The sequence below is a fragment of the Silurus aristotelis genome (assembly GCF_946808225.1).
Source record: "Silurus aristotelis genome assembly, chromosome: 22".
Classification (NCBI taxonomy): domain Eukaryota; kingdom Metazoa; phylum Chordata; class Actinopteri; order Siluriformes; family Siluridae; genus Silurus; species Silurus aristotelis.
Window position 1 is genome coordinate 17,992,409 of NC_139595.1, and position 70,097 is coordinate 18,062,505.

Consider the following 70,097-nt stretch of genomic DNA (forward strand, 5'->3'; position numbering starts at 1 on the left):
AGTGAGGTTAATTGTGAAATTGATTTAGGGCATTTTTGAGGATGAGGATTCAGGTACTTAAGTACTTGTACTTGCCTGTAGAATAACTAGAACTAATGCAAAGCATCAATATTTAAATGAAATTCCTGTTGACATAATTTTTATTCACATGGGAAAGGATATTAATCTCGGCACAAAAATCTACCTTGCAAATCGTACATTTCCTTTTTGTTTCCATAAAACAAAACATTATTAAGTTGGACTGATATTATTAAAGCATCTTACTTATTTTTCCAATAAAGATATTAGTGAAGGTAATAAATAGATTTTTCACCCCTGTGTCTCCAACTGTGCTTCAGGTGCAGGCTGAGATCAAGCGAAAGTGGCGGCGATGGCACATGCAGAGGTTTCTGGGCACCAACCCCAAGTACCACCAGCCTTCTCTGGCCAGCAACGGCAGCACCTCCAACACCCAGATCACCATGCTAACCAAGTGCAGCCCCACCACACAGCGTGTCTCCAGCTACACGGACGACTTCTCCACTATTTGAGATGACAGAATGACCTCACATCCAAAAATCGAGAACTCCCCGTCCCACGCTCCTGGGTCAAACTCAGAGCTGAACTCATTTCCATCTTTGCAATGTTGAGGGGGGTGGGGGCAGTGGAATGCTGGGGAGTTTAGATGCTCGGCGTCAAACAGGCATGTGGTCTAGTGCATCCATTATGTAAATGCTGATGTTCTTAATCATTCTGGTAGCTAGCCCTTGCGAAGGATCGTCGGAGGAAGAGCAGGTTTTCCCACTTTATAATTACGTCATTGTCATGGAACATTTTAAGGTCCAAATATTTTAAAGAATGCGAAGAACGGACAGAAGATGTGCACTCTGTGAAGTTCCAGAGTGAGAATTATGTCTTGTGGAACTCTAAAATGCACACACCCCGCACACACCTACCAGGATGGGATCTGTGATATGAGTGGTGACATTTTTGTTAATCCAGGCATTATCAACCTATTTCAGCTAAATTCATTTGTCAGTTTTCAAACACTTCATTACCTGTAAGGCGACCTCAGAGGTGTGCAATAGGCCCTTTTTATTTAATATTTTTTGCTCTCATTATTAAGAGAACAAAATAAACAATCTACCGTCTTTTTTTTTGCATTTTCTATTTGTTCCTTGTGCTACCCTTCCTTAATTTCATTTTAATTGCCAACCTCTTATTTGTTCCACTGACAGTCATGAAGAATGTTTAATTTTTAATCACAGTGTATTTATCCTGTATGTATGTGTGTGTGTGTGTGTGTGTGTGTGTGTGTGTGTGTGTGTGTGTGTGTGTGTGTGTGTGTGTGTACTCTGGGTGTTTTGTGCCTGTAATGTTATTTTATAGATTTTTCTGTAAATGTTGGCATAGTAAGATTTTGTAAGATTTGGATTCTATAGGAATATATTACTGTGCTATATTAGTCCAGACAGTTCAAAATACTCATTTTTTTTTTTTTTTTTTATATACTTGTAAATGTCATTTATAATTTTGGGACCAGAATGTGTGTGTGTGTGTGTGTGTGTGTGTGAGACCAATATTTTCTTTGAACTGGTACAATTCTCATGAATGTTTACATGCATGCTCGTTATACATGTGTGGAAATAAAACTTTTTATGTACATAAAATAAATCCAATATTGGAGATTGGTAATTGAAATAGTTTTGAAATAAAAATCAAATAGCATATCATGTCTCGCTGTGTTAAAATGCCAATCTGTTCTTCTAGACATGAAGACCGCGCAGAAGAGTGAAACAAAACGCCTGTTGTGAGTGTATGAGTGAGAGATAGCATCTTTTGTTTACTCGTCTTCTAAAATACAGTCCATCTGCTATTTATTCAAGAAATCCCTTGTTAGGTTTTTCTAGTTCAGGTCCGTCACTTTCCTTCTTGCAGCACGTTACCACACCAGAGGCAGGGGCCAGACCGAGCACTCAGACTTGATTTTTAATTTGATAAGGAATACTAAACATCCCGTTGTTGATATTAAACTGGTTCTAGGCCAGCTGAACTAAACATCATAGTGAGTGCATGGTCTTGAAGACATTGCTGTGGTGGAAAATGTACAATGACAAAGCAATGACTGAAGATTCCTTCCAAAAACAATGACTTTTTATTTTTTCTATTATGCTTGAAGCATCAACTGTACAAGTCCTTAAATGTGAATAAATTGTATCTATAGAAACAATTAAATTGATTATCGTTTCAGCTGGAAATATATATACTGTATACAATACTGTATACAGTATACACTGATGATCTCTTCGTCATGGCACCTGTTAGTGGGCGGATTTATTTATTAGGCAACAAGTGAACATTTTGTCCTCAAAGTTGATGTTAGAAGCAGGAAAAATGGAGGAAATGAAGCAGGAAAAAAGGAGAGAGAGAGAAGTAGGAAACATCTCACAAAAACTATTTACATTTTGTTGTCTAATGAATGTATCGAGACTGAAAATCCACCATATAGAACACAAGCAGAAAAAAGATGATGATGATCAGGAACGTCTCTGTTCTCAGTCATGTTTACATCACTGACTCCCTCTGTCTCATCCACGTTAACCCCAAACTTCTACCTCCTCATTGTGAGCTTCTTAAACTAGTCTGTGGTGTGTGAGAGCCAGGAAATGATACACCAGTGGATTGAAAAAAGCCGTATAATGACAAGAAACTGGTTGATGCGCTGAAAATGAGAAGAACAAAATATTAAATATGTCACGAAGTCGAAAGTACAGATATTTGTGTAATAAATTATTAATTAATTAGTGAAAGTAAAGGAATGATACCAGAAAAATCAACATAAATACAGTGAAAAAAAACGTATTTGTACAGATACTTCATGACTGTTGTACAGATTCTTTAATTTCTATTAATGATTTGTAAAGATCATTGACTGGAACTGATTTTCTGTCCTGCATGTGAATTTTCCCAATTTCAGCTCCAGAAAATAACCAACCCACTGAAGCTGCCCGAATGAGGGAAGGCACCGCTGGGATTCGAACCCAGGATCTCCTGTTTACTAGACAGGCGCTTTAACCAACTAAGCCACGGCGCCACACAGTAAACCCGCTGAGTTTAACAACCACCTTAACCGGGTTAATTAATAACTCTCTCTCTCTCTCTCTCTCTCTCTCTCTCTCTCTCTCTCTCTCTCTCACACACACACACACACACACACACACACACACACACACACACACACACACACACACACACATATATATATATATATATATATATATATATATATATATATATATATATATATATATATATATATATATATATATTCAGGTTGCATATGAATAAATTAAACAGATAAATAATCAAAAGGTCATGATTATGAGCAGGTAAAGATTTGTTGTTATATCGTTATAATAAAAAAATATTTTATATGGTCTAAATATATAAGGGCTAAGTGCTTTATATATATATATACACACACACAGCAGTTAAGAGATTATTCATAAGTAATATACAACATTATATACAGTTTTATATACAGAGTTTTACAGGGTCAAGTTTATCGAGAAGTTGATTCTGAGTTTTCTGCTTTGTGAAATGTTAGCGCCCCTGTGTGGCCAGTGCTGTGTATGACGTGCAGTGTAAGTGTGTGCGTGTGCGTGTGTGTGTGCGTGTGCGTGTGCGTGTGTGTGTGCACTGACCGCACTCGGTTCACTCGGTTGTGTTGAACTCGTTCAACTCTGCCACGAACTCGCTGAACCCGGCAGTGGCGCGCGCGCGGACGCGTGGGCGCGCCTGCGTGAACGGGGACAGGGAGCACGGGGATGCGCATGCGGCACTCCACACGTGGGGGTGGGAGAAATAGAGAGAAAAAGAAAAAAAAGAGAGATGGAGATGTGCCTGTTTTCTGGTGGTTGACACACTCTTTTTGGACCTACCACTTTATTATAAATGCGCGTCAGTCCAGATTTTTTGACGTGAAGCCTAAATTATAGGGTGGGAATAAAACACGGGACACCTTTCAGAGGACTAAAAATGCAGGCGCGCGCGGAGGGAAATCGCACCTCTGTCGCTTTAACTGCACCGGACCGGAGCGGCCCATATGATTTCCGAGCTCCAATCACCAGTTTCCCTTCACTCCACACGCGAACATGGCGAAGAAAAAGGGCAGGAGCGTGAACGGAAAGGACGCCGCGCCGAAGAAGTGAAGTCTGAACTCGGTTCTTTCATGGAGAGAGACAGCGCGCGCCCCGGGGAGGAGACTCGGAGCTGGATTGCACCAAAGCGCGCAGGATTAACATGGTCTGATCTCCTGTTCCGAATCGCTCTCACATCTTAGGCCTTTGCAACCTTCACTGATATGTTTGTGTCTCCAGGCCTTGACCAGTCTCCTCGTCAATCATTTACAAGTTTTTTTTGTTTTTTTTTTGCATGAGTTCCTAATGTCCTTACTTTTCTTCTCACATTCTTCTCACACTTTGCGTCTGTGCAACATTGTCTCAACATTCTTTTTCTTCTGTCCTGCACAGTTTTGTTTCTGCACATAAAAAAAAACCTGATGCAGGTTGATTGAGTATAAAGTGGAGATCAGGTGTGCAGGACAGAGGGTTGCAACACTACTATTTCTCTTTAGGTGCTTTAGAAAATCTTGACATGTTTCTAGAAAGCATGATTTTTAAAAGTTATTTCAGGATTCATCAAATTGTGCATTGATTCTGCATCGTTTCTTTGAAACAGGTGACTGATCAGAACACATTTTTGTGAATTTTTTTTATAGAAAAAAAGGAAACTAAAAAGTAAAAGTTCAGACAGCAAAATAATGTTTCAACCAAATTAGTCAGCATTTGTAATACATTAGTTTTTTTTATATATAAAAACCAAGGAATTTTATTAAATAAACAAAAAAAAACCCCTTGTCAAATTATTCCCCATAACTGTAGAGACCAGCGACCTCTAAAATCTCTGCTGTTTTTTATAATGTTTCAGTGTTTTGCAAGAATGAAAGAGAAAGTTTATAGGACTGTGGTGAGACCTGAGATGTTGTCTGGATTAGAGACAGTGGCATTGAGTAAAAGACAGGAGATGAAGCTGGAGGTAGCAGAGCTGAAGATGTTGAGATGTTCGCTGGGAGTGATGACGATGGACAGGATTAGAAATGAGTTTATTAGAGGGACAGCGCATGTTGGAGGTTTTGGTGACAAGGTGAGGGACGCGAGATTGAGATGGTTTGGACATGTGCAGAGGAGGGACATGGGGTATATCAGTAGAAGAATGCTGAGGATGGAGCCACCAGGAAGGGGGAAACGTGAGGCCAAGGAGGAGGTTCATGGATGTGGTGAGAGAAGACATGCAGGTAGTTGGTGTGAAAGAGGCAGATGTAGAGGACAGGGGGGTATGGAGATGGACCTCTAATGGGAGAAGCTGAAAGAAGAAGTAGTGTTGGTTAAAATGCCATAAGCTCACACTCCGCTCTTATTATAGGTAATAGGCGATGGCACTAATGGATCAGAACCAGGTTTCCTGGTTGCACTTGATTTATTGTGTAGTTTCGCTCAGCAGTTTTTAAATCGGAAAAAAGAAATCGTGGTTCCATTTAGAGTCATGTTTCAGGAGGCCTTCTCATTTTAATGATTCTCCTGGACACTTATTCAATAGTGCATTACCAGAACTAAATTAAATGGCTCCAGATGCAGAAGGAGATTTAGATTTGTGAATAAAAGGCTGTTTGTTGAGTTCGGGGATTTCTGAAAGGTGTTATCCGATCAGCGATGGCGTGCGAAGTCACATGTGAATTTTTATATATCTGCTTCAAGAAGCATTAGGATGTCGTTTAAATATAGAATTATATCAGACACAAAACTTTCAGCTTCAGGAACCTGGTTATGGAACAGAAAATAATGATTGTTATATCAAATAATTGTTGCATGTAAAATTAGTTGCAATATTTTTCCTCTTATTTGAATTCGGCCCTGTCTCCATTGTAGCTGATATTGGAGAAGACCGCTGAGCACCCGTCAGGGGAGTACTCCGTGGTGGAGGATATGGCCCTGCACTGCACTTTCCTGATGGAGCGTCTGAACGAGCAGCGCTTGCTTCAGCCAGACCTGTGCGACGTGGACATTGTGCTTCAGCGCCACAAGGCCACATTCCAGGCACACAAGGGTGTGTTGGCGGCCTACAGCCCGTTTTTCCACTCGCTCTTCGCCTCTAGCAAAGAGCTGCAGCGTGTGGAGCTGTCTCTGGAGGCACTTCGACCACAGGGATTCGTGCAGATTCTTGACTTCATCTACACCTCTAGGCTGCTTGTGAACAATGGAAATGTGCGCGATGTGCTACGCGCCGCCACCGTGCTCCAGATGGCTAACGTTGCGTCGTCATGCCGCGAGCTGCTGTCACGTGGCGAGCTGCGAGACGAGCAGCCCGAGCCGGATATCCAGACCTGGAGCAACAGCAATGGAAACAGAGCAGGCGGTGACTCGAATTTATCAGTGGAGATCAAACAGGAACAGGATGTGACCAGCGCCAAGATCTTTGGCACAAAGAGCGAAAGAAGCCCATGTGTTGCACACATTGGAGAACGACAGCACTTCGGGGCAGGCAAGGAGGAATGTAATATGGAGGTATTGGAAGATTCCTTCAACAGGAAGCAGATCATTGTCGAGCTTAATCTCAACAACCAGACCCTAAATCTATCCAAAGGACTGGAAGGAAGCTGCTCCTCTAAGGCACCCTTTGGCTTCGAGGCCGAGAAGGACACCGGCGACTCGGAGGAGGACCGAGAACAAAGCGAGGATGAGGTACCTGGAGGGACGAGCGAGGACGAGGCAGGAGACGCGGCACGTCTGGATTTCAGCGCTCCCAAATTCCTGCCTCGAATATCTCGCAGGCAAACCGGATCCTCAGTAGATGCCATGGCCACGGTTACTATGAGGACAAGTATGCGTGTAAGGCATGGAGGACGTGGGGGTGTGCGGCGTGAGGAGGAGGAGGAGGAAGAGGAAGTGCTTGAACAGAGACTGGAGGAGAGGCGGAGCTTCCCGTGCGTGAGGTGCCCACAGGTCTTTACCAACAGCTGGGACATGGAGATGCACACCAACGTCGAACACAACTACATGCAGGGATGTGACAAGTGTGGCACTCGCTTTCTTCTGGATAGTGAGCTGCTCCTGCATCAGCAGACAGACTGTGAGAAAAATTTACAGGTACACACACACACACACACACACACACACACACACACACACACACACAACAAGAACACAAGTACCTCCTGAGGTGGTAATGAAGCATCATACCGCCGTAAGCTGAGATTTGGATGAGAAATCGTTCTCAAATTCCACCTCGTTTTCTGCCATTTATTTCTGCCGCTTATTTTTTGTCTGTCATTTTTATCTTCACAGTGTCCTACCTGTGGCAAAGACTTCAAGAAGCTTTGGTCACTGCACGAGCACAATAAAATTGTCCACGGTTACGCCGAGAAAAAGTTCACTTGTGAGATATGCGGGAAGAAATTCTTTACAATGGCTCACGTTCGCAAGCACATGGTTGGTGAGTTAGCGGCTCCTTTTTGCCACTTGTTATGGACTCCGGCCAAAGCCAGCGTGTTTTTTAAAAGCTTCCTGAACAGTCTCTTGCGTTTTCAGCTCACACGAAGGAAATGCCGTTCACCTGCGAGACGTGTGGCAAGTCTTTTAAACGCAGCATGTCTCTCAAAGTCCACTTCCTTCAGCATTCAGGAGAGAAACCCTTCACGTGTGAGGTAAATGGTTAGTATGAGCTGATTATATGACGAGATGATTGGGTTTGGACTCTGGTTTGACCTGAGCTCATTTTTTGCAGAATTGCAACGAACGATTTCAGTACAAGTATCAACTCCGGTCGCATATGAGCATCCACATCGGCCACAAGCAGTTCATGTGTCAGTGGTGCGGCAAAGACTTCAACATGAAGCAGTACTTCGACGAACACATGAAAACTCACACAGGTAACATTATGCAATCCTGACCTGACCTCCCAGAACCACACCCCGAGGTGGACCTGCAAATCGGAGTAGTCAGATGACCTCCTGGAGGCTGAAGTGAGCAGATCCTAAATCCCTGCATCCCTTCTTTTTATATTCTAGCTTCAATTTCTATAGAAAATATTTAAAGGCTAGGGGGCTTCTTCTGAAGGAGCCGTCACCAAACGACATGTTCTTGCTCATTTAAGCAAAATGACATCACTTCCAGGTGCTGCTTCACTTTCAAGGTTGCTGGTTTCTTAGGTTATAGGGTTCTCCGTGTCGAAGTAGGATTACTCTGGGTTTAATTGTTTTTTTTCCCAACCTCTTAAAATGTTTCCTGTTGGAAAATTTGATGAATTACCTGTAGTTGTGAAGGAGTGTTTATACAATGTCCTTCAATGAACCATTGTCCCCCAAGTGTCCCATTCAGTGTGTATTCCTGCCCCAATCTAGCATTCCTGGGATCTAGCATTCCTGGGATCGATTCTGTATCTGACAGTAGAGGTCAACCGATTTGATACTGATAGCTAGGTATGATCGTACTTGCAGATAACCGATTAATCAACTAACAACACTCTATGTAAAATAACTTTATTACAAAAATAAAAAAAGTGGTGAATCATGAAAATGTGTTGAGGAAATAAATAATTATTAATACATATTATTATATAATTAGTAAATTATAAATATAATATAGCCCTCTCCATGCAGCGCACAGTCTTGCATGTACAAACAAACAGCACGTAGTGTCAGTGATTCACCTCTAGAGGCCGCTCTCGTAATGACAAAGCTGGAAAAACAAAAAAAATTATTTTTGCCTTTATCTTTATTATTAAATGCAAATATGATACGAGTAAAACATAAAATTGTAATTACATTTTTTTGTTTTAGAGTGCTGTTCCAACTGTGAGGGTGGGCCGTATTCGGACCACGGGCCATAGTTTGGGGACCTAGTGACAAACAATATTTTCACCATTCCCAAACTCTTTGCAGATGTTTACTTAGATGTTTATGTCCTAGGTGAGAAGCCGTACATATGCGAGATCTGCGGGAAGAGCTTCACCAGTCGTCCCAACATGAAGCGACATCGGCGCACACACACCGGCGAGAAGCCATACCCGTGCGAGACGTGCGGCCAGCGATTCCGCTTCTCCAACATGCTGAAAGCTCATCGTGAAAAGTGCTTTCAGACCAGAAACCCTCCCACAGAAGCTGCATCCACAGAGCTTGAACCCGTCTCCAACAACCCATCATATGTGACTGATCAAAGTTCCTCGAACCCAAAGGACTTTGGACCATGTTCTGCATTCCTGATCGCACAGACCCACGCGTAACTACTGAACTCTTTCCTTACCGAGCTAGAGGTACTTCGCTTCGGTGTACAAACCAAGTATCTAACGCTCCTCAGAATAAAAAAAATTTGCCTTGAGAGAGGTAAAAAACATAGTGTGCCATATTTGGTATTACAGTATACAGCCTTCAAATGTAGCTGCCATTAAATATATTAAAATCTATGTATGTATATGTAAGTATAGTTATATTTGCAATATCTATTAAATATACTCAAGAATTATAGCTACGGTTACAGTCATTACTCCTCATATGATAGCATTATCCATGTCTTAGCATTCTATGGGAATTCAGGAGGACTGAAATGCAGTACTTGTCCTATATGCGGTCGATAAAGCAATCGTTTAACCATAGCTAAAAATACGACCCGCAGTGTTATGACGTCAGAGACACTTAAAAAGGTAGACGACTATGTGGAGTTTTGTGTTTTGACAACTTTCAGTCCATCTACATGTGAGCTGGAATTGTGCCAGATTTAAGACTTTCCAAAATAAATGCTAAACAGTGTTAAAAGGATGAAAGCATGTGAAGATTTGGACCTGAAGTTAATAGATAAATTGATTTTTGAGGCAAATTTCCTTCTTTTTTTATTGTTTATGCATCAATGAGGTCAGAATATTGCTATTTATCCTCTCAAAAGCTCCCATGAATTCTCTCTAATGCTATCAGTTCTATCGCTTTTTTGTTCTTTAAAGTCGTTAAAGGTCACAGTAAGGGTTAATGTGTATTGAAACATACTGCAACTTATAATAAGAACCGGAAGCGTTTAATTCTTGTTTGGGTGGGACGTCTGTCCAGGACGATCCGAACTTTTATTGTGAAGGTGATTCTCCACCTTGCTCAAATATATCATTATCCTTAATTAGATGTATTTTTTTTTAAGATGGATGTAGCAACACTGTGCTAATGGTACATGGCGATGAGTGTAGTGCAGATGCAGCTCAGCATGTACCAATACACAGATATGTGTGACTGTTGTTATCAGTTAGACGCATTTTTATTATTTCTAGTGCACTGAATCAGGAAGGCATTGTCTCGTAGCAAAAGACTGTCTATTTAGAAACTGAAATGAAAGATGTTACTGAGATTCAATACTTTGGTTGTACACAAAATCGAATTTATTGCTTTTTGTTACACTCTGCCAGATTCCTTCAAACACCTTCAAAACCTGAAATTCCAAGTACATATCCTAGCACATCCAAAACATCCTAGCAAATAAAAATAACCTGTGCTTTAAATGAACAACAAGCGAATGCAGGTGAAAACGCACATTATTATATACAGTAACGAACATTGTGTATTCTTATGTACCCCCCCCCCCCCCAAAAAAAAAAAAGTGTATTTTTCTTTCTTTTTATTGTATGTGTATGAAAACATTTGGGGAAGTAGAGGGGAGTAAATGTTAGAGAAATGTAGTTCCTGGACCAACGTACCAGCTACAGTAATTTCCTCTAAAAACCCCACCCTACTATTGACCTTTTAAATCCAGAAAGCAAATAGGGATTTATTTCCTGTATTTTTGTTGTAACTTTGCTGAATCTCTTTGCAAGCACTTTCTTTCAAACCTTTGCACAAGACATTTGTATATTTTAAATGTGTTGTCGTGATAATTCTGTGAGATTGGAAACTGTGATGAAATGCTGATATTATAATCCAGCACCTTATTTTGACCAAGTAAGCCGTTCTGCTTTACCCATTTTCCAATATAATTTGACTTTAAATGACCTATAGGGTAAAAGTGTATTCACCAGATTACCTCTGTACCTCTACTATGCCAATTTAATACTGTAATCGATTTGTATGGTGTTAAATATGTTTGTCCTCCATGTGTCAGATGAGTGTTTTTCTTTCAGGCCAATAGAAGTTCTTGTCTTAGTTTTGAAGAATTCGGGAGTTTAATGTGAGCTGATATTACTGCAGTAGTTTTCTTTAAAATATATATATTTTTTAACTGTATTCTAAAAAAGGTGTCATGTTTTCTGGACTATAAAGGCCGATTCTCCATGGAGACCCATTAAAGGTTATACGCTCACTTTCTATCTGTTGTGAACTTTATTCACGTGATATTATGGGACCGGCTGGAAGTCACACGTGGCTTTAATACTTGGGTTTAATACTTGGGTTTAATACTTGGCTCATTCACAATCATTAAACTGACGAATACTTTTAAACAAATTGAAAGAATTGATTAGCTGTAGATTTTACCTTCTGGAGCATATTTATTTTTTTTTTTTAGCTTTATCTTGAGGTTCTTAACTTAAAAACTTACACTGTGTTAGAGAATTAATACTCCTGGTGTTTTGTTTTTTAAGAGACATGTGTGTGTTCCCTTCCCTTTGGTTTCTATGCAACAAACTCAGTATTGTAACAGTAAGAAGACCCAACAAATATATAAATGTATAGATGTTCCCCTTTATTATCATTACAAAAGAATCCTCCTGTAGCATCAATAACACAGTAACACACTTGGTTTCTCCAAACATTCAGCTGAAATACTTTGCCTTTGGTAAAACTTGACTGAAGTTTCTTCTCCATTCACTTGTTGGGGATTTCTTTCTTGCGATCCAGATCGTCCCAGAGCAGTAAAATAGGATTCAGGTGCGGTAAATCGGAGGCCGTGCCATGATGGATATCACTCCAGACGACTGTCTGCTCTCTTACAGAGTTTCAGTCCAGACGGAATTGCATTGTGTTGAAGTATGAAATGGTTGCCATGTTGGTTGCTTTCAGAAATGCCACATTTGGACGCCCTTGAACTTTCTTCCAGTCGTTCACTGTCTAATTTCTGTGTTCATGTTTTCTGGTAGTTTGACAAGCTGTTTTTCTGTTTTATCATCTATTAGAGAGGGATTAGGGAAAGAATGAGTGTTTATAGGTAGCACTACAGTCCTCTCTCCTTGATTTGCTCATTTGATTTGAACTTATGGAAGTATATGCCAAAATGCTGAATTTGCAAGTTGTAAGGTTTATGATGACTAGTAAAACCAGTGTGTCTGTACATGTTGTGCATTGAAAGAAAAACTTTTATAGAGTATAATTAATTCTGTTCTCACAAATAAAATCCAGTTCCATTTTTCACTTCTGTGTTTTCACCGAACGCTTCGTCATTCTGTCGAGTTGCGCTCGTTCCTCTTGTATTCGTTTCTTGTTGTTTACCTGTTTTTATGGGTGACGTCAAAAACCACAAGACACATATAAAATCAAACCCGGCCTACTTTTCTAATAAAGATGTCTTTTATTCAAATATGTAGAAATCACATCACACCTTTTCCGCAGACACATTCACAGTTCAAATCTCGAATGAAAAATGGTCCGTTCTTTGTCTCCACCTGCTGTCCAGTTTTAACACTCGTACGTCTTCCTTCTTCTTCTTTTTTTTTTTTTCTTAATTTTCTAATGCACGAAAACTTGATTGTGGAAACAGCTAAAAGTTCCAGTGCTTGTCACACGCTAAACTTCATGTGCGATACGTGTCGTGGGTTTGTCGATTACATCTTGGTGAGGCGTAAAGCGTTGAGGCGAACTCCTAAAACCGTGGCTCCTGCAGCGTAGCGGATCTCGCGCAGCATCCCAGACCAGCAGTTTTCCTCCTCGTCGTACCTGTGAGGTCCAGAAGATTAGGATAAGCATCATAATCCAAATAGGATTCACACCGACAAAATTTTTGCGTTCTTAGTTTTGCACTCTGATCAGTCGTCGTTCTTCTTTCAGCTTCTCCCATTAGGAGTCACCACAGCGGACCCTCCTTCTCCTTACCCCCTGCCCTCTACATCTGCCTCTTTCAACCCAACTACCTGCATGTCCTCCCTCACCACATCCATTAACCTCCTCCTTGGCCTTCCTCTTTTCCTCCTTCCTGGTGGCTCCATCCTCAGCATTCTCCTACTGATATACCCCATGTCCCTCCTCTGCACATGTCCAAACCATCTCAATCTCACCTCCCACACCTTGTCTCCAAAACGTCCTACATGCGCTGTCTCTCCAATAAACTCATTTCTAATCCTGTCCATCCTCGTTACTCCCAACGAAAACATCAACATCTTCAGCTCTGCTACCTCCAGCTCCACCTCCTGTCTTTTACTCAATGCCACTGTCTCTAATCCCTACAACATCTCACGGCTCACCACAGTCCTATAATCTTTCCCTTTCACTCTCAGAGATACTCTTCTATCACAAATCACTCCTGCTATCACTCTTCTCCACCCACTCCACCCTGCCTGCACTCTTTTCTTCACTCCTCTAACACACTCTCCATTACTTTACACTGTTGACCCCAGGTACCTGAACTCCTCCACCTTCTCCACCTCTTCTCCCTGCAACCGCACCCCTCCACTGCCCTCCCTCTTTATTCACACACATGTACTCTGTCTTACTCCTACTGACTTTATTTTGAGACAGCTTTTGATTATGTTCTTATATCACCTGAAAAATTATAAGTGTTAATACATAAAAGCTTTCACCAAAATATAAGAAAAATCATAGGGTCTGAGGAACCCTGGTGGTATGAGCTGCTGACTCGCCTCCAGATATCGTTCATCTCGGTGGGTTCCAGTTTCTCTGTGGTGTCGTTGGGCATCATGGCGAAGCCTCCCACAGCATACAAACATCCAGACAGTGAGATCAGGTTTAGAGAGCTTCTCTCCTGGGGGAACTCCTCAGACTCAGACCACCTGGGTCACACAACAGCCATTTTTTTACTCTACATACGGTATGTTAGGAGTTTTCTTTTGTTTTTATAAAGTTCATCACAGCTACAATGTAAACAGAACTTATATATTCGTGTTCTTTTAATACTTACATTTTAGTACATTTGACATATAATAATAATAATAATAATAATAATAATTATTATTATTATTATTATTATTGTTATTATTGTTATTATTATGAACTTTTGCTTTTCTTTTAAACCTAACATGCAGTACTACTCCAGCCAAGTAGATGGCAGTAATGACAACAGCTCCATCTTTCCTCTACCAGATAAGTACTACAAAAATGTGATCATCCACACTTTTCTCACAAATTAATAGAATTATATTAAATAAGCTGAAGATTTAATTGATATTAAGGTTTCAGAAGTTCAAGAGGAACAGGAATCTCCTCAAGAAGGCCAAAGTCAGAGATAAGTGTGGTTTGAGATCAGTGTGTCATACACTCACATGTTTTTAGCGATGTCATAAACCTCGACTTTGCTGGTCAGGCCGTCATCAGTGACTCCCGTCACCACGTAGATTTTGTTCTTGTGGACCGCGACCCCAAACAGAGAGCGAGCGGTTTTCATCGGCGCCAGATCCTTCCACTCGAACTTCGAGGGGTTGTAGACACACATTCTTCTCAGGCACTTCCTTTAAAATTAGATCAAACCCAGAATCTGTGGTCATGAAAACTTAATAGAGGAATTCTTTATGCGAAACTTGCTTACTTAGTATTAAAAATATAGACAAGACAATCATACTTGCTCTCGGATTTTCCACCGATGATGTAAATTAACCCATTATGTGAGACAGTCCCGTGGCCATAAACTGAATACGGAATCGGGTCTGATTCGCCCCATTTGAAAGATCTGGAGAAAAAAACAAAGACAGTGTTGTCTTGATTGAGAAGTAAACATCAACAGCACTTCTTCTTCTAAATACCTTCAATCAAATATTTAATCCAAATCGACTGTTGTTCAGACTGTTGGGGGATATTTAACACTTACAGTGTTTTAAGAAGAAAACAACAGCATTTATTTCATTAGAATTAATCCTCAGCTGTACTTACTGCCTGTCATAGATCATGACAGTGTCCAAAGCATGTTCTCCTTCTTTCAATTCTTTTCCACCTATGACAAAAAGAGAGTTTTTGGCATCGGTGATCCCAAAGAGGCAGCGTGGAGTTGGCAGTGAGGGCATCCCGAGCCATTCAGAGCTCATGGGGTCCAACTGGCAGAGAGAGAAGTGGAAGAACATGCAGCATACAAATGAGTTCTGCTATTATTAGATAAAATCGTTCAGAAAATATATATTTTTAAAGCTAAATCACTGAAATGAAAAATTAAGATCCACAAAGTGCTTAATAGCATCAAAGGTCATGATGTATAAATTAGCCATGATTCATATGCTCTGCAGGCTGAACAGCTGTTTTAATATTGCATTAATCCTAGATGAGGACTAGATGAATTACTGGAATCATTTATGTAGTAAGTGATGCATGGCATACGGCATGTGTTTGTAATGGAGATGAAATTAGTGTCGTGACAAAGCAAGTAAGCAAAAACTTCACACCAATCTGAGATTTTTATAAATGTTACCTGTAGGAAGTAAGAGCTGAACGGTTCGTCTGTGTTCTGCTCATTATATATGAGCCCTCCAACCACAAAAATCTGATTTTCTTTGGTCACCAAGCTGCAGTGATTTTTTGGAATCCCAGTAGATGAAGAGACTAGGTAGCATTCATTTTCAACAGGCTCGTAGGCGACCGTTCCTGTGTTGCTAATCATTAATATGAAGTCCTTTAGAAACATTCCGAAGCGCAGGTTGTTATTTAGGATCCCAGGAAGTAGACCGTCCTCACTTTCATCCTCATCTTTATCACTTACTGAGGCTCCTGCCTTCTTGGCGGATGAACCACTCACTTTGGAAAGGTGTCCCTTTTGTGCATCCTTGACAAGTTGCAGATCTTTCTTGAGCTCCTGGTTGGATTTGATGAACGGATGCCCCTCCACTTTCTCCTTAAAATAATCAGGTGGCATCAAACGAAAGCGTACGCAGTGCAGCAGTTCTGGCAGATCCCTCAGCCGTTCAACCTGGTCATACTTGACCCATTCCATCAGAGCTTCAAACACTGTTTCTTCCTTTTCCACACTGAGGGAATCACATGTGATAATGGCAGCCAGTTCTCCAGATCCAAGCTGGTGGAAGTCCTTGTCCCGGATGATGAGCTCAAAGCGGTCACAAATGTAGTCCCGAGCCTTTGCTGCCAGTCTCGGGCACTCCAGCAGTAGCCCAAGCCTGAAGATGGCTAGACAATTGCTCAAGACCATTTTATGCTCCAGGTAGGATACACAAACACTAAAGATGGAGGGGATCTGATACATGTTTGCCGCCATGAAGACGTCCTGGACATTCTGCTCAGTAAGATTGATGTCACAGGTATAGATGTACCTCAGGATCATTCCCATGATGTCTGGCTCCACATCTTTCAGGACTACTTCTCGTTTTTTGCTCTCCTCCAAGTCCGAGAGGAACATGGCCTTAAAGTAAGGGCTGCTGGCTGCCAGCACCAGCTTGTGGCAAGGGAAATCCTGGTCCTTAATCTTTAGAATACAGTCCACAAACTTGTCATTCTCAAGAAGTTCGCACAGGCCACCCAGAAGAAGCGACTGCTGGTACAAACGTGGCTCTGTTACTGGATCCACTGGCGCGGTGGCCATCTTGTCACGGTTTTGTCGGCAACGTTAGTGTGGTATTGATGTAGGAGGGTGTCCGGCTCCTCTCCCACAGCAGGACTGGTTGGATTAACAGTGTGAATCTATGAGAAAGAAATGGAGGCTGGTGTAGTGTGACTTTGCCGCTCAGCTGCCACTGGCTATCAGCTGTGTTTAATTTTAGAACTGAGTAAAGCCACAGGACTCACATTTGGAGGGCCTGACATATGAGATACCTTTATCTTCCCTCCCCCTTTACTGCAGCCATCTTGACCAAAAGGCTCTAACCACCAGCTGACATGATGGCAAAGTATGGTGAAAAACAAATGCTTATGGAAGGCAAATCATGTAAACATTTGCACACATTAATAATTGACACTAATTTACAAACTAGGATGGTTTCCCAATTTCAACCGAGCTGCAATTTGCTTCCATCCAATCTTTCATAATGAATTCCTTAGTCTTATTACTTTTTAAAACTATTTTTGTTGACTATCTTGACCTCCAGTTAATGTTATCATAGTCTTGAGAGCCTTTTTTGACCAGGCTTCTCATTCATTCAACTTCAGGAAGAGATTTATCCTGGTCTGGGTCATGGTTTATCTAGAGACCATCATGGGAACATTGGCCATAGGCCAGCATTACACCTTGGATGGGGCACCAGAGAACCACCACAGAACCGCTGTAATTCTTTGGTTGATTTTAAAACTGAATTTTAATAAGAAAATCTGGTCTGAAAGGAAAACTTTGTTTTTCTTCAGAACTTTTTATTAAATTTGACTCCAAAGGACCTTTTGGTATAATATTTTTAGTCAAATGTTGACCAAATGTTGATGACCCTCAGAAAATGCTCTAATTATTGGTTTATCAATAAAACACAAAGGTGAGTAACTATATAACATGCTCAGGTTTATATCTAATGTCTTTATGTAGAACATGGTTATGAAATAATTGGTGGGTAAATATGGGGTGATCTAATCTAAAAAAAGTGTCATCTAATCTCATAGAGGATTAAAAGGTGTATGGATCTTCTTCCTTATAGATGTCTATTAACAAAATGAATTAAGTAACAGTTATGTGTGATGGGTACAACAAGAAAAAAACAAGAGACAAAATCCATAACTTTTGAAACTTTAATCGTTCAATATATTATAATCTGCATAAAATATTTGGCCAAACAATCCTTAATAGATATCAATAAAACGAATAAAAAATGCACTTGGTTTGTACATGCCAGTCTCTGAGAAAGGAGTTAAACAGCAAGTGCACTTGAGGCCTATTCACAGTTGAAAAACACCCTGTGCTTATTAAACAGGCTTGTTTTCGATGCAGTGACCATGGTGACAGGAGCTGCTTGGTTTCGGTATGAGAAGCTTGGACAGTGTTTGCTCGTTTAATCGGTTTTGGTTTTGCTCGGCTCTGGTTCTTCGAGGATGGCCAATTTTCGTTCGCGCTCCTTTATCAGCTGTATGCCGCAGTACGTCACTAACAGCACTGACAGAGTGGACAAGGGGAAGCCTGGGGGTGACACAACAGCAAACAGAAAGCAGGTTTTAGAAAAGTATTCTCAGGTTCTGTTCACTATTTGGCAACGGATATCCCATTGACCTATTCATGTCATATTCACATGTATACAGTGCATTCAAAAAGTATTCAGACCCCCTTTCCTGATACTACAAATGTTTTACTGTACAATTAATCTACACTTGGTACCCAGAGGTGGGAAGTAACAAAGTACAAATACAGATTTTCTAGTATCAGTACTTTACTTCACTATTTATTTTCCAGACATTTTACTTTCATGTATTTTTAAACCAGGCTCGTTACTTAATTGAAGACGTGATCAATATGTTTTTCTTCTTGTTGTGCTCTTTTTTCAGCCCATCAACCTGTTTCTTGTCATTGCGTGGCTTTTTCAGTCTACTTCAGCTGGTGTATCGTTTCCTGGTTCTCACACACCACAGACGTATGCTAGTTTATGAAGCTCACAATGAGCAGGCAGAAGGCAGTAAAAAGTCTGGGGTTAACGTGGATGAGACAGAGGGAGACAGTGATGTAAACATGACTGAGAACAGAGACGTTCCTGATCACCTGATCATCATCATCTTCTCTCTGCTTGTGTTCTATATGGTGGATGTTCAGTCTGGATACATTCATTAGAGAACAACATTTTAAATTATTTTGTATTAATATGATGTGAAGTCCAGTTACCAGTGTGACACTAAAACAGGTCGTAGTAAAGGCTACTTTTTTTTTTTTTTTACTAAAGTACATGTCACAGCCCAAACTTCTTTACTTTAACTTAAGTGAAAAAAGTGTAGTCAGAACTTTAACTTTTACCAGAGTCTTTTAAAACATAAGTACCTGCACTTCTACTTGAGTGAAGGATGTGTGTATGTGATGTTTTGCCACCTCTGTTGGTACCCCATAATGACAACGTTTCAACAGAATTCTAGAAATGTTTGCAAATGTATGAAAAATAAAACCTGAAATATCACATGTACATAAGTATTCAGACCCTTTGCAGCAACACTTTTTGAAATTTAGCTCGGGTGCCTCCCATTTCTCTTAATCATTGCTGAGATGTTCCTAAACCTTGTTTGGCATCCACCTGTAGTAAATTCAATTGATTGGACATTATTTGGAAAGGCACACACACACACACACCAGACACACACACACACACACACACACACACCTCTCTATAGAAGGACTCACAGCTGACAATGAATATTAGAGCAAAAACCAAGCCATGAGGTCAAAGGAACTGCCTGCAGAGCTCAGAGACTGGACAGTTGCAAGGCACAGATCTACAAAAAAAAATGCTGCACTGAAGATTCCAAGAGCACAGCAGCCACCATAATTTTTAAATGGAAGAAGCTGAACATCTCTGGAGAGACCTGAAAGTGACTCTCCTATGACTGTCCCCATCCAACCTTCTCCCAGCTTTAGAGAATTTGCAAAGAAGAATGGCAGAACATTTTGCAATCATAAATGTGCATAGCTTTGTTGTGTCATAACCAAAAAGACTTAGGGCTGTAATTGCTGCCTATGGTCCAATTTATGTACTTATGTTCGTTTTTTTTCTTATTAATAAACTTAAAGACATTTCAAGAATTCTCTTTTCACTTTGTCATTATGGGGTACTGAGTGAAAACAAAAATCATTGTAAATAATTGTAGTATCAGGCTGCAAAATAGCAATAAAAAAAAAATGAAGGGGGTCTAAATACTTTCTGAAGACACTGTATTTATGATGATACCTACAAGCTTAAGCACCAGTTTAAAATTCAATATAACAGGATTTTATCACAATACTTATCTATATTTGAATTCTATGTATTTTATTACTGAGTATTCACTCACTTATATAATGTACTGCACAATAGTTTTATGCTACAACGCTAAAACGTCACTCACCCTTAAACAACAATCTCTTGGCCACCAACTTAGCAAAATCCAGGCTGTTCAGTGCGAGGACGTTATACAGGACGATTTGCCAGAAGTTAACAGCGTTGAACAGCCCTCTGATACGGCGTGACATTGCCTCAGACATAAGACCCTTCAAGGAAAAACAAAAAACCCAATACAGTAAAGTTTTTTATTGGCTAAAAATCACTTATACCACATTACTTTTACACTGTGATTCTGATTATTCAGAAGGTATTTCTTCTTTTTCTATAGCAGCAGCTTGGAGAATAGTTTTATAATCTTTTTTATAATTACCACTTACACAAAGACCTTACTGGAATGGCATGAAAGTGGAATTATTGATATAATAAAGGCTTTCCATAATGAGAATTTTATTTCACATTTTTGGAAGGAGTCTCCAGTGTCAGCACTTTATAACAGCTTTGTAACAGATGCTACAAACATATGCATCATGGGAAAGTCTTTGTGGTTTGTCTGTAATATAAAGTTGGTTGTTCTTTATGTTGAGGGAATGATGGAATATTTATGCTTAACAAATATAAATGGATAATTATTCAATTAACACAAGCATTTATTTAAGCCCTATAATAACCTATTCCAATATTTTGGGAACCTGGTGACATTTCTAACTTTTATGCCTCATCCCAGTGTCTTAAACTGAATTAGGATTGAAAGGTGATTGACATTTCATACCTCAATGGTAGAAAAGGGTGGCAGGGAGAAGAGCTTAGCCACCCACAACTCAAAGTTCAAACCAAAGCAATTGAAGAAGGACCAAATGTACACCAGTTCACAGGGTCCAAGCCACAGGGTAGTAATGGCAAAAGTGCACACTGTAGCAATGAGCTCCTTGAAGATTCCTTCATGATTTCCGCCAATGTAGTCATACACGTACCTTAATACAAAAAACAAACAAAAATTAGACTTCTTTACTGTAGCTTAAAATCCTACCTTGCTGTTTTTTGCCCCAAAAGACACAATTCTGAGTATATTCTGTATATGCCTACATTAAAATGTAAAAAGAATACGAAAAGTACGTTTGTTTGGCTTACTTGCATAGAAAGTCGTTGATGCCTCTGTCAAAGTGCCTGGAAATGTAAAACAAAATATAATAAATTAAATGGAAATGGATGATATATATTTTTTTATTCTATGTCAAAGTACATGTATTGCGTCTATACTTACGTTTCGGCGAAGACGTACAGCATGGTGATACACTTAGGAGGTTGGGGAGGGTCCAGGTGGTCTAGCCGAGACACCGTGTTGATAACACCAAACATGACAGCTGATTTCACCCAGTCATACACCAGGTTCGAGTACGCCAAACCAGCTGAAATGATGACAATAACAAACACAAAAATCCTTGAATGGATGATTTAAAGAAATTTACATTTACAATGTTAACAGATTTCCTTCCTAATACAGGAGACACCTAAAAGGATGTGGGATGGAAAAGATGCACATTTCCTGGAGTTAGCACACCAAATTTGCTCCAAGTGAAATTTAACCTGTCAGTCAAAAGTCAAAAGAAACCAACTGGGTGAGTCTTTTGGTCGATCAAAAAAGTAGAAGAAGATCATTATTCAAGTCATTTTTCTGTTCAAATTTCTATTTATGATTTTTTGTTTTCATTTTAGAATACTTTCTGATCTACTGATTTCAGAAGGAAATTGTTATTTCTTTGCATATCTCAGTGATGTTAGAAACTGGGGTCAGAGCGCAGGGTCAGCCATGTTACAGCACCCCTGGTGTACAGAGGGTCAAGGGCCTTGCTTAAGGGCCCCAAGCTAGCAGCTTGGCAATAATGTGGCCTTAAACACTAAGCTACCACTTCCCTGTCCTGATGTTTCTTTGATTTCTTTGATGTTTGTCCACCTCTTTGGTGGTATATACAGTATATAGTCATTTATGAGAGTCTTGTTGTATGCATTACTGACCTAATGACCAATCAGATAAATCTTTCACCAGCTTCAAGTCACCCGGGATCGTCAAAATGTACAGGAAATGAAAGAACACGTCCACCACCAAAATGGCTCCAAGGTGCACCAAAGCGTGGATGGTGATGTTCCACATCTCTCGGTTTTTACGAATCAGATTAGGGTTGTTGGCCTGAGAATAGAACAAGATTTCATTACAAATCTTACATTGTTAAAGAAAGCCAGTTTTTTTTAATGAATCTTTTATCTACTGTATGTGTAGTACATATTTTATTATTACAATTATATCATCCGAATTTATGATTTTGTGGTCCATGGATATGACAAAACTTTTAGGGAAAGTGGTTGTAACTGAAACAAAGCACTCGCCTGCACGTGGAATCGATCAAACGTCATGATGGGTCCGAAGAAAAAGAAAGGGAGGTAGAAGTTGTACTTGATCAAATCCAGGAAGCTGTACTGGCTGTCCTTCTTCTCGCAGTTCTCCAAGGCGAAACTCATGCAGCGCATGATGGAAAACCCACATCCTCCGTAGAACAGGAGCTCCTGAAGGTCGAAGGTGCCAGTGACGAAGCCAACCTAAAAAAAAATTACTCATAGAATCAAAAATAAAAATGTCATCTCATTTAATTTAGCTACTCTAGAGATTTTCAAAAAAAAATTTATTGCTCAATGTACATTTAGATATTTTGTTAAATGAACAAGAACAAATCAGTAGCACAGCTGCCCACCTGCCAAGAGCTGAAGGGCTCCATCTTGAAGGTGGCCAGGCTGGTGAGTCCAGCCAGGAAGCAGAGCCACTTTCTCTTAATGAGAGCTATACTGTACATAAGAATGCAGTGAGACAGGATGAGAGAGACGTACGTCCAGCCCATGATGATGAGCACGGTCATGAAGCCATACAACATGTAGATCAGAGACCTGTGCTGTGGATCAGGGTAAAGAACGCATTAGAAAACAGTACTAAACTATTGTAGTAATTAATACAAATATTAATGTTAGACAAAGTAATGAATGGTCATGTATTATCGGTGTTATTATTTATTATGGTGGTTTTAAAAAATGTCGAGACTAGTTTTGTAACACACCAACAGATGGCAGCACAAGGCTGCTCGCACAGTCACAGGGAGCACCAACCTTCATAAGTCAGTGTGACGAAAAAGACATCGTCCTAAGTAACATCTGCAGCTGTGCAACTGGTGCTATTGTGACTATGTGCGCACTCTGTTACCGAGCTCTCATCACATATGAGTTTCTCGCTGGAAATTCTATCTAATCTAATATGATCTCACTTTCGCACCCACCCTACTCACCAGATTTGAAGCTTGTTACCTTACTAAAAAAAAAAAAAGAAAGTATCTCTGTATTGAAGAATTTCCAGAAAGCTTTACCTTTGCCTGTTGCTGTAGACCCCTTTTCCAACTGCCAAACAAATGAACTATTTCCTTAATCCACTGATGTGGATCTTCTACATTAATTCTTGTGTAAGGTGTTACTATGTGGAGTGACACAGCAGAGTGTTTTGAGTATCAGTATCTTCTGACTAATCAGATTTGAGAATATAATAAGATTACAGTTATTACAGTACAAAGACCTAATGGTAGAACAGTACTAGAAGGACTTAATGGAAATGTGATTTTTAGACTAAGCAAATGGAAATTAAATGAAAAGTTGCACATTTTAAAGAAGGACATAATTGTTACCTTATATATATTCATACCAATCTCCACAGGAAGCAGACAGAAAAAATAGAAGTGCTTTTGATGTTAATTGCAATACAAAGACAATATAAAGACACACTCACACCTGATATACACTGAGGTCCCTGTTTATTAACCAAATATGCCTCTATTATACAAACCCATACACTCTGCACATGCTTGTACATAAATAGTTGTATCTTATATTCTGACCAACAATCTGACCAACCTTGGGAGAAATCATGGAGCAGATTTTGGCAAAGATCACATGGCCAGCGAGGGCAAACAAGATGTGGTTGCGGAAGGTGGTGAACCACATCGCCCACTCAAAGTCAGCCACGTCCTGGAGAGCAAAAACTCATTGTTACAGCAGGTCCAGAAGTTTTCATTTTAGTTGTTCAAAGTATTTTGAAACTACTTAAGGAAAGGTGGCTTATAGTATGATGATTAATTAATTGCCTACAATCATTAAAGTAGTTCCATTATTTATTTTTTTTTTTTTGTGAAGAAATAAAAGGAACTAAGCGATTTTATGGACATTTCATAAAATTGAATGTAAACTATAAAGTGATTGAAAGTAAAAAAAAAAAAAAAAAAAAAAAAAGGGTTGTAAGAGAAATAAAACTATTGGTACAGGAAATATTCAGTAAATGCTCATATTTAAATGCATAAATGCTGAAATGTGCATTTCTTTCATCTTTTGTGTGTCGCTAATAAGATTTCACCTCTTTCAGTAAAAATATTGGAGAATAAAAGCCAGCATATTCACCATTTTTCTGCCAAAGTAGTGCCATCCTGTTTTCACAGTTCCCTTAAAGGCCTTTCTGTTCACATTCTCTGGAAATAAATAAAATAATTAAGTTCAAATGTATATATATATATATATATATATATATATATATATATATATATATATATATATATATATATATATATATATATATACGTACATATTTGTGTATCTATCTATCTATCTATCTATCTATCTATCTATCTATCTATCTATCTATCTATCTATCTATCTATCTATGAAAATATAGCAGAATTTGTAGAATTTAAGAGTTATATTTATATTAAGTTTGGAATCTTGTGTACCAGTGTAGATTTATTAGAGACTCAAAGCACTTTTGTACGTCGCTCTGGATAAGGGCGTCTGCTAAATGCAGCAAATGTAAATGTCAATGTAAATGTAAATGTAAATGTAAATAGCATTCTAGATTTCAGAGCTACAGAGTCCACACTCTGATCCTAAGCTCTGTTGGAAATTCTCACGTTTTCGACTCCTTGTGTGCATTTCCTCAAGTTTTCTTCCACTTCACAAAAACATGCCAGATTGGGGGATGACAACATTTAAACGTGTAAATTAGTGTGCGAATATGTGCGATGCCTTTTAATGAATTGCCATCCCATGCGATATGTGTTTCCAGGATCGACAAGTACCCCAGGCTGCAGAACCAAAAGTCCAGGGGGTGGATCTGGAACAGAAGTTGTCCAGAAAGGAAGATTCAGATCAGATTTGACTTCAAATCTGATCTGAATCTTCCTTTCTGGACAAACTTCAACCGAAATGGTTGGAAACAGCGTGTTTCATGCATGAAATACAGTAGAGTATGCATTGTTATGTGTACTGTTCCAGATCCACCCCCTGGACTTTTGGTTCTGTAGCATAGGTTTCTCAGGATGGGCTCTGGATCCACCATGACTCTAATAAGGACAAAACTGGAGCATCAAATCGTGAACAAATACTTTGAACAAATTTCATTATGACATCAAAATTAGATTTTTGTGTAAAGGTGATAACATACAGAAATCTGACCTCAGCATATTTAACTTAAATAATATAGATGATTGAAGGTTGTCAGGAGAATTACTGAGCAAGACATTTACACTTACATGACTTTCACATGACATTTAAAGACATTTACATTTACACTACTGAGCGAAACATAAAGATCATCTTACACAGATATACATTTATTAAACTATTTATATTTATAAACTGTAATAATCATAATAATCATTCAGATCTCCATCTCTGTTTTAACAGAAATCTGACAGTGTATTTTGGGGAAATGAATAACAAATGTGTTTGTTGCATAATATGTGGGTGGATGGTGGGTGTTAAAAGCCCCTTGTGATATTTATGTCATTCAGACATGACAGTGATTCATGATTCGGATTGAATAACTTTCACAAGAGGTAGAACTGATGCGTGGCTTCTTCTGGTTTGGGTCACGAAACATAAAAACGGTAGAAGATCAAATACAGATAAATCACAGCTGAACATTCATCATGTTCTCATCAACCCTTCTGGTATGTGATTTATAAATGACTCCGGTCCTGAACAAGTGGGCTGCAATTTTATTATTAATATTCTGTAATGTTTAAAATAGAAATCCTAGAGGGATGAAGTTAATTAGACCTCCTTCTATGCATCATATAATGTGTTTCACTCAGATTCTCTCGTGTCTGATATTCGTCATAAAACGGTCTATAAGACACATTATCATCAGAATGGAAATGTGATATAACTCACCACTGGATGCCTCGATGATCCAACTTCCTGCCCACACTAGAGCCAGAGAGAGGACAGCGGAGTAGAGGTAGAGCTCAGCCTTAGGCAGGGCCGCCTTGATCCCCATGATTCAAATCTAGCACCAAAATCTAAAGTGGAAACTACCAAGGCCAAGAGAGGAATAAAATCAGCATGTATAGATTCCATGATAAAATACAACTCATTTTAAATACAGTATATATAAATATTTTTGTATTCATCACATACATAACCAGACACAATATAACATAATGCTATCATTATGACTGCTCCGTAACATAAAAAGAATAAAGAATAAAAAGGGGGGAAATAGGTAGGATACAAACTAGAAATTATATATATATATATATATATATATATATATATATATATATATATATATATATATATATATATATATATATATATATATATATATATATATATATATATATATATATATATATATACAAAACAAATAGAATGCATGTTCAGCCTTCTATTTGTATTGTGATCATCTATTGTTATAGAAATTACGGTGCTAAATTCAGAATGTAGCAACTATATATTAACTTATCATTTACTCTGTAATCTGCACGTTGAGTTCATTCAGCCCTGCACTACTACAATAACATAACATAGAATTATGCTCAATTTTGTTCAATGCAATTCCATTTTTCTTTAATTAGAAAACGTGTTCTCATTTGTATACTTTTGTTAGTTTTCTTTCTCCATATCACGCCTGTATTACTGTATTGATATTACTAATTAGTGCCATTAAACACTTACCAATGAACTAAAGCATCCATCATTGAAAGTTTTTCTGCTGAAACACCCAGAGAGAGAGAGAGAGAGAGAGAGAGAGAGAGAGAGAGAGAGAGAGAGAGAGAGGTGGAGAGAGCAAGAGCGGAAGAGATAGAGAGACAGAGAGAGAGGTAGAGAGAGCAAGAGTAGGAGAGAGAGAGAGAGAGAGAGAGAGAGAGAGAGAGAGAGAGGTAGAGAGAGGTATAGAGAGCAAGAGTAGGAGAGAGAGCGAGAAAGAGAGAGAGAGCAAGAGAGACAGAGAGAGAGAGAGAGAGAGAGAGAGAGAGAGGTGGAGAGAGCAAGAGCGGAAGAGAGAGAGAGACAGAGAGAGAGAGAGGTAGAGGTAGAGAGAGAGAGAGAGAGAGAGAGAGAGAGAGAGAGAGAGAGAGAGAGAGAGAGAGAGAGAGAGAGAGAGAGAGAGAGAGATTGCCTTTCCTACCTACTACAAATGATCTGAAATCTGATTGGTTTAATGTTTTTTCCCCCCACCACACACACACACACACACACACACACACACACACACACACACACACATATCTTTTTTTTTCTTTTTTTTTTACTCAGCTCACTCACATCCTGGATAACAATCTGTCTTTTTAAAAACATTTACATCTTATATCTTTACACTGTTTATTTTTTATTGAGGTTGATATAGCACATGATTATTCTATATTATAGAATTGATATTAATATGATGAATGAATGAATGAATGAATGAATAAATAAATAAATAAATAAATATTTAAGCTTTATTTAAGCATATGAAAATGTAAGCTAAACTGCAAGATAGACATTTTTTTTGTGATTCTGATGACATTTTTGTAAGTGAATCAAAATGAATTTAATTCCCTTCAAATGGAATCATAAATTGAGTCATAATGGACATCTGTCTTCTGGACAATACTGCAGTGGATTTACTGGGAATGGGTGGGAGTAATGATTTATTGCACCGTCTCCAATTGAAAAAAAAAACAACTTTAAATGAGACAATTTCTAACAAAAAAACCCCAGAATATTTGTATTTATATATTAGCATGGTAGTTTTTACATCGTAATTATGCATTAATAAGCAAAAATAAATGAACCCAAATGAGTTTTTAGGTTTTTAATATGTCTTTTTACCACCTAAAACCTTGAATACATTTAACATAGATGCAAAATAATCCAGTAAAATTAGTGCACCCATTTGCCTATCAAATTCTCAGAGCAACTCGAAGGCTGCGGAGCGACTTAAAGGGAGTGTCCATTTCATAGCTCCTCAGAAACAGCACCGTCAGCTGCTCAGAGCAACCTCTTCCTATTATAGCCTGAGCAGTTGCTCATTGCTCCACGGCTTTCACTCCACTTCGGGGGTCTTTATAATAGCGTCCAATAAATAACACACCCTGACCCTTAAAAGAGCTCATTTGATTGTGAGTTCATCAGTTAAAACTCTCACGTTCACCTAAAAGTAAACCTGAAGAGCATGCGCTGAATTTTATTTTTCATGAGAATTTTAAGTAATTCTGCAGTGCAAGTGTTTGTAGATAAAGTAAAGCTGATTAGTAAGTACTAACCTCAGATCCACTCTTGAGGGAAGCCCCAGATACTTGAAGAGCAGATCTCAAGCTTCCACTAAAAGAAAAGAAAAAAAAAGAAAAGAAAGGGGGGAAAGGGATGAAGGTGCAGTTTGTCTTAATGCATCCGTACAGACTTGAGAGTGCCGACGTTCCGGCAGTGCGGCTGGTGGTGGATGTTGAGGCAGGAGGGGGGAGTTGTGGGGTATATTTAGCTATCACTCACTCCAGCACTGCAGTGGATGGCTGTGCTGTGCTGTGCTGTGTTGTGCTGTGTTGTGCTGTGTAAGATAAACCTGCTGTAGGCTACCAGAGAAACTCAGCATGGCATTTTACACACTGGACTTGTTTGCGTTGTGGGTGCATGTATGTGTGGATGGAAAAGTTCTGTTAAAGAAGACTCTAATTGTTTTGCTTTTAAAAATATGGCCCCCCAAAAAAGCATAACATCTGGATTTTTTGGGGATAAATATATAAGGACAGGAGCAAAACAGTCACATACTGTTGTATAATAATCAAAGACAGGAGTGTCACCATTAACTTCCTTATACACACCAAGACTGAAGAAAACCAAATGACACTGTTGAATTGTGATTTTGTTTTACTTTGACTACTTATTGCTTTACAGATAAATTATATGCCATATGTGAACACCTGATTTTAACACTCATATTGTGCTTGTTTAATGTCCCAATCGAGATTACTGCTGTTATAATAAGCTACACACATCTGGAAAGGTTTTCCACTAGATTTTGTGATGTGGCTGTATGGATTTATGTTCATTCAGCTACAGGTGCATTGCTAAGGTCACACAGTGATGTTGGGTGAAGAAACCTGTTTTGCAGTCGGTGTTCCAGTTTAGCCCAAACGTGTTCAGTGGAGGACCTGAGATCTTTGTATGTATGGATGTGAGATTTGTTAAAAGAAAAGGTCTATTATTAGGTGTTGTTCTGCTTCAGAGTCTGAACCTTCACTGACTTCCAATAGATGCACGTATCAGAAAAAATGGACCAGCACCATCTTACCTCAGAGACCTCATCACACCTCACACTGCACCACGCTGTCTGAGATCCTCCAGCACTGCTCGACTGGTACCACCTTCTCTCAGAATGAGAGGTAAGTACACTTCAAGGCTCTTCTCTGTTCTGGCACTGAGGTGGTGGAATGAACCTGGATGTCCATCTAGCGGAGTCCCTAACTATCTTCAAGCGACGGTTGAAGACCTACCTCTTCCTGAAACACTTACATTTGCTTTGTAGAATTCAAGAGTTATATTTATATTTAGTTTGTAATTTAGCGAACCAGTGTCGATTTATTCATTACTAGAGACTCAAAGCAGTTTTGTACGTCGCTCTGGACACGGACGTCTGCCAAATGCTGCAAATGTAAATGTAAATGTAAAGTGTCTTTAAAAAGAAGCTCCTCCTAATCCTCTCCTCACCATCTATCCTGTTGGCCTTCAGGGAGCAGAAGCGCTTAGTCGACAGAGACCTACAAAGAGAAAGGAGGCCAGGATGGATTTTCAGCATATTTATAGTATAATAAATATATTATAATATTTCCCTTATTAATGTCAGGACATGAAAAATAACTATTAATGGATATTACGTATATAACATGGACTATATATAAAGTCTATCTATCTATCTATCTATCTATCTATCTATCTATCTATCTATCTATCTATCTATCTATCTATCTATCTATCTACAGTATCTCACAAAAGTAAGTACACCCCCTTACATTGCAGCAACCATTTTAGTATCTTCTTAAGGGACAATACTATAAAAATGAAACTTGAAAATATTGGATATTGTATAGCAGTACAGATTTACTGTCCTCTGTGGAAAATAACTCCACATGCAGCCATTATAGTCAAAATAACTGCCAACAAAAGTGAGTACACCCTAAGTGATAACAGCTGTACGTTGTGTAATCATGCAAAGCCACATGTCCTATTTATCACGTTAAGGTTTTTGTCTGCTTCACAAATACATATGTGTGTATCTTGTATTAAAGTTAAAATTTGGTTCTCTAATACTGACCACTATATGTTCAACATGGCACTTTTTTGGCAATGACTCAAAAAAGATTTGAGAATTAGAATTGTTGCTCTCCACAAAGACGGCTGAGGCTATAAGAAGATCAGTAACACTCTGAAACTGAGCTACAGTACACTGGCCAGGGTCATACAGAGGTTTTCCAAGAGGGGTTCCACTCAGAACAAGGGTCCATCAAAGAAGTCGAGTCTTTGTGCTGTGCGTAATTTGCAGAAGCTGCTTGAAAAAACAGATGCATGAGTGCTGCAGCAATCCTTTAGAGGTTGCAGAAGCAGAAGGTTTCTGAAGACGACCTGCACAAGAGCATGTCGTGGTCTGATGAGTCTAAGATAAACTTGTTTGGCTCAGATGGTGTCCAGCATGTGTGGAGATGCCCTGGTGAAGAGTACCAAGAAAATTGTGTTTTGCTTACAGTCAAGCATGGTGGTGGTAGTGTAATGGTCTGGGGCTGCATGAGTGTTGCTGGTACTGGAAAGGTTCATTGAGGGAAACATGGATTCCAACATCTACTGTGACTCTATCGATCTATCTTCTCAGAATAATCCCAATAAAATTTGAATAAGAATTTAATATTTATTTGAATACAAGTATAACACGTTTCATAGTTGTTTTTTACTCTTATTACAGAATAAATGGTGTATGACGCATGCGCAGTACGCCCAGAAAGCAGTTGTTTACAATATTTTCAACGCTAGAGGGCGATATCTCTATATGTAATAAATAAAGTTTCGCGTGAGGAAATCACGAACACTGGCACATCAAAGGTGGATCATTCGGTCATATTTTCCTCCTTTTTTCAGCCTCAACACCTCATACAGGTGTGCAGTGATGATGTGCGACTGACAGCAATCACAAGGTGTTACAGCTCATTCTGTGTTCGTACGTGGCTCGAGAATAAGGTGGACGCTAAACCAGTGTCGGACATGTTTTTATTTTTATTTACATTGAAAATGAACTAACGTTAATGCCAGAGGTGTCGTAAAACTCGCCGGAGGAGGCGGCTGTAGTGTTGTGTTGTGTCCAGCATGCTTTTATTTTTAATCAGAGGGGAGGGGGGTTCCTAGAAACTCCGCACCTCCTCCTGCCGTCTCTGCGATGTATCTGCTGCATGTTAAACCCTCACCGCCACCATATTGGAAGGAGAATACCGAAAACACGGGCATTGCAATAACAGCTTTAATGGTATCCCGACTTATTGGTCGCGAGCTCGCCGGAATCACCCCCGTTTTTTCATGCGAATGGAGCTTTCCTGCTACACGGTAAACTCGCGCACTAGTTTGTTAACCGTGGCAGTGAACTAGTTGTTAAGCAAAGTAGCGCTTAGAATTAAACATTATACGTATGTGTATGTATATATATGTATACACATATGTGTACAAAGCGTAGACGAAATTTTTGCTCGGTTTACAAATTACTCGCTTTCAGGTCCAAAAGTACAGGGTTTTTGAGCGGTTAGCTGAAGGAGCGCGAGCGCGCGCGCGAGAGAGAGAGAGAGAGAGAGAGAGAGAGAGACTTCAAAGCGACGCCGCCGCTTTGCTAGCTCGCGACTCAAAGTTAGCAAAAAACCCCAACAACAAACAGCTAGCTAACAGGCTAACCAGGGCCACCGGAGCGGGTTTTAGTTAAGCGGAGAAATGGTTTATTAGGGGAAAAATAGAAAGCTAAATTTCCTCAGGGCTCGTTTAATTTTTTTTATTTCACGATTAGCTTGCCCCCCCCCCCCCCCTTCCCTCACAGCTACGTCTACGCACAGAATATATACAGCGCTATAACTAGCTTAGCATAGCCTCGGAAACAGGAAGAACCTGTCGTTTCCATGGACAACACGTCCATCATAACGCAAGTTACGAATCCAAAGGAGGAGGAGATCTTATCGTCAAATCCTGAAAAAGGTAAGATTTCAGGTGTGTGTGTGTGTGTGGGGGAGAGAGAACGCGCGCCTGCGCGATATGCTAAGCTAACCGTGTTAGCAGGGCGGTGGGCTTCGAGCCTCAGGCTCTGACCTGTCATGAAACCTCAAACTTCAGAGTTATTACTTTGTAAACGGCATTAATGTTTATTTTGTTCATATATCGGACAAATAACGGTATTTATACACGGTATAAACTTTATATACCAATGTTTATTTTTCTCAAAATAATACCAATAAATATATACTGTAAATCTATTTTCTGTCCGTGTTTCATACACTCTTTCAATGATATTTACGTTTACATTTATAATAAACTGTAAGAAAAAATACGATTTGCTTTTAACTTTTTGTTCACGTTAAATCTGAATTGTAACATTGTTTTGAGGTGATTCAGGCTGGGCGATATGACTTCAGGATCGATATCGCGATACTACAATACTTAAAGTATCGCGGTTGTCATGATATTCCCTGTTTTAAAAAAAAAAAGGTTGTTGAATCCGGAGTACGACTTGAATATCAAGTTATGTTGATGACTGTTATTTGTTCACAAATGTCCTTACTATATATGATTTAATGGTAAAACAATAAAGCTGACACACTTTTTTGCGCACGCTTGTGTGGGACAAACGGTTCAAATCTTAGTTATATTCCTGGCCAAATACTTTTGCAGTCATTTATTTTATTTTCATAACGAACTAAACGAGTGCAGAGTGAAATGTTATGTTCACAGAAGTGAGTCCAGAGTGAAGAAGTTTTTTGGGGCGTAACATGATTTACAGATCAGGTCCGGGTTTTAAGACTTCATGGCCTTTGATTGCGAAGAAGTCAACAGTGACGTGACGCTGTGACAAACCCTCACGATGACTTTCGGCACGATATCCGAATAATGCCGTTTTCTGAGCTTTCAAACTTCACACCCTTCTAAATAGTTACACCCTATTTTTTATTTTCCTCTTTTTTTCGGTTACACGTGAATCGTGTAAGTGTAACCCTGCATTTGAGGTTCGCTCGGTTGCGTAGTAATGATGGGTCTGCAGCTTCCAGAAAACCAGACACGTTTACACATTAGGTTATCCGTGGGGGGGGGAAGTAGCCATGCCGATGGGCGTCGGATCTTTCTGACAAATTAGGCACTTCAAGGCTTTCACCTTTGACCTTTTGGACGGCTGCTTTTTTCGTTCAAGTGGAGAGCAGAGGTCAGGGTCCTGCATGCTGAGATTTCCTGAGTGGAACGTGTCTATGTTCTCGATGGAACGTAGTAAACGTGTTGGAAATAATTTTTACAGTATATCACATTGTTCGTTTTTTTCGCCAGGAAAGACGAAAAGAATGTAAAGGTTTTCCTATTTTAACGCAGTTTCTTTAGTTTCTTTAGACAATCGGAGAAGGTTCACGGTATTATGAAGTAAAGATTTTAACTACTTAAATAATTGTTCCTTTAGAACCTGAAGAACCCTTGATAATCTAAGGAGCCCTTGAAGAACCAATTTTATAAGTTTATCCCTCGGTTCTATGTAAAATAGAACCAAGTCCTGGGAGAACGTTGTTTTGTATATTCTAAAAAAATTGCGAGAATGTGTAAAGTTGTTGACCGTTTATGACCGTGTTCAGGAACGTGTCATAATTTTGTCGACATTCGACGTGGTCTTGTCTCATGAAGTAATCAGTCGACACCTTTTTTTGGCATCAGGAAAGAACGGGCAAAATTATCGTATAAAAAAAGAAACGTTACACACACGGGTTGGAATTTTGCACTCGTTTGGAAAAACATTTCCACCAACGCAACATTCCTAGAAGTTGTTCCACTGTTTCTGTCCCAAACACGACACAACGTTATCCCTTAAAATCTTTAAAAATACACGCCTTAAAATCCTCCTCAGGGGAAAAACAAATATTACAACTATGTTTGGAACTGTACACCATGGTCCAGACCAAATTCGAACACTTTGGGCAGGACGACTGAAGGATTGTTATTATTTGTGGTAGTATATGGTAATATTGTTAATAATCAATAGTATATTCTTACTGTAGTATATTTTTAAACCTGCTGGTCTGAATTTGTAGAGGATGCCCACGTGCACAAACGTAATATGAGAAACTTTCTGCACAGAGGATTTTTATGGTTTTGTTCGATATTACAGAATAGGGTGGGTAAAGGTTTTTTATTTTTTTTTCCCCCTCCCCTCTTCAGGGTGGGGTGCCAACACTTTCAAGAGCAGTGTTTTGCAAGTGTACAAATTAAATATACAGGTTTAACACGTTTATGCAGGCAAATTGAACTTGTTCTCTTTAGAAGGTGCCTATAATTTTGCACTTGAAAAGATTTGATCTTTTATGTTTCTGTTTGTCCTGTCAATCAAAGTGACTCTGACCAATCGTAGGCATCCTTTTAAACATGTATGCAGAAGAGGGTGGACAGAGCGTCCCTCAGAGCGTGTAGCACTGACTCGTGTCTTATAGGTCGATCAAAGTCAGCTAACCAAATTGGGGAGAAGAACAAGAGCCTGTCTTTTACAGGGTGTTATAATATTACACAAATCTGAACAAATATCACTCGAGTCCTTTGTGAAGATCAGTACACAGTGTTTAGAGACTTTTTTAGTTGTATGTATTCTTAATATAGACACTGTAAAAACATTAATAAATGCGTCTAATATACAGTTTGATAGACATAAAAAAAAAGTTTCAAAATTAAATATATATAGATTACAGAAATTATTTTTTCGTTTGTTTTTAAATAAACTGTTTGCAGGAATTAATAAGTAAATATAAGAATTGATCGCATCCCACTCATTGAAGCCTTTAAACAGATTGCTGTAATATTTTTGTCTGAAAGTCGTTTTTTTTTTTCTCTCCACTAAATGGGCAGGAGAGGAATCCAACCTTTTAATTGGTTGTGTATCGCTTTTAACCCCTCCTTCATTTGGTGCTGCCTCTTTCCCTCTATCTCTCATTCTCTTTGCTCTATCTCTCACACACCAGAGCCTTCTTTTTTCTGTACGGAAAAGAAACGAAATACCAACATGCCCTTAAAATAGAGCTAGAGGCCCATAAAAGACAGGGTGGAGTCAGGAAGAGAGGGTCTCTCGTTTCATTTTCTCCTTTTTCTCCCAACCAGCCCCCCACCCCCCCCTAGGCTTCAGTCTCCAGTACCTATTTTTAAAAGGGCATTCTCTCGCCGGTGACCTCAGTGTCGACGTTTGGAGCGTTCTCTGTGGCTTTGGTATGCACAAGATTATTATTAGTGCAGAAGAGAGAGAAGTGCCAGTGACTCTGATGGCATCTCGCTACACCGAACCGTGAATTCTTTCTTACTCCCAAAGAGAAAAAAAGCTCAGGACTGTAGTGTGAACTTTCACAGTGCCACATGTAGCTGTTAAATTATTGTCATTTATTTATTTTATTTATATCCATAGCACATTTTTTACTTTTCTATTGTGTCCTGATGTAATGTTAGGAACGAGAGGAGCCTTTTGTGCCAGTTGTGTGCTGTTGAAAAGGGAAACATTTTCATTATCACGTGACCTGTACACGTTTCTGTAATGCATCATCTGATTCCTGTAGTTATTATACTCTGTAAAGGTCGCACTCTTCGTACGTGAATTTTACAATCTTTCACTCTGTCGTGCTCAACAGTTAAACTTTCTAAATCTGTTTTTAAACTTTGGCACAGTTTTGAAACTCTAATGTTGACTTTTAAATACACTGTTTGTTAAATGGTATCGCTGTTGAATTCTTCAATCTGATTGGTCTAAAAGTATCGCATAAAAAAAAAAAAATAGAAGAGTGATAAAAGTTTACACAAACATGTTTGTAAAGAAATCTCTAAATATCATACAATTAAATATACAACTATTATTAAAAATAGTTTTCTCAAATAAGATGTTTATTTAAAATCTATGTAAGGAGTCTCTAGTATAAGTGCTATAGTGCCATATAGAAATAGTCATTATCGAGAAGTTTGCACTTTGTAGTTCATTAATCATTTTTTTTTTTTTTACCACAAATAACTGTGAGGGCATAATGAGAAAATGAGATGAATATCCGCTATGTGGGATGCTGTAGGAACGATTTGCCCAAGTTGCTGGGTTCTGCTTCATCACCGAAGTGTGGTGTGTTTTTTTATTTTTGGTCCCCCACCTAATTGTATTTAATTGTTTGTTTATTCTTTGAAATACTTTCCTTCTAATACATTTTGTTTTGATTCCCCTGCTCCAGTCTCGCTGTCCAGCAGCAGCTTAAAGAAGAAAAGTCACCGTAGTTTATTCAGCTCCTTCTTCTGCTGCCTGCGGAGTTATGAAGCCGATCCTCCTGCCAGCACTAACAACAACACCAGCAGCCCTCTGCCTCCGCCCGTGGAGGAGAACGGAGTGCCGCCGAAGGTGAACGACGACGACACACACACACGCACACACGCACACACACACACACACACACACACACACACACACACACACACACACAAGAGAGAGAGAGAGAGAGAGAGAGAGATGTAATATTAATGCAATAGTTTAACCAAAATGAAAACAAATGCATGTTGGACCATGATCCAAACTACAGCCAGCACATGTCCGTAAGGAGAAGAAAGGCTCTTATTACGTGACTAAAAATACTGTTAATAACTAATCATTTTTGTTGTTTTTTTTTTTAGTTTATTAATATTAAAAATAGTATTAGTTATTAATTTTTCAAATAATTTTGAGGTACTTGCAATCATACTGATATAAAAAAAAAAAAAAAAAATGTAATAATAATAATAATATATTACTATTAGACAAAGTTTTTTTTAATGGTATTAATTTTTGTTTCGAAGCCAGAAAAAGAATGAAACAAAAAATCTTTGTAATCGTAACAATTCCGATAACTGTATTAAAGATATTTACCTTTATTTTTATTTTTAAAATCAGATTTATATAATTATTATAAAGATTATTTTATATAAAAGCAATTACTTTTAAATCAGATGAAAAGCTACTGAAAAATAATTATATTGATGTATAATAAATTTATAGCAATAGAAATATTGAACTAAATTAATGCAATTAAATTATTAATAATAAATAAATTCAATAATAGAATTGAACTAAATCATGAAAATAATAGCACTAATTATAATGTTAAAAATAAAAATTTTTATTTTTTTAGGTGATACAGATTGTCATTACTTTTGTTTAATTTAAGAATAAATTCAGTTCAGTTCAGTAGTATTTTTACACATAATTTGATGGACAAATCCACTTTCAAACTACACTATATGGACAAAATTATTGGGACACCTGACATTATCAGATATATGCAGTTCTTCATCACACTCTTACCACAAATTGAAAGAGATGCATTTGTGTATAGTATGTATTTGTATGTGGTAGCATTACATTTTTCCTTTACATGAGCATGGCAGTATCATAAAGGTATGGGTTGGAGTGGAAAGTTGTCTGTCATAGAGCTCTGACCTCAATCCACTTGAAGATCTTTGGGATAAATGTGAACGTTGACTGCACCCCAGGCCTCCTCACCTCACCCACATCACTGTCTGACTTTACTAACACCCTTGTATCTGAAAGAGCACAAATCTCATCAAGCACTCTCTCTAAAATCGAGTCGAACATCTTCCCAGAAGAGTGGAGTTTATTATACATGCACATGGGGGCTGAATGTGGAACGGGATGTTTACAAAGCACACCAATCTTCTGGTCAGGTGTCCACAAACTTTTGTTCACATAGTGTATGTGGTGAGGAATTTACATGGGACCGTTTGAATGTCAGCAATCAGATTACTCCACAATACAACATTTAAAATGAAGTAGTTTAGTAGAACAAAATCTGTTCCAAATGTGTAGTAACTAAATCCATTGCTGTTGCTTTTTTTTGACTGAAATTAAACGTTATTGAAGGTACCCTAAACGCCCCCCCCCCCCCCCCGTCTTTTTTCCACCCACATTTAGTTTTGCTCTGCCTTTCCCATTTCAGCCTCATTGTTATCTCTAAACTGTGTGTGTGTGTGTGTGTGTGTGTGTGTGTGTGTGTGTGTGTGTGTGTGTGTGTGTGTGTGTGTGTGTGTGTTGTATCCCCTCACTGCTGTTGTGTTTGTGTATTCTGTCTGTCTTCATCTATCCTGATATGTCGTGGTCCAGTGTGAGCAGGCTGAGGTCATCCCTGTATCCGGTGTATGTATAACCCCTTTTCTCTTCCTTCTGCTTGTGTGTGGTTTTTGGGAGAGGGGAAAAAAAAAACATTAATATTTTATATATATATATATATATATATATATATATATATATATATATATATATATATATATATATATATATATATCTCATTCGTTCATTGATTTTTTTTTTTGCTAAGGGATCAGGGCGCTTCAGGGATATTTTTTCCCCTTTTCTGGCTCTGGTGCTGTTTTTTTTCACCAAACTACTTCCTGTTTGCTTTGGATTCTGCACGTGCTGCACTGCATTTCCAAAATCGCTGCGCTGATGGCAATGTTTTTGACTACACTTCCTGGGTCAATTTTTTTTTTTTTTGTACAGCAAAAGCAGACGTAGGCTGTGCAGAGGCTTTGAGTTCTCACATACCAGACTCTCACCTTCACGTTTTCAGAATGAAAAAACATGTTGACACAATGGAGTAGCGCTCAACAACACCGTGATAAATTATCACAGGGCTCTGTTCTGAGGTATTGCAGGGATTTCTATCGCGTTTTTTTAAAAATTATTATTTATATAAAACTTTTCTTGTTTTCTTTTATACTGATTTTTATATATAAATTTTTCTTTTTACTATTTATTTATTTTACTTTTTCTGCAAACATTAATCTCTAAAAGTGGAAAATATAAAAATCTTAAAATAATTTTTATTTTTTTTATTTTTTTATGACCAGAAGCAGTTTTGCTGTTTAATAATAAATTAACTCGTGATTAATCGCAACTTAATCGCACATTTCTATCTGTTCTAAATGTACCTTAAATTAATACTTTTTAAGTTTTTAATACTCTAATCAACATGGGCATGGACAAATATGGATGCTTTAAGACAAAATATTCTTGTAAATGTTTTAAAGTATTTATAATGTTTTAATTACATACATCAGAACACCGAATGGAACTTTTGCTATGTTTCCACACGGACGGTTTTAATTGCCGGATGTGTGCATCATTTTGGTTGGTTGATTTGAGACTACAGTGAAACGAATGTTTAGTGATTTAAAAATGATTTTTCAGTTGAGTTTATTTATTTTTTTATATCTGAGTAAAGAAAGGACATCGGGAATAAATGTGTTGCGTTGATGGTTTTGATTTCATAAATATTTATTTATATTATTAATAAAAACGGTCACAGAAATGTGTGCTGCATTAAAAAAAAAAAAATTTGTGCCATTTAATGTTAACTTGCGTTAATGTGTTAATTTTGATAGCCCTAAATATTTGCTTATGTTTTAACATTTTTATTTATTTATTTATTTATTTATTTATTTATTTATTGACATATTTTTTTTTTATATATTTTAAATAGTATTTTTTTTATATAACATTTCCGAGATATTATTATTTTTTATCAATTTTTGTAAGACTTTTTAATTTTTTTAATATAGTTTATATTTTGTGATGCACATCAAACATTCCGATATTATAGTTATGGGATAGATATCACCTACGCAGCATAATTGGCAAAATTATTGTGGTATCACTAGTGATTACAGAAGCATCACATGGTCTGTTTCTTGTGATAGTAAAGCGATTGATTTTCTTAGCGTGCTGCATTATGCACAGGAAATCTCACGTTGGAAGTCCCACACATTTCTGACAGAATACATTCACACAGTAGGATCACCATCACTTGATCTCACTGTATCCGATTGACCCGCTGTCATCTCCTCTTTACATATGACCCGCTTTTTTTTTTTTTTTTTTTGATTTCTTGTTACGGAGGCTGTGGTGCAGAGCTGGAATGCTGCTGCTGACTGCATTCCTTTTGACATGTTAAAATTTTAACCCTGAGCTACTGCAGCTTCAGACGTTACTCCTAACACCCTCTCCCTTCCCAGGACATTCATCCTTTACCTGTGTTCTGTTCTTCCAGCCTCCAGAGAAATATCTCCTCCCCGAGGTGAACATCAACGACTATGGGAAGAAGTGCGTGGTGATAGACTTGGATGAGACTTTGGTGCACAGTTCGTTTAAGGTAGGCTTCACACGTTTTTATCTGGAACGGCCCAAATTATAAACTCATTAGCTCATCCATCTCTGCGCTTCCCTGTCTAGTAATTCGGTTGCCTAGGAGCTCGCAGGCGAATCAAATTTAACCTGATCTAGTTAATGTTGAGTGATGAAAATAAGTGAACACTTCGCTTCTTGGATTTTTATCTTTTCCTGATAATCTGATCGTTTACACTCGTATTTAAACCACTTTGTTAACGTCAGGGTGTATTTATTTTATTTATTTTTTAACATCTGGTCATTGGATTAGCAAAAAAAAAGCTTTATCTGTTAATACATCTACAAATAATTCATTCTACTTGCTACTAATAGACCAGACATGAGCTCTGCTTGTCTCAGGCACCTCAGTGTACCGTATGTGTTTGTTTGTGTGATGTGATATCATTCATTCAAAATCTATTGTAATTGGTGGCTGATTTATTTATTTTTGACACACTGTAGCGTTGTTTTTCTATAGATGACATACTATAAAAAAAAAAAAATTAAGCAAGAAACCGAAGAAACAAGAAAGCTTTTTTGTGTCATTACTTTGTTGCGTTATTTCCAAAAGTCATTTTCAGCCCAGATGTAGTTTCAGCACGGCTCAGAATGAAATTTTTGTAATAATTTTTTTTAACCCTATTATACAGAACACAATAAGGACTTTACAAGGACTGTAAAGTCCCGCTGCTAAGAGGGGGTCTGCAGGCGGGAAAAGAAAAGAGAAGATGAAACAAAAATAGAAGAGGAAAAAATAGTATGCACATGCGTGTACAGATTTAGATTATTGCAGCTGGCTCAGCTCTGTTTAGTATTTATAAGAGTGAGCCAAGCGGAAGCATGATTGAAATATTGCACTGACAAAAGTGCATATTTGATCTTTTCAGTTATAAGTCTTCCTTTGATCTCTAAAAGCAATTTGAATAGTTTAATTGTCTTTAAGTTTGAAATTTGAAGGTTTAATTGTCTATAAATTCCAATATCTTGTCATATGTTTTGATTGATTTTCTGTCCAACAGTTTAGTTTTAAAAAGTAATGAGAACTAGGAGCTCCATTGCAGCTGCCCCTTGAACGAGAAATAAACTTTTCCTCTTGCTCTCAGCATCGCGTGAACTTGAGCTTTTGAATACAGCAGAGGTCAGCATTGGCTTCCGAGCGAATCACTGACCGTATCTCAATTTTTTCAGATTAAATTTGTCTGGGCTTTTAATCCTCCTAAGATAATCCCTGTGAAAAGGCCGTTAAGGGACTAAAGCAGCGACTAAACACGTATATTCATAAAGGAGATTCTTGAACACGCAGGATAATTTAAGATGAAAGTCAAAACTGTCCAGGAGGGAAATAGTTACAGGGCATGTGCAGTCTTGAATTCTGCTTTAAATAATCCAGCGTTCTGAGAATTCCTGTGTGGCAAAGTATTCATAACCTGTCTTGCTTTTGGCACAATAACGTAGATGTGTTGTGTAATTTATTGTATTACCGCAGTTACATCTCGAGTATTATTATTTATATCCTTATTTATACTGTATTAATGAGTGTTCTAAGCTCATCTACGCCCCCTGCTGTTTAATACAATATTTACACTAAATACACCACTACTATGTACAGTACACCGTATACAAAACACTCGATTGTGTAATATATATTTTTCCACCATTTGCTTTACTGTTAATTATATTTAGGGTGAGATGGAAATAGAGGTGCTTTTTTTTTTTTTTTTTTTTTTTTTTTTTCCTCTCTTTTTTTTCAGCAAGTAAAGGTTTTGTTTTGATGTTTCCTTTTTTCACAGCCTATAAGTAATGCCGATTTCATCGTTCCGGTGGAGATTGACGGCACGGTGCATCAGGTACTCTACTGCCTTTAGTTTAAAAATATATATATATATATATATATATTTACACACAGTATCACGCATAAGTATTCGTTCCCTGATCCTATTTATTTACTAGTTTTATCTTAATGCATGCAAAATAGCCCATAATATTGATGTGATAGCAAGATAGTTCTGTAAAAGTATCCTACAGCCAATTGAGTGCATTTTATTTCAAACAATGGCTCAGAAACAGATGGAACTCAAGGAAACCCTTCATAAAAAATCTTTTTCAATGTGGCAGTTTTTTGCTTGGAAAGTGCAGCTTTTAGACGGCCTCTACCTGGTTCAAGTAATCCAGGATAGGCTGTGTCTGTCCTGGTTGGCCTATTCATGATTACTTGCACTGGGTGGCAGCTTTACATCTACAAAAGCAACTCTCCTGCCAACATTACCATCCCGTTTTCAGAATCGTGTCTGTCCCCAGTGTCCCCGCATAATGCACACTTCCTGACTCGGGCGCTCGTTTTTCTCCGAGTTGCATTTAAGGGCGTGTCTGTGTTTCAGGTGTACGTCCTGAAGAGGCCGCACGTGGACGAGTTCCTGCAGAAGATGGGAGAATTGTTCGAGTGCGTGCTCTTCACAGCCAGCCTAGCCAAGGTTTGATCTCACGACATCCCATAATAGCCTAAATACATTTTAGCTTCATTTGCACTACAAAGGTGCTGGCGCTTAGATCATTTTACCCCCCGTGGGCGTTTTTCCGCTGCGTTTTTTAAAAGCAAAAAGTCGACAGATGCCCGAGGCAAGTGGAACAGTAAATATTAACATAATACTGAGCCCTTTTTTTTTTGTTACACGGCCATTTTAAACTGGTTATGGTTTTTATTCTGGAATTTTGTTGTAGGCACAAAATATTCCGAGCTTTTACAGACTTTTTTTTTATTTTTTTATCATTATTATTATTATTCTGATCACACTTTTTTTTTTTTTTTTTGCAAATATAAATGCAAAGCCATTTTACCAGACCAAAACAATTCCAATCTAAACCACAGTACCATTTAATTCTGGTTTGCCTCAAACTGGAAATTTTCTTATGTAACTGGAACTTTTTATTTATTTTTTGCTAATGTTCCTGATCAGTACCACCATGGTGCACATTTCTGTTCTTTGTGCTTTCTGCAGTGGAAAAAGAGCCTCATAGAAAGACCATAAATTCAGCTGTTTTTGGGGGAAGTTCCTTATAGTATATTTGAACCTTGCGTCAGGGCTTCTCGACGTGATGTTTGACTTGAAGCATGACCGAAGGCTTGTGAATGAGTTGTGAACTGTTCTCCTGCCTTTTTTCCCCCCTTCTATATCTGATGCCACTCCACTTCCCCCACCCCCTTTTTCTGTCTCTGTGGCCAGCATTTGTTTTAGCCGCTAATGCATGGGTAAGTGTCTCTCCAGCCTCCATGACTCGGTACAGAATGTGCGCTGGTAGTGTTAGAGCGTTAGGTCGCAGAGCCTACACCAGCTTACACGTCCTGTTGTTTTTGTTTTTTTTTTTTAGTCTGGAAGCTTCGTGAAGTTTCCTTTTGTTGCCGTTACCATGTCTCGGACGCTGCTCGTTGTGTCTTGTTTAGTTGTACATGGCGTAGTGGTTCTTAAGAGTCCACGGCTGGCGCTTGTAGATTCTCAAACGGCTGTTTGCTTATTAGCCAAGCTTGTCTGATCTAAACGCTCTTGTTCGACTGTATTTATTTTGATTTAAATAAAGCAGGTAAGTCCCCTGAGGTTAAAGCCACGGTGGCGACGGGGATTTGCATGCTGTGGTTCGTTCTAGAATCGAGCAAATGAACCAGTTCTGTTCACTCAGTTCTTCATGAGACGAGATTATCAACCCAACCTTTAATGTTCTCCTGCTATTATGCTAACACTGTTCTGATCTTTGACTTCCATAACGCAGTATGCTGACCCCGTGGCTGACCTGCTGGACCAGTGGGGCGTCTTTCGGGCGCGGCTCTTCCGGGAATCCTGCGTGTTCCACAGAGGAAACTACGTCAAAGACCTGAGTCGGCTCGGCAGAGAGCTGCGAAACGTTATAATAGTGGACAACTCACCAGCCTCCTACATCTTCCACCCTGAGAACGCTGTGAGTCTCACCCCTCTCACTGATCAGATTTAACCATTCAGTTTTCACACACTATGTTGCCAAAAGTTTGCGGACACATGGTCGTGAGTACATTATGTGCTTTTTGAGCATCAGATTCCACATTTAGTCCCAATGTTGGTATTATAACTCTCTCCACTCTTTTTGGAAGATGTTCCACTAGATTTTGGCTTGTGCTTGTGGACATTTGTGTTCATCAGCAACAAGAGTGTTAGTAAAGGCAGGTACTGGTGTAGGTGAGGAGGCCTAATGTGCAGTCAGTGTTCATATTCATCTCAAATGTGTTGAGTAGGGATGAGATCAAAGCTCCATAGCAGGCCACTCAAGATCTTCCTCTCCAAACCATGTAAACCAAATCTTCATGGACCTGCTTTGTGCACAGGGGCATTGCGATGCTGGAACAGGTTTGGGTTTCCACGTTTTATCTAAAGACGACCTGTACAATTTGGGGTAACAGTTTGGAGAAGAACCACATATGGCATGAAAGGCCAGGTGTCCCAATACTTTTGGCTGTATTGTATATTTTCTGATTGGAAGGTAAAATACTACAATGTTCTAAACATCAACGATCCTTTCATTATCCTTTCATCGTAGGTCCTTTAACTCCAGGTGTTTTGCTCCACAGGTTCCTGTGCAGTCCTGGTTCGATGACATGACCGACACCGAGCTGCTGGTCCTGCTTCCATTCTTTGAAGGACTGAGTACGGAAGAGGATGTGTACGGAGTTCTGCAGAACCTCAGAGGCAGGTAGCAAGCTGCACCATCCTGCTTCACCCGGGCACAGTCGAGAGGTCAGAGGGCGTCCCTGCTCTCGCAGACTTCACCTCCCAGCAGCCCACTGCTCACTACACAGGAAGTGCAGATGCCCCTGCCCCACCTACCCCGTCTGCACCCACACACAGTGACGAACGTCCACTACAGAACCTTTACAGCTCAAGAGAGACCCACTTGCTTAAGTGCTTAATAATAAACCAAAAAAAAAGGAAAAAAAACGCCAAACCACTTTTTTTTCCCTTCCGAATCGAGAGAATCCAGATGTTCGGGTTGATGCTATGCAGGCGTTTAAGGACTGGGTTTTCTTTCCTCTTCGCTTACCCAACAAAGTGCCTTTTTTGAATGTCATTTTTACTGGGAAAACATTTTTTGTACGTGAAAATATTTCCAGAAATTTTCTGAATTCTACTCTTTTAAATAACCAGAGGCAGGTTATCATCATCATCATCATCATCATCATCATCATTATTATTATTGTTATTATGTTTTGTTAAAGGCAGTGTTATCGAGGCCGGAGGTTTTTTTTTTCTTTCTTTTAATCGTTTTTATCATCAGTGTTCTTGTTTTCTTTTGCGCTCTCTCTCTCACGTCGTCATATAGACATCGCTTCTTTTACAGACGCGTGTATTTTTTCGTCTTGAGAAAAAAAAAGGCAGCAAAGGAATTACGTTTTAACTCGTTCGCTTTGCACCCTGCCACAACTTCTGGGTGTGCTGCGTGAGACGAGGAACAACAGGACGCCTCACGTTGTGTTTTTAGGTCCTGAGATGGTACAGAACACGCCGACTGGCACGTCTGGCCGTTTCAGTGCTCGTTCTGGGTGAATATCGGAACATTAGTTACGGATAAGCTGAGTTTTAGTTTGTGTGTGTGTTTATTTTATATATATATATATATATATGTACAGAGAGGAAGACAGAAAGTCGTCACCGTGATCTTCACAAGACGCACAAAAATCGCCAACGTGCCGCTCAGGTGTTTCCTGATCATTTACTTGTTGCATCACTTTATGAATAAATTTTTTTATTTTTTGTCAAGTCACAGATGCAATTCAGGGTCTCAAACTCGTGTGAAGCTTTTCACCGAAATAAGTAAAATGGTTTGAGACACACTTGTGCGTGGCAGAATAATCGTTTGCGCTCTCTGTTATATATTAGCAGGTTAGCGTCACGTGTATCAGTCCCCCCCTTCTGAGCTGCACCATGATGGTGCTATGGTGCACCCGACTCCAGTGCTTCATACATGAGCGGTGAGAGAGGTGTGTGTGTGTGTGTGTGTGTGTGTGTTTGAGCATCTCTCACCACGGTGCCTAGGAGAGGAGCAGCAGTGTCTCAGAGTTGCCAAACACGCAATAACCCCCCCCTCTCGTTTTGCTCTTATACACTACACTATGTTTGCATTAATATCCCGTTTTTACATCATTTACCCCCTGTACCCTCCCCTTTTTATTCTTTGCAACGTGTAAGACAATTTGCTCATCTGTCAGTATTTCATTTTTAATGGACACTTTTATGATTCTGCTGCTGCATTTATTTTTTTTTTTTTTTTTTATATATATAAATGCTCTCAATTTGAATCCACACGTGTACTTTGTAAAACACAACGCTGCCCTTTCACAGATTTTCTTTACCTCATTGGTATCGTTGACAATGTTCTATCCCTTCTCACGTTTAACAGAGGAGGCGCACTTTTGGTGTTGGTCGTGGATGTTTTCATGTTTTTGTTCTTCCAGCTTGTTTTTTTTTTCCTCTTGTTTTTTCTTCAGTAATAATTAAAGGCACAACTAGTTATCGTGTCAAGTTTAGACTCATAAAGCATTATGTCCACTTGGGGTTCTGTCTTTATTATTATTATTATTATTTTTCTTTATTGTTATTTGGAAAGCCATGTGTTCACTGCAGCTGGGTGAAATCGGTGACGTCGGGCTGCAGGGTGCCACGTTCGCAGTACGTTTCGAGGTGATGTGTTCCATAGTTTGTTTGCAAATTTTCTTCCAGTCTATGACGTTATATATTAAAGCACCTTTTTAGGGGAAAAAAAAAAGAAACGACTCCTGTTCATTCAACATGCAGGTTCACGTTTAAAAAAGTGGGTTGGAAAGAGGTTCTTCAGTGTCAAATGGGTTGAATGGTGGCAGAAAAAGAGCTTTTATATAATGACAAAACAAAAAGTCTTTTCTCTTACTGTATTCTATAGGCGAAGTATTTGTTTTGGCCCAGAAACTCTCACAGGTGCTGTGATATTCAGAACACCTATTCATTCATACAACTATATTTAGGATCAGTTTCTCCCTCTTTTGATCCTGGAGGGAGAGGAGAAGCTGTGGGTGGAACAAATCTGCTGCTGCCTTTGTCATTTATTAACCAACTGTTGATAACTGGAACGGTTCAGATGTCACTATAATGGTGCACACTTGTATGACAGTGTGGGTGGTGTTTCTCGGTTTGGGTTTTCCTGGTGACTTCTTAGAACCAGGTTTAGTTTCGTCTTCTATTGATCTGTAAGCTGACCTATGAAAGGAGGTTCACACAGCCACACAGTTTCAGGGTGTTTTTTTTTTTTGGTTTCCTGTGTGCACGGAAACCCCCCCCCCCCGGTGAATAACTGAAAAGGAAACAACCTCCAACATTGCCACCATATTTAACGTGTATCATATGGGCAAACTTTTCTAACAAATCAGAGCGATAGCTTTCCTGTACTGATCATGATCAGTCCTGGTTCCATTTCTGGGCTTATCAGACCCTTGATGAGCTGCAGCAGGCGTCCTAGATAACCAAATAAAGACTAAAGAAAAAAAGGAAATATATTCCAGGAAATATTTTTTGAAGAATTTGGTCATCACAGGGATTAGTTTTAAATCTACAACAATAGAGATGCTAAATTATTGTCATTTTGAGCATTTCTTTCTTTTTTTTTTACAACATACTTGTATTTAGTTGACTGATTTTGAATGAAAACCTGCACCCACACCAGGTCTTTGTGAAACACCACTTGATTTAAGGTGAACCATAACTTGTGGCTTGTGTGCTAAGTTCTGGTAGCTCATGTTGAGGTTCTCATGAAGTCACCATAAAAAAATAAATTTTTAAACATCTGGAGTTAATCCTGGAGTTTACTTTTTTTTTTTTATCAAACAGGTTTGTGCTTCTCTTTCAAATTGTTACATTTATACACATTTTTACATAATCTGCTGTTTATTTCTGCTCACACGGTTTGCCATTTTACAGAGATGGTTCAGTCTTTAAGAGGACATTTCTATTCTGAATGTTCATGTGGATCCTATGAATATTCCAGGATAACTCCACCCACAATGCAGATGAGTATGTAAATACGATGCTTGACTTTAAACAGATGAGAGATTTTGGAGTAAACTAGGTTGAGTGTGTTGGAGATCTAGAGTGCTGTACTGTATCAGAGCACCACCTGAGGAAGAATGGTGTTTGTACACTTTTCCTGAAGTGTTCTGGTGGCTTGTGGTATCGTTGCTTACCCAGATTGTGTTTAATAAGGCAACCGTTCCTACTTGATGCCAACGGTTTTCTCTGTAATGTTGAACAAATGGCTTCCTTCCCTCTCCTTGATCTTCCTACAGGAAACACCTGGCTACATGACTGAAACCAAATTAAGGAACTTCAGATCAGATGTTTTTATTTCGGAGCAGTTCTGCTCACGCTTCCCGCATGCCATCCCCTTGTTGGCGCAGGGTTTGTTTGCAGCTCGCTCATCCACGCTGGCACCATATGAAAGGAGTAAAGTCTTACAAACAGATGTTTTATTTAAATCAATAGCAGCTTGTAGTCTTGACTGCAGCTGGCTATTTTATTAGAGTTCATACATTCACATACACAGACAAAAACAGGTAAAATCTTAAATAGTGGAATGTATTAAAAACCCAGGAGCACTCAAAACATCTAGAAGTAAAAAGATCTAGTTTATTAACCTGCCAGTGTATCGTACTACAGCTACATGTTTAACTGCTTAGTGTCGACTTGGATGGACGTGTGGAGACTTTGCATTAAAAGTATCTCGCTGGTTAAAGTATTAAAAACAGCACTTTTCAATCGGTTCCTTTTTTTTTTTTTCCTTCTGGTCTGGTCCAGCACCAAACTTGTGTTCAGCTTTCTCTGAGGTTTTTCCCCCCCACAACACTGGATGGAAATCGGTGGAATAAGAACAGGTCTTTAGGCCTAATCTGTTTCCACAGCCATGAGGTGAACAAAAAGTTGAGCTGAAGGGATCAGGTCTCCGTTATGGTTGTAGAGCGGCACGTGACGATATCCTGCAGAAGAAAAAGAAGGTCAGAACGTGTTCACCCTCACGCAAATAAAAGTTTGAAAAATTCATCATCTCAGTGACATCAACTGACTTACAGCTGATTACTGCAGGTTTGTTCGGTTCTTTGTTACTGCTGTGATGGATTTTTTTCCACAGGTAGGAATTTCTGCCATTTTTAACAAAATTTTTATTGATCCTTTTTAATAAAACCGAAAGAAATTTTCCCCCCCTTGGTTTTATGACCACACCGTGACATTCCTGTTCCACCCCACAGAAACTTCCCACTTCAATGTTCATGTTCTCTTTATTCATTATAGTTAAAATGTTCTATTTTTTCACATTATACCACATATAAACAGTAGTTCCCTTATCAGCCCCTGGCAATCTTGAATAGATACATGCCGTCTGTCTGTCTGTCTAAATACACAGATCAGTCATAACATTATGAGTGGTTTAGTGACAAACACTTTTTTTTCTACAGCCAGCAACATTTTGTCCTCAAAGTTAATGTGCAGGAAAAATGGGCGAGCGTAAGGATTTGAGAAAGTTTGAAAATTGTGACGTCTAGACGACTGGGTCAGAGAGTCTCCAAAACTGCAGCGCTTGTCAGTATCTAATCAAAAGTTAGATTACAGTTAAACTTGGGGCCGAGGCTCATTGATGCACGTGAGGAGCAAAGGCTGGTCTATGTGGTCCGATCCAACAGACAAGCTCCTGTAGCTCAAACTGCTAATGCTCGACGCGTCACGACTGTTTTAGCAGCAAAAGGGGACCAACACTATTTTAGGCAGGTGCTCATAAAATGTTATGCTGGTCGGTGTATACGTTATATCATTTGTAAAATCTTCTGAATGTCAAAGTGCCAACACTGGAAACTCCTATAAATTAATTATGCATCAACAATTATATATTCAAATGCATAGATTTTTTTATCATATAAAATAATTGTATATAAATAAATAAATGTATATTAATTAGGTTCAGATTATGTAGCGTGATGCAAGTGAGTTCGAACGGCTCTACATGTCCAATTCATCAACTGTTTTTGGTCATCGCAACATACAAATCTACTCCAGTCCACTTCAGTAGAACATCTTGGTCATGAAGGATGTTGTGCATGGTGTGATCACTGACCCATCTGCATGCTGTTGAAGGGGACGGTGCACTGGCCGATGAAGTCATTACTGGACACGACGTCGTAATCCTCCACAACGAAGCGCACCAGAGCGAGTTCAGGCACGTACAGATCGAACTGGAAATTCTCGTTCCACATGGGGTTGAAACCTTTGATGATAAAAAGAAAGAGGGCGTCTGTGAGATTTTTTTTTTATAATGACTTACTCCACAAAAAAAAAAAAAAATATCCTGGTGTTTTGCCAGAAATCCCTCTAGGCAGTGATTTCAAATGTCCTCAGTTCATAAATTAGTGTCAATCAGGCACAGGAGATAAAAATGTATTAAAAAACATCGTTAGAGAGCATTAGATCAAGTTTCCAATAAAGCTGCCGTTTTCTCCCCAAGGAAGAGCATCAGGTCAGTTAACGACAATAAATAAATGGGTTACAAGCAAAAGTTTCTGATGACACTGCAAATCCAGGTTATATTGCTGAGTGAGACAAAAAGAGTCAAAACAAAACTAAACGCTTTAGGTTTCAATTCCCTAAAGATGTTGAATGTGATTTCGAATGGAGCTTGTTATAGAGGAGATTCAATAAACAAAAGAACAAAAGAAAGTGTTGGGGGGAAAAAAAACAAAAACTACCCATCATACATGCACATAAAATTCTAATGAATAATATTAAATAGATAAAAAAATATATATATATTTTCAGCTTTGAATTTCAGATGTTTTGAGGCGAATTCTACAGGACATTCAAATTCTGCTTTTGCATATTAATTCAAATTTCTAATGGCACGATTCGGATTCTGTACACACGGCTTGTGCACACAGAGGCCACGCCTCCTTTACCAACCCGAGAACCATCTCATTCACCTGTAACCATGAACCATCAACTGAATGAAACGTTAAATATGACGCTTAAGGAAGATTCATACATTTTAAAGCATTAATAAGGAATGTGAAATTCCAAAACAATTAAACTTGTAAACATTGACGTGAAATTGAAATGTGCAAGTGTTTGAAATTGCGACAGTACCGTTGTTATTAACGTGTTGCGTCTCTTTTTTGGACGTGTCCTCGTGCACACCGTGGATCTCCACTCGCACCAGGGGATCGACGATGGAGAGCGACTTCTCCTTTACTTTGGGTAACTGGTGTGCTGAGATCACCTGATAGACCAGAAGGCGGAGAAGAAAAACTCAAAATGCACCAACGTGGTTAAGTAACAGGAATGATGACGTCATACTGTGCATCATTATGAAAGCATCAAGAGAAACCGAAGCAGTGTTTAAATAAGCGAACACTCAATCATTTTGTATGTATAGAATGAAAGAATGCGGACCATCACATGAAGTGCAATGTGTTTGAGCCACGGTCCTCTGATGAGCGTAATAGGGTCAAACTCGGACTCTTTATCTCGGAGGTAGGCCGGCTTCAGGATGTAGCCACTCTGTCCATTTTGGTTGAACAGGCCCTGGTTTAGATCCATCTCTGCACATGGAGTCTGGAAGTTGAGGGCCACTACAATTCAACAAATAAAGAAAGAGGCGTGTCTGCTCAGGCATTTTATTTATCGCTTTAAAACCAGTTATAAAGACAAAGTCCACCACAAACAAAATAAAGAATTACGTTAACTTATTGTAAGGTAAGCGACAAGTGGACAGAGTATTGTTGTTGCCAGAAGTTGTTAAAATATTTACATTTTACTAGATAACATTGACTTATAGTTGCTGTACCGAGAGGAGGTTGTTTCAAGGTTTTATAACATCACGTGTATTCACAATAAGATCGAATGCACCACCTTTGTAATTACACCTCAGTCTTACCGATTTGGCAGCCAGAGTTCCACAAAGGCACAGGGCTGAAGTTGGAGGAGTTCGTCCTAACAGCTCCTGAGGGGTAAACTCTACTCAGCTTGTCTACATTATAATGAATGTATTCATTTGCTGAGGAAGAAAAACAGCATCAGTTATGTGACGAAATACAGACGATTTAGCAGATATATGAATGACAGCCTGAAATATCTTTTTATTTATTTTTTTTTACCAGATTTCTCTGCAAAATTCAGTGCATCCCATTCTTTAAAAGAGGCCATCTCATAAAAAGCCTGGCGAGTCCTCGCAGACTCAAATCCTTGGAATTTGACGCTTTTGCAGTAGATAATAAGGTCCGAAAGCTCTTTAGCCAATTTCAGTGTCTTTGACTTCTAAGAGCAAAGAAATAAATAGAAACATTTAAAAAAAAAAAAAAAAAGAACAAACCTTGTAATTGTACATTCAATGGACTTTATACAGGAAGCAGCAAACCTTGTTCTCAGCGTGATCCACCTCATCATCATCATCACGGGCGTCTTCTTCTTCGGTCACGCAATCTTCTTCTGCTGTAGCGGCCTGGTCCGTGTAGTAGTCCTCCAGTTTGTTCAGGCATTTACCTTTGATCAGAAATCGACCCTTCAGCTCCTGATGAACAGCAAAAATATATCAAATGCTCAAATCTCATTTGTCAGAAGGGGTTCTTTTTTTTTCTTCTATAGTAAAAGCACATTCATGAGGATTTGTATGTCAAGGTGCCACAATGAAGGCCTAGTACTTCAATCGATAAGCAAAAGAGAAACAAAATTGTGGACCTCGTTTTCTATAAGGAGGAAAGCCAGAAGGTCTTCAAAATGATTTTCTATCAAACCGTCTTAACATATCAAGAGGTTCATTACAATATTCTTTCCATAAATCCCAAACATTTCTGTTTTGCAGATCTAAATAAAAGGTGTTTCGCTAATGAGAACATGGATCACGTTGTTTTGCCGTTTGCCAGAGTGTGAAATATTCCCATGGCGTTTATGAGCTGATCGGCAGCTAAGAAGCAGAGCCACGCCTTGAATCAGGCGAACAGAGCCAAACAAAAAAAAAAGATAGGCTACAATTACCCATTCCTCCTGCTAGCAAAACAAATCCTCGCTCATCACCTCTCCACGAGTCATCAAGGAAAGCGCTCAACCGACGCAGTGATCAAACGCGGCTTTGCACAGCCGTGAAGTAATTCTAGTTTTCAGACTGTAGGTGTGGACAGAGCATTCCTAACATACTGGTGTGTTATCTGGAATGAAAACACACTTCTGTTCCAACAGAACGTAAAGCCTTTGCTTCACTCACCAGAACTTTATACACAATACTCATTTCTGTTGTCAGCTATTCTTAGTTCCTGTTATAAACAGAGATGGTTCTTTTTTGAAACTCGTGAAAGGGAGCATGCTAATTGAGTAGCCGCCAATTAAACCGATCATTCAACTTAATTTACTGGTTTAAAAAAAACCTATACCATTGCCTTTTTTTTCTGGATAGGTGAAATTCACACTATTTTAAGCAATTCAGAAGTGTTACACTTTAGTTCCATCTTAATTGAAATACTTTTTTAGCAGCACTGTGGTTTCATCTGCATAACTCCAGTTTTAACCCTGTGCTCAGTGAAGAGTTTGGGATGGTCTGTGGTTTCTCTGGTTTTCTTCCCACCTCCCAGAAATAGGTGACTCTAAATAGCACCTAGATGTGAATGTGTGTTTGGCCTGGGATAAGCTCCAGATTCATCACTACCCTGAACAGGATCATGCATTCACATAAAATTACTCTTATTAAAATAACGTATATTTAAGAAGTATAATTAACTTGCTCTGCTGTATTGCTATTTTGGCATGGGTCAAGGTTTATAAAGTAGTATAATTAAGCATAAATAACAGTTGATAAAAGGTTTTAATAGGGGAAAGATTTTGAGAAAATAAAGCTACATAATTTACGATATCCCAACACTAATAAAAGTAACAATCGATCTATAAACAGAAATAAGTCTATAAATATACGTGAACACCGGTCTGAACTATTCTACCTTCTGGCTGACCGCCTTGTGTGCAAGTGCGAGTGTCTGAAAGGGTGAAATTCCTCATGCGCTGAACAGATACCCACCTCTGGAGAAGGCAAGGCTTTGGGCATGTTTTCTCCCAGGGGTTTGGTGATCAGAGCACTACCCAGGATGGAGTTTATGTGCTTGGCCATCAGTTTCTGTTGGTCTACGCTGCAGTGGTTCTCCAGAGACAGAATCACTGGGTATTCAGACGTCTGGAGGAGAAACGAGACGTAGGAAGTTTGATTGAATGTTTGCTAGATCACAATGTGCAACTGAAAACACCGCACATTGTAATAAACACTAAGAAGATTTCCAAACATGCTCGCACAGATTCAAATCAACTGAAAAAGCCATCACTATGATAACAGATGAAGGGAAGACAATGCATCAACATTAAGTACACGGAATGAATGCAAACAAAAGCAAATTCGACAATCATATTAAAAAAAAAAAAAAAAAAAAAAACTCAAACCCTCCTAGAGTTTCACGCATGCAACAACACACCAGAAAGTCATTCAGCATCCAGGTGGAGCCATGTTTGAAACTCATTCAGTGCTGTAAAAGTTGCAGGGTCAGAGTGTGTCGGTAAAATAATAACTGCATTCTACAATTTCTTCCAAAAAAAGTACAGTGACATCAGGGGTTTGGAATCACATGTTTAGGAACAAAGTGTTGGTAAACTATCGGTCTTGTTATTGACCGAATACGTCGATCAGGCATAACATCATGACATTATGAGTGGTGAAGTGAAGAACACTGATCTCTTCATCATGGCACCTGTTAGTGGCTGGATATAGTTAATAGGCAGCGAGTGAACATTTTTCCTCAAAGTTGAAAAATGGGTAAGCGTAAGGATTTGAGCGAGTTTGACAAATCGTGACGTCTAGACGACTGGGTCAGAGCATCTCCAAAACTGCAGCTCTTGTGGGATGTTCCTGGTCTGCAGTGGTCAGTATATATCAAAAGTGCTCCAAGAAAGGAACAGTGGTGACCCGGCAAAAGGGTCACGTGCGGCTAAAGATCATTGATGAACGTGTGTAGCGAAGGCTGGTCCGTGTGGTTCTGATCCAACAGACTGCTCAAGTTAATGCTCGATGGGTCAGGAATGTTTTGGCAGCAAAAGCTGCTAAAGGTCCCAGATATAATTATCAGAGTTGCACCGATCGTTCTTTAAACTTAAACACTGAAACTGACAAATGTACAGTAATCGACTGAGCAAGCTACCCTAGTTACTACGATGTTAGCTTGTTTTCACTGCCATTAAGGCCAAACGTTGTCAAAAATGACAAGTGGCATATTGAGGAGAAATTTCTTTAGCAATGCTTGCAGTTACCTTAAAGGCGTAGTCCTTAATGGCTTGGATGACATCCTTAAAAAGGATCTTGGAGGTTAACGTGTATCCGTGGTAGATAACCGGCTCCCCTTCTGATCCGTCCCAGACGTCCAGCTCCACACAGCGGCAGCACTTCATTAGCGCTCTGTCAGGAGGTTATAAGGTGCTTAGTCACGTGCAATATGAATAGGACAGACCACTGAAGTTGTTTCCCCCCCACCCAGAGTTTGGTTTCCTGAGGTTTTTTTTTTTCCCCCTGCACAGATCTGTATGCTTTGTGATGATAAATGAAAAGTGTGTGTAACTCGGGTTTGTGCTCATACCAAATTATTACAGATTACATTTCAACTTGAACAGTCAGTTTATTAATAATAAAAAAGTCATGTGCATTATTATAGCCTGAAATGGGCATTTGGTGTGTACTTGCATAAAATAGCAGTGTTTACTGCTATGACGTGAGCGATTTAAGTTCATATCCCACCTTTAAAACTTGATGGCCAGGGAACAAAAGAAAACCTGGCTAACAATATGTGTGTAAAACAGAGTCCCACGTACCGTATGTAGCCTTCAGTGCTGCTCGGGCCTTTGAGTTGATCTTTCAGAAGGTACGTGTTGTGAGAAGAGGAGATGAAATAATGGGATAACGGCTGGTTCATGTCCTGGTATACGCTCTTATGAGTCGGGTTCATGATCAGCGCTTTGGGCTGGTGTAGGAACATCAGAAATCCATCTTTGGTCATCAGCTGCTTTGCTTTAGCTGTCAAGGTGGATGCAAGACAAACAAATGTATGCAAAGGTGCAAAATCACATGTCGGGTAAAAGCAAATGTGTGTTAGATGTGTGCCATTTGAACGGGGTTTTTTTTTTTTTTTTTTTTTGTTAGGCATGATTTTCAAACTGGATTTCACTCGATTAGCTAATTAATTTCATGAATAAATAAAGTAAATAAATAAACTCCTGATTAGGTCAGTTTTTTTTCTTGCACCCCCCTCTACAAAAACACCAAATTGCTAAATAACATTGTATTAACATTTTAACTTCATGTTTCTACTGTTGCAGCCGTCCGTTTTTAATTCTTTTTAAGCATTTCAACATTTTCCTGAGGTCCTGCTGACAGCAGAAAGAACACATCACCGGACACACCTACTGCCTTGCAGAGATTTGCTTGCAGATCATGATGCAAAACATGGAAAACATTTGAACTTTAGACAACCTTGTGCATAGACTTCTCTTTTCTGTGCTGCTGCACTCGGGTTTCATTCAAGTTGTTGTTTTTGAACAACAATTCTGGAAATACACCACTGCACTCACACTGTAGAAGTCTTAAACACTGTAATGCATTACTGACGATCAATGAACGAGAAAGTCCACAATTTCTGTTTAAATTGCCTGTGTTACTGGTTCATATAGAAATGACATGTTTATGATAAGTAACTGGTGTATTTATAAAACGCTACATCTGAATTGATGGTACGGTTGATGTTTGATAGAAAGCGGTGCCTTTACCCGTTTCATCCACTTCACATTTCTCGATGAGCTGAGCAGCATCATTAAGGTCAACCTTCTCCCTTTGCTCATTTACCAGGAAGTCCAGCAGGTTAGCAGCACTCATGAGGCCGTCGGTTTTTGCGTACGCTTTGTAGATCACATCAATCTCTTCCCGGTCAGTCAGGATCTCATAGAGAAGCTTTATTTCTTTTCCCTCCAGTAATCCGGTTTTGGATTGATCACATTTCTGCATGTGGAGAAAAACAAGAATCTTCAATAACAAATCAGCTTTGAGACTTAAGGCCATTTACATTTTTTTATTAGATCTTTTTCAATAACCTCAAACAGCATCTTGACGTATTCGTTATCCACTTCTACGTTGATGTCCTGCAGAAAGACCTTCACCTCTTCTGGGCTCATCTTCGTGTCACAGTTTATGTCAGCTTTACGCAAACAGTTGAAGATCCAGCTGATGTGCTGATTTAAGGGTAAACACACTGCAAAAATATCACCATGAAGCTATACGAGGAATGTATTAAATAACATCAAGTTTCTTAAGAAATTTCAGTAAGAACCCTCAAAATGACTCATCAATTGTAAGCTACATTATTACAAAAATGCTAAGGATACTGTTCAGTTCTCTGTTGTTGGCTCAGATTGCTCATGTTGGAGATGATCTTCTCCAGGCCTGACACCCAGTGCTTGGCCTCCTCTTCGCTGTTGGCAATCAGATCTAGGTTTTTGTGGTGGCTCTTGAACAGGATGGAGAATGCCCGTGATTCCATCGTGTCCTCAGTGTACTTCCTGAGACCCTCTGTGTGCCGGCCAGAGCGAACACTCTCGACATCCTCAATGGAAACTAAGGAGACGAATGGTCCAGTTATGGCTCCGAAATATGTGAATAAATTAAGGAATGGAACATTTGAGAACATGACGGCACAAGAAGGTGCAATTGAGCAATAACTTACTACCCATAATTGATTTTTATTGTTTTTTTTTTAAATCACAAATTATTCTGAATTGACAAATTCCTCTTGTACAAAATTTAAATGAAAAGTAGAACACCATGGTTTTTAATCAGACACATTTTATGTGAAAAGTCTACAAAATAAGTTTGTTCTAGCTACTGTTATAAAATGGCCATTCAATCAACAGGTTTGTTTAGAAAAAAACAAACAAAACAAACAACCTCCACCATCATCCTGAAGACTTTTTCAGAGCAGAAACAGGTCAGGGTTTTTTTTTTTTTTTTTTATTAAATTTATGCACAACATCCACCAAAAAAAAAAAAAGTCTGAGTCGTTACTGAGCTGTTACTATAATAAAAATGTTTTATTGGAATTAGCACATCTATAAATCCAATCAGCATCATCTAATTTGTGGTACAACAAGATCATAATAGCAGTAAGACACCAAGTGTTAACGGTATCACAGACGTCTGAGAAATAAAATAAACTTGCTTCACAACCAGCTTTTGAACAAGAGACGAGTTTACAAAAAGTAATACTGATTATAGTGTTCTACAGAATAAGTCTAAAAGGCCAAGCATTGAATTTTCTTTCCCTTGTAATATGTTAGTAACAATTATGAATCCTTTGGAATAGTCAGGGAGGTTAATAGGAATGTATAGTTTCATATAAATGACGTATTATACGTTACTCAGCTAAACCTTGGCTTTAGTGATTATGAGAGATACAAATGAGACCTATTGTACATTAATAAAACCAAAAAGGCCTATTGTGTTGTATTGAATGGCACAAAAGCAGGAGCAAGAACAAGTCTTCTGTGGCTTCCAGTCACAATAAAAAAAAAGGAGTGCCCTCAACTTATGTCAGTACCAGTGAAGCAGCAATGACCTCTGTACCATCAGTCTCAAATTAGGACATGCCTCTACAGAAGGTAGATTTCACTGATAAATCTGTAGTGTAAAAATGCCAACAGTTCATTAAAAACCTCACTGTTCCATTCACAGTTTGAAAAGGTTTCATTTGGCTCCAGCTGGACTTATCTAAACACGCTGATGTTATTTCAACGCTGGCTATTGTGCTGTGTATTTGTGTGTAGGATGGACTCACAGGTGTGCTTCGGACGTAGAGTTTTTCTGGACTCGTGCCACACGGTCTTGCAGTCCTCCTGCAGCTTGTAGAATCGCACCTTTCTCCACGATGCCGAGCGAACCTTCACGAGATCTGCGCCGTTCAGGAGAAAATTCAAATCGGTATCTCCGTCCATACCTGCAGTAAAAAAATCTTTTTTATAAAATACACAAAACAGGAAGAAGTTTAAAGCCACGGCTGCACAACACGCACAAATTCAACACACTTAATTATCGAATTAGCAATTACATTAAAATCTTGCATTATTGTTATTAGACGTTTTTTTTTATTTATTTTTTTAAACAAACAAACAAAGCACTGATTTTATTGATCCACACCGATTCGTTTGGTCTGGAGAAAAACAAAAACCATAATCACAGCACCAAACATCTGGATTGATTTGCATATTACTGCCGTTTCGATACATCAATCATCCATGTTATCGTGATCATGATTACATGATATATTGTGCAGCCCTTGCGTTTTTCCCTCCTCAAGACAGATCACAAAAGAAAACCAGGAAGTAAAACTTATTGCCTTCTGAAATGAAAAGCACAATTGAGGTTTCATTTTCTTAAGCCCACCAGGTCTCCTTCATTGGAACACAAACACATTGGACACGTAGGGACTTGTACTGAAAGCTCTTTGATGCAGCAGACTGCGTGTTTGCGTGAAATAATCCCGTCTTTATGTTCTTGCATAAAAGAAAGCGAGCAAAAAGGGTTACGGAAATTAACTCCAGATGGATAAGGAGCGAAGAACATTTGCAACATTTCTCTCGCAGCTGCTGGAGCAAAACATCAACATACAGAAGATACTATTAAACCTTTAAAAAAGGCGACCTGTTACAAAAACACAGCGGCTTTAAAGAGTAAACACGCACACCGCGTCTTTATATAATACACAGCATCCCGACTTAAGTGTGAAGAGGAATGGAGCAGGTCCTACCCAAGAGCTTCAGGTTCACGCTGGTTATTTTTTTTCTTTGCTCATCATGAAGTAATTCCTGCGACTTGCTTCTTTCTGACTGCTTCCGTACGCACTGCATGTCGGCCCTTTTTTTCCCCCTGGACAATACCCCAGTGAATAAAGACACAGCCAGGGGAAGTGTTCAGCTCACATCTCACTCCTGGGGCGTGGACCATGCAAAGTTCACTCCTAGAGTTACAAAGCAACCTGGAAGGATCGAGTCGCTTAAAGAGAGCGCCGATTAATACCTCGATCACCAAATCACCTGCTGCACTAGTAAGAGCACCAGGTAGGGTGCTGGAGCCTAGTCTGATACCCCTAGATAGTGTGCTAATGTAGGGGATAAGAGACATTCAGGATCAGAGAAATGCGAAAGAGATGCGCTCTTTACTTTCCAGGAATAAATGTATTCAAAAAATGCTTAAACTCCACTTTAAAGCCTGCACGAACATACACATTAAAAATGTATGTGTGTATTTATATAAAAAATATATATAAAATAAACACACAGTGGTGTGCTCATGTCTAAGAAGCACACCAATATATTCATTGTTTGTACAGTTCATTATTTGCCGATTTACGCACACTTTGGGTGTGGGACGTTTGGAACATAATCCCTGCATCTAAATCACACATTAATCTTAACAGGGATTCTTTGAATTTTATTTTTTTTATGGGGTGGTCTTAGGGGGGGACCAAGAACCAGTCAGGGTGGGCCCATGGCCCAATGGGTGCAGTCAGCGTTCACATTCATCCCAAAAGTTAAAGGTCAGCGCTCTAGATATCAGGTGATTTTCCACTTCAACCCATGTAAAGCATATCTTCATGGAGCTGACTTTGTGCACAGGGGAACTGTTTTGCTGGTTTGGATCTCCTGGTTAAAGTGAATTGAAAAGGTAATGCTACTACACATACAAAGACACTCTGATAACCTCAGATGACTGGAAAAGTTGTATCCCAATACTTTTGTCCATATACTGTACATTAAGCAAAATAGCGTCATCTATTGGTCATACTGTGTAGAACAATTTCGAGCTCTATAATATACAGTACAAAAAGACATACTACACTATAAACATAGAATCCTGTTGTAATGTGCATGTATTGTATATCCAATATATTCATACAGTATATTAGAGTTTGTGTTGTACTCATCCAAACTTTTGTCCTTGACCAAAACCAATTAGTACCTCTTAAAGAATACTTGGGTCAATAAACAACTAATTTACATTACACTGCAACATGCTTTACAGCCGAACATCTGGCAATATTTCTTAATTTTATAAAAGGAAATTAAATATGGAAACCATTGTTTCCAATAGTAGTTAAAATTAAACAAGTTTAATTCCATTACACACAATTTATTAAAATGTTTATTTTTATCTATTTTTTGCCAATAAATAAAAAAGGCAGTTTTTTGCATCACTGAAACTATTAAGAATAATAAAAAGGAATGAATATTTAGATTTTCTCTGTACATCAATTCTCAAATGGTGCAAAGGAGTTCAAATTTTAAATACACAGAGGGAAAAAAAAAAATAAAAATAAAAATGTAAAAACGCATGCCAGACACTATTTAAGTCGGTCCTATTCCTGGAAGTTAGCTATATCCTATTCTACTAAAAAAGGGAACAGATGTTTACTTTGCAGCAATGCTTTTATCAGTCCAACATGCATTTAGGATGCCACACATCCCTGACAGTCATTAAGCCATGTGTGGTTTTGAGGTCTAGATGTTGCAAAGACAATTTAGATTATATGCATTTAGGCCCGGGTGAGGCAACACATCAGCATTCACCCCTTTCATTATGAACACTTACCCTTGATGAAGCTTGTGTTCTCACCTGAGGTGGAAAACACTTGAGCAATTAAACATTACGTACACCATTCTAAAATGAGCATTACTGAAATTTAACACATTTACCCAATTACATCCTCCACCCAAAAAAACCCAACCTGTGTAGCACTTTTGCAGTTCGACTGCAAACCATGTAGTGTTGGTTAGCAATCGTACAGAGACCGAACAATGTTTCAAGCAAAATGGCATAGTTGCTCGGATACGTTATAAAAGTTAGTTTTAATAGGAAAACCTGACCATGCAATCGTTTTAAATAGTGGAACTTTAACATTTTTCACCCCTGGGCAATAATAAATGTTCAGATACATAGCAAGTTTAATTGCATAACAGACCCGACTATTCACATAAACCCTGGACAAAGTGTAAGGTCAAGTGGCACACTCAATAACAGGATTTGAACCTACATCCATCTAGAAACTGGTACAGAATCTTAGCTACATTTGCTTGTACATTAAAGTGCATCTCCTCGGTAGTAATGCACACAGAACTTTACATTATACTGCTCTTAAGCGGGACCCAAAGACCTGCATATATTTACACATTTGTAAATATGATTTTGCAGAATTACCTTAAGCCTGGGAGTTTTCTACATTGAGATGAAACCTAAATGATTCACAGTTTGATTATACGGGTCAACGTTCATTTTTCAGACACCACACATTCCTGACAGCAATTTCAGGAAATCTGTGGTTGAGGTCGGACTTATTCGTTGACAAATGTACATAATCCATCACTCTGTGTGCATTTCTTCACACTTTATTAAAAGGATTTGTCTCATATTGTGGTGACAAACACACCCAACATGAAGTCAGTCCTAATGAGTCACAGTCCAGCATGCAATTTGGACACTGTACATTCCAGACTATAATTTAGGAATTAATGTAGCTTGAGGAATGAACAAGGCTGTTCAGTTTTTTCTTGTTTGCACACCAAGTTAGTGGCAAGGAGAAGTAACCGTAAGAGAGTCCAAATATAGATATACAGGCATGTTCAATATATAGATGCTCTTTTTATATTAACCTGTTTTTCTAAAAAGTGTGCTGCTCTTTAGCTAAACTTAGCTGGTAATATCTGTATGCACTGCACAATAAGAGTTCCCGGAATCGTAGACTTTTATTAGACGACATCAGTGATGACTTAAATGTTTGACAAGTGTATGAAAGCTGCCAAAAAAAACAAAAACGGATATCCCCGAATATCAAATCTGTCCTACACAGACACCCTTCGTTGTGACGTCTTTTGGAAAAAAAAAAATAAAACAGAATCAGAGAATAAATTATCCATTTCTGCAAAAAGGGGGGAATAATAAACATTATGCCATGTACAGTGCTGCCTGTACCAGCTTCGAGTACCATTAACTCCCTATAATAACTTCAGATTTAAGCATAGACTTTAACACAGTTGTGTGGTTAAAAAAGTACTGAGACCTTTAAGCCAGACAAGGTCAAATGAGCAATAGCCTGAGGTGTGCAGCAGTGGTTTGGGTTTCTCGAACATCTAATATTTACCGTAAAACCAGTTATTACAGCACTGCGGTATATTGAACCTTCTTGAAATCGTTTCTTAATAACCTTCTGACAAATAAGTGTTTATGAACAAACACACACTGCTCCACAAGCTGCTTATTATTAAACACCCAAAGCCCTATTCCTACCCAGACCGAAAGCTCAACATAACCAAGAGCAGGTTTGATAGCTTGTAATCATCTGTTGCCCCCCCCAAAAAAAAATGCGTTTTGGGTAACGGGACCAGAAAGGTTGATTAGGGGCTCAAAATATTTATAACTGAACTTGAATGCAATGAGAAAGGGATCAGACTCTGAATCGACTCAAATGAACAGGCTGATAAACCTGTAATGTAAAAGAGAAGTGCTCTCTCAAAATCATCCAAAGATACCACCAGTATGGCCATCCATGACAGCAAAAAGTACTGCTTTATGGTATATATAGATGGCGTTCACACTCACACCCATCAATCTCAGCCACAATAGTTAAACATGTTAATGGTGTAAAGTGATTAGGAGTAGCCTGTCAGACGGATACTTATATTTATATTATACTACAGATACTTATATTTATACAGGCGCAAATAAAACGTGTGAATGCCCTCTCCGGTCTTTTCTTTTAACAAAGAACTGGACAGTCAGACAGATTTCCACATTAATAAACCCTAAACAGATTATTACATCCCCCTCAATAACTGGGGTTTGATTTAGGCATTCATTCATTCATTTTCTCCCACTTATCCGTAATTCGGGTCGCGGGGGCAGCAGTCTAAGCAGGCCCCCGCCTTCGATTGTTGCCCAATCCTCACAGCACCGTCCTTTATGGTCCCTCCTGCAGGTGGTGAGCCCACGGGAAGGCGGCCCCACGTCACGCCGACGTCACTGACCTTGATATTTCCCTCGTAAGGGACCCCCGGAGCATAGAGGGTTAAGGGCCTTGGTCAAGGGCCCAAGAGTGGCAGCTTGTCGATACCATGGCTTGAACCCCAGACCTTCCGATCGGCAACCCAGCGCCTCAACCGCTGGAGCCACCACTCCCCCTGATTTAGGCAGCAATATTAAAATGTTACAAAATCAGTACTTGGGCTGGTGCACATCCTCATCATTGCAGAAGGGCTTATGGCATTTTTTACCAATAGCAAACAAGCCGATATATATTTTACTTATATGTGAAACATGTTACCAAGACTATTGACGGTGAGGACATGCGAATCAGAGGGTCTACAAACAGCATATTGGTGATTTTTTGGTTCTCCCTGCACGGATCAGTTTGAATGGGAGCACACAATCTGATGTGAGGCAGAACCTTCAGATTCTGTAGTTCATTGTGACGAGCCAAATAGTCACAGATCAGGTAATTACTTTGTTTAGAAAAACTTCAATTTTGTGCAAATATTTTCACATTACTTTTTTTTTTTTTTTTTTTGTATTGCACTATAACCCTCTCCTGACTGCACAGCTCTGAGAAGAAAGATCACGCTTCAGAAGACCACGGTGCTTCATCTGCAAACATCACATCCACGCCTCGCTTTATCTAAAACACTTTCTGTTGGCTGCCTTTGTGACCAACATCCTTCCCATGTTTTTGATTCTGTACTACTTTATTGTAAATTGTTTTATACACCACTTGACCCCAATACACACTCACACACTCACACACTCACAACAAATTCTATTCGTTTTATTATTTTCTCTCTTTTTTTTACTTTATCGTTTTATAGGTTTCATACAATATTAAACCATGTTATACAAATTTTTGTTTAAAAAAAATTTAACTGTATTGGGTCACATTTAATTAACTACACGCATTAAACATGGTTATGGTTATTATTAAACTCCTGCAAATTATAAAAAAAAAATGTAAACCGAATTAAAATAAAACTATAAGCTGCAACTTTATGGTCAAAAGGAACACTGCAGATGTTTAAAGAATAATTAGACATTAAATAAATACAAAAACAAACTTTAATAAAGTACCTGGTTGGTTTGCTGCGTCTCAGTTACCTCAGAGTCGCTCCGTGTGAATCTCCTGGAAATATTCAAAGAACTAGAGAGCAGGTTCCCTCCAACTTGGTTCTCTGCTTCTTTTTTTCGCTCACTGAACTCCACCTCATCCACAAAGCCGTGTTTAAACGGGATAAAACCCCGCGCCTCTGCGGTCAGCGCTCCGGGCTCCGGGCTGCACCTGCGCGCCAGGTGAGGAAGATAATGAAGGTGAGTTAATGAGCGCATCTGTCAGCCGCAGAACGGAAGAGAATCGGCGCACGCGCGGATGACAACACGGGCCATATACATATTCATCGGGCTCATTTGCATATCACATTACATAAACAGACATTTCATAAACCAGATAAATTAGATTGAGTTTTTATTTTTGATCTGCCTCCATGTTTTCCTGCCTTCATTACATTTTACTTTATATACACTCTAACCCTAACCCTAACCCTAGATATATTATCATTTGCACTTCCTCACTTTTACATACCCTGCACTAATTATACAATCGATGTCTTTATCTTTATTTATTACTTTTATATTATATAATATAACATGTACTATACCTTTAAATAACTATATTTTAAGCATACAACACATGAGGTTGTAAAATATAATTGTTGGTGCCTATAAGTTTATCCCTGATGAGCCAGGGAAAGGAAAATTTCCTGACATGGTATGAGGTAGAAACCTTGAGAACCAGAGTCAAAAGAGAACTCATCCTCATCTGGGTGTCACTGAATGGCCAGTCATGTTGAGGTGTGCTGTTTAATAAAATATTCACTGATGAGTCCATAAATCTAGAACTGTTCATGCAAACTGTGGTCCTAAGCCATTATAGCAGACTGTTTCTATGCTTATACTTCTTGAGTTGCTCAGTAACTTAATGGATCTTTAGGCTGTTCATGTGAAGCATCAGCTGCATGGAGTCGTGTTTGTGAACAGTTTCAATTATTTAATTATCTTTCAACTTTTTTCATTTCATTTCATAATTTGCTCCATGCAAAAACCCCATTTAAAGAATCTGGGAAACTTGTATTTAACTTAAATACAGGTAGCACTTGCAGGCTGCACAGTAACAACAACAAAAACCTTAAAATGTTTTTTTTTTTTTTTTTTATACCCCGCTTATATTTTAGGTTTCATTGATTACCTGAAAGATATTTTCAATGTTTTATGTTTTATCTGATACAAACTGTCCGCTTTTGCAAGAAAAACGTTTTAAAGATTACTTTAGATTTTGTAAGAAGAAAATGGAACAATTAAGGGCGCCGTTGAAGGTAGCATGATGTCGAATGAACCCAGAGCGCGCCCCCTAGTGTTGAACTTAAAGATGCACCGGAAGTAAATGGAACGTGTCGTAGAATGGATGTTGTTCACTGTATCTAAAATCCGTTTGTGTGGATTTAGCTCTGTGCACTGAGTACTGACATGGCACACAGATACCTCCACCTGTCCAGAGGCTGCAGGAACCTTTACAGCGTATTTCTGTCTAATTTTAGACCACCGAAGGCGGCGCGATGGGTAATGTACAACCAGTGACATGGGGCAAGTCTCAAACGGCTCTCTGGTCAATACCTAGTGCCCTAGATAGGTCGGCTATATTGTAATTCCATTCATAACCAATGTAGAGTATTGGTATAGGGAACACGAGTGGTTTTGGTTTTAGATCTGCACTCGCAGATATTAGCTTCATTTGATACACTTTACACTTCCATTAGCATTTATATTAAATAGCTAACAGTTTTATTTAATCATTTACGTACGAAAATAGCTGCTTAGATACGACAAATAAAACGCTATTTTTATATGACATTGCTGCTTTGGGTAAAGGCGTGTTAGCATGTTGCTAGTTGAAACTGACCTCCTCCCAGCTAGCAGTACTGATTTCAGATTTTTTGTCATACCCATATTCTGACATTGACTTCCTCCTGGGCACGGATTAGTCACTTGGAAAGCCCATCCTGTTTGCCGATTGGTCGGTTTGCTTGCTCGTCTCCGTTAGTGTCGGAGGATTAGCTAATGAGTGCACAGGAGGCGGGCTTAATGAAAATACGGGTGTGAAGTGTATTACACAGTTTATCCATTTTTCTATAATCCATATCTATATAATTTATTTATTCTGCTTATTATTTGTATATAAACACACCATTCGGAACTTTATAACCCACGTATAAAGGCGTTATTATTATTATTATTATTATTATTATTATTATTATAATTATTGTTGTTGTTGTTGTTGTTGTTGTTGTTGTATGATCACGAAACATGTGACCTGTATTGGATGTTACTGTTTATAGGGGAAATTTTTTTTTTAATAATTAATCATTTTTCCCCGTTTGCTTGGAAATTATTATCTGTAAAATTTTAAAGAGTAATGAGAGATTCTCTTCCTCTACATGCCCAGTTTATTTTTTACACCACTTTCATCTATAAACAATATCAACAAACGCAATCAAAATCAGGAAACATTTTGCAAATAAGAGTAAATTATTTTTTTACTTTTTTTTTATGTCTCCTGTAAATAATGAAAATGCATGATTGTCTTTTGCAATTCATTTAAATATTCAAATTATGTCTGGTATAAATTAATCTAAAGAAACATTTGTCAACTGCAGAATGTTTTTGATCTGAATACTAACAAATATTTTTTGTAAATCGTTTTTATTATGAATTGTTACAGTAAACACATTTATCATCTGAAAACAGAGTCAAAATAACTTCAACCTTTCCTCTGTTTTACCCTGAGTGTTCATTTCGTGCTCCCAGCTCTCTGTGCACATGACCTTTTTTATGGAGTATTGTGGGCGTGGCCTCACGTATAAATGAGTTGTGTTGGGGACTGAAAGAGTGATAAAGAAAGCCTGATGTTTGTGTTGTTGTTGTTGTTGTTTTTTTTTTTTGCTCAGGTATCTACTCAGACTGAGGCTGTGCAGAGACGAGTGTTGCTTTCTCAGGTGTTCGATACGTACAGAAGGTTCTGCTCGAAGCCCCCTAAAGGTGAGTTACATGCATTACAATAAAAAATAAAAAAAAGCAGGTGTGATTATTGTTTTTGTTTGTTTTTTTTTTTTTTTTTTTTTTTTTTTTTTTTGGGGGGGGGGGGTTAGCTACTGAATAAATAAATGTAAAAGTTGCTGATATGCCAGAGTCTGATCTTTTTTTTTTCTCATAAAATCTTTTTTGTAAGGGTTTGAAAAATATTTCCAGAAGAACGGCGAGTCCAAATCATCCAACGCCGAGGCTCAGGGTGACGTGTCCTTTTCTTCTTGTTATTTTTTATAAATATATTTAAATACAAAAATGCAACAAAACAATTACTATATAGATTTTGTGTAGGTGTAAAAATTTAGGTACAGTTTAGTCACATATTTTGTATCTTGTATTAAATCCAGAGTCCAAACAGAATAATGCACAAAAGAATGCTGGGAAGTCTGACAGTGGTGGTGGAGGAGGAGGAGGAGGAGGAGGAGGAGCTGGTGGAGGCAAAAAGGGAGGAAAAAAGGATGAGAACAACTGGTTTAACCGTTTCCAAAAGGTGTGAGGATCTTTGTGAGGAATTATTGTTGTGGATCACTTTCAAATGTTTTTATTAGGAACCTTGTAGATCTAGTGAAAAGTTATGGATGATAATTTAGCAGTAAGAAACGTGTCCGTTCTGTTAAACCAACTTTTCAGAGATTTTTTTTGACTTTCTAAGAAAATGTAAAACTCCTCTTTCTTAAAGATTTTAGAAAGGGTCAAGCTTTATGTCTAACACTGGAGACTCCTTCCATAAATGTTCAAATCAACTTGTTTTTACGTTCATTATTATGTGTGTTATTTAGAGCCTGTGATTATTTTATAATGGAAAACTAATGTCAGAGTTGCTGCTGTAGAACCTTCTGAGCAGTCAACATTTTTCTGACTAATCAGATTCAAGAATCCAGCATGGTAGTAGTTAGCATTTAGT

At 38.6% G+C, this 70,097-nt stretch overlaps 7 protein-coding genes and 1 long non-coding RNA gene across 16 annotated transcripts in view; 5 read left to right on the top strand and 3 right to left on the bottom strand.

Annotated features, from left to right (window-relative positions):
- Positions 1–1,704, top strand: part of vipr1a (vasoactive intestinal peptide receptor 1a) — a 39,905-nt gene extending 38,201 nt beyond the window's left edge. For all 3 annotated transcript variants that reach the window (XM_083525906.1, XM_083525907.1, XM_083525905.1), the window contains one exon: positions 339–1,704. In XM_083525906.1, the coding sequence (XP_083382032.1) occupies positions 339–530 (192 nt within the window). In that variant the 3' untranslated portion in view covers positions 531–1,704. The remainder of the gene's footprint in view (positions 1–338) is intronic.
- Positions 1,705–3,627: 1,923 nt separating this feature from the next.
- On the top strand, positions 3,628–11,366 carry zbtb47a (zinc finger and BTB domain containing 47a). Of its 2 annotated transcripts, none has more exons than XM_083524805.1 (6): positions 3,628–4,284; positions 5,967–7,184; positions 7,383–7,530; positions 7,626–7,741; positions 7,822–7,966; positions 9,005–11,366. In XM_083524805.1, exons 1-6 carry the CDS (start codon positions 4,282–4,284, stop codon positions 9,316–9,318), a joined length of 1,944 nt encoding a protein of 647 aa, XP_083380931.1. In that variant the 5' UTR covers positions 3,628–4,281; the 3' UTR covers positions 9,319–11,366. The 2 variants fall into 2 exon arrangements, with proteins under 2 accessions (XP_083380931.1, XP_083380932.1); XM_083524806.1 differs by having other exon boundaries at positions 4,109–4,284; positions 7,626–7,748.
- A 1,183-nt stretch (positions 11,367–12,549) lies between these two features.
- klhl40a (kelch-like family member 40a) lies at positions 12,550–16,914 on the bottom strand. Its single transcript, XM_083524807.1, has 6 exons — positions 15,627–16,914; positions 15,098–15,258; positions 14,790–14,897; positions 14,494–14,679; positions 13,855–14,004; positions 12,550–12,934 (listed from the first exon to the last, which is right to left on the bottom strand). Exons 1-6 carry the CDS (start codon positions 16,746–16,748, stop codon positions 12,823–12,825), a joined length of 1,839 nt encoding a protein of 612 aa, XP_083380933.1. The 5' UTR covers positions 16,749–16,914; the 3' UTR covers positions 12,550–12,822.
- A 949-nt stretch (positions 16,915–17,863) lies between these two features.
- Positions 17,864–28,887, bottom strand: hhatla (hedgehog acyltransferase like, a). The gene is made up of 12 exons (XM_083525854.1): positions 28,707–28,887; positions 26,347–26,486; positions 24,580–24,647; positions 24,040–24,153; positions 22,842–23,036; positions 22,480–22,689; positions 22,111–22,282; positions 21,359–21,503; positions 21,226–21,261; positions 20,867–21,068; positions 20,162–20,303; positions 17,864–18,260 (listed from the first exon to the last, which is right to left on the bottom strand). The coding sequence occupies exons 2-12, from the start codon at positions 26,450–26,452 to the stop codon at positions 18,136–18,138; spliced, it is 1,515 nt and encodes a 504-aa protein (XP_083381980.1). The 5' UTR covers positions 26,453–26,486; positions 28,707–28,887; the 3' UTR covers positions 17,864–18,135.
- Positions 28,888–31,583: 2,696 nt separating this feature from the next.
- Positions 31,584–45,831, top strand: ctdsplb (CTD (carboxy-terminal domain, RNA polymerase II, polypeptide A) small phosphatase-like b). 2 transcript variants are annotated; one of them, XM_083526091.1, is made up of 8 exons: positions 31,584–32,658; positions 36,897–37,060; positions 38,813–38,845; positions 40,758–40,859; positions 42,664–42,720; positions 43,252–43,344; positions 44,636–44,821; positions 45,465–45,831. In XM_083526091.1, exons 1-8 carry the CDS (start codon positions 32,583–32,585, stop codon positions 45,588–45,590), a joined length of 837 nt encoding a protein of 278 aa, XP_083382217.1. In that variant the 5' UTR covers positions 31,584–32,582; the 3' UTR covers positions 45,591–45,831. The 2 variants fall into 2 exon arrangements, with proteins under 2 accessions (XP_083382217.1, XP_083382218.1); XM_083526092.1 differs by lacking the exon at positions 38,813–38,845 and having other exon boundaries at positions 31,744–32,658.
- A 3,552-nt stretch (positions 45,832–49,383) lies between these two features.
- Positions 49,384–66,274, bottom strand: plcd1b (phospholipase C, delta 1b). 4 transcript variants are annotated; one of them, XM_083524947.1, is made up of 15 exons: positions 66,128–66,274; positions 59,799–59,957; positions 58,354–58,582; positions 58,063–58,192; positions 57,742–57,970; positions 56,791–56,992; positions 56,236–56,380; positions 54,962–55,114; positions 53,315–53,467; positions 53,055–53,214; positions 52,835–52,954; positions 52,351–52,529; positions 52,045–52,177; positions 51,023–51,172; positions 49,384–49,892 (listed from the first exon to the last, which is right to left on the bottom strand). In XM_083524947.1, the coding sequence occupies exons 2-15, from the start codon at positions 59,953–59,955 to the stop codon at positions 49,801–49,803; spliced, it is 2,232 nt and encodes a 743-aa protein (XP_083381073.1). In that variant the 5' UTR covers positions 59,956–59,957; positions 66,128–66,274; the 3' UTR covers positions 49,384–49,800. The 4 variants fall into 4 exon arrangements, with proteins under 4 accessions (XP_083381073.1, XP_083381074.1, XP_083381071.1 ...); XM_083524948.1 differs by having other exon boundaries at positions 53,055–53,211; positions 66,128–66,251; XM_083524945.1 differs by lacking the exon at positions 66,128–66,274 and adding an exon at positions 60,768–61,117.
- On the top strand, positions 66,245–67,236 carry LOC310717221. The gene is made up of 2 exons (XR_014530767.1): positions 66,245–66,346; positions 67,200–67,236. It is a non-coding gene; the product is annotated as an uncharacterized lncRNA (long non-coding RNA).
- A 219-nt stretch (positions 67,237–67,455) lies between these two features.
- The window catches only part of afg3l2 (AFG3-like AAA ATPase 2), an 8,826-nt gene continuing 6,184 nt past the window's right edge, over positions 67,456–70,097 (top strand). For both annotated transcript variants that reach the window (XM_083524943.1, XM_083524944.1), the window contains exons 1-4: positions 67,456–67,669; positions 69,055–69,145; positions 69,336–69,395; positions 69,541–69,683. In XM_083524943.1, coding sequence (XP_083381069.1) covers positions 67,577–67,669; positions 69,055–69,145; positions 69,336–69,395; positions 69,541–69,683 — 387 coding nt within the window. In that variant the 5' untranslated portion in view covers positions 67,456–67,576. The remainder of the gene's footprint in view (positions 67,670–69,054; positions 69,146–69,335; positions 69,396–69,540; positions 69,684–70,097) is intronic.

Bases quoted from the DNA above. Each gene is read 5' to 3' on its own strand.
- zbtb47a (XM_083524805.1), top strand. The intron at 7,531-7,625 runs GTGAGTTAGCGG...TTGCGTTTTCAG, and splicing joins CGTTCGCAAGCACATGGTTG to CTCACACGAAGGAAATGCCG. The intron at 7,742-7,821 runs GTAAATGGTTAG...CATTTTTTGCAG, and splicing joins AGAAACCCTTCACGTGTGAG to AATTGCAACGAACGATTTCA.
- klhl40a (XM_083524807.1), bottom strand. From the start codon at position 16,748: ATGGCCACCGCGCCAGTGGATCCAGTAACAGAGCCACGTTTGTACCAG. The intron at 15,259-15,626 runs GTAACATTTATA...TCTCTCTGCCAG, and splicing joins TCAGCTCTTACTTCCTACAG to TTGGACCCCATGAGCTCTGA. The intron at 14,680-14,789 runs GTATGATTGTCT...CTAATTTTAAAG, and splicing joins GGTGGAAAATCCGAGAGCAA to GAAGTGCCTGAGAAGAATGT.
- hhatla (XM_083525854.1), bottom strand. From the start codon at position 26,452: ATGGGGATCAAGGCGGCCCTGCCTAAGGCTGAGCTCTACCTCTACTCC. The intron at 23,037-24,039 runs GTTGGTCAGATT...CCTGATCCACAG, and splicing joins GCTCCATGATTTCTCCCAAG to CACAGGTCTCTGATCTACAT. The intron at 21,504-22,110 runs GTCAGTAATGCA...TCATCATTTCAG, and splicing joins TTTATCTGATTGGTCATTAG to CTGGTTTGGCGTACTCGAAC.
- ctdsplb (XM_083526091.1), top strand. From the start codon at position 32,583: ATGGACAACACGTCCATCATAACGCAAGTTACGAATCCAAAGGAGGAG. The intron at 38,846-40,757 runs GTATGTATAACC...CTGTTCTTCCAG, and splicing joins AGGTCATCCCTGTATCCGGT to CCTCCAGAGAAATATCTCCT. The intron at 40,860-42,663 runs GTAGGCTTCACA...CTTTTTTCACAG, and splicing joins TGGTGCACAGTTCGTTTAAG to CCTATAAGTAATGCCGATTT.
- plcd1b (XM_083524945.1), bottom strand. From the start codon at position 60,867: ATGCAGTGCGTACGGAAGCAGTCAGAAAGAAGCAAGTCGCAGGAATTA. The intron at 58,583-59,798 runs GTGAGTCCATCC...TCGTCTCCTTAG, and splicing joins TCTACGTCCGAAGCACACCT to TTTCCATTGAGGATGTCGAG. The intron at 55,115-56,235 runs GTAACTGCAAGC...TTTCTCCTCCAG, and splicing joins TTAAGGACTACGCCTTTAAG to ACGTCTGAATACCCAGTGAT.